Genomic DNA, 72,089 nt, shown 5'->3' with positions numbered 1-72,089 from the left:
ATGAATCATGAGTTATGAATGTAAGGTAAATATTATGTTGATATTAAAACCCCATGCAAGCATGCATAAAGCACTCTAGCACTGGTCATGGAATTTCTGAGAAATGTTAAATGCCATGCACACGCTCTGCTTACCTTACAGCATGCTCTACATACAGCATGCTCTGCTTACAGCATGCTCTGCATACTACATGCTCTGCATACAGCATGCTCTGCATTCAGCATGCTCTGCATACAACATGCTCTACATACAGCATGCTCTGCATACAGCATGCTCTGCATACAACATGCTCTGCATACAGCATGCTCTGCATTCAGCATGCTCTGCATACAACATGCTCTGCATACAGCATGCTCTGCATTCAGCATGCTCTGCATACAACATGCTCTGCATACAGCATGCTCTGCATTCAGCATGCTCTGCATACAACATGCTCTACATACAGCATGCTCTGCATACAGCATACTCTGCATACAACATGCTCTGCATACCTTACCGCATGCTTCTCAGTCACACATCTTTGGTTGTTGCCAACTCACTAGACTGTCAAGCAGTTTCATAACGTTGCCTTCTAGTCTGCTGCTTTTGCACCAGTGAACCCTCACTGAGAGAACTTAGCTTTTCTAGGATATGGTCCCTGTAGATGAGAAAGTTCTTTTCTCCCTCCTTCTGATATTCCCTTGAGGACTCTGTCATTTGGAGGGAGCCTTTAGCTGCATAGCCTCCTATGGACTTTTATTTAAGCATAACATGCTTCCAGGGAAGGTAATGGTTCCACTTCAGTCGCTAATCCCGTCTGTTACCACACCTGCTCCCATAGACCTTGAGCTGTGTTGCAAGACATGCAGTCCAAGCTTAGTCCTTGTTAGAGGATTTTTTGTTTACGGAGTCAATGTGTCACGGGGAAGACGTTCAACAACCAACAGAAGTGACTTGTTGTGACGCAGTGCGGCAACCTCAGCAACCCGATAAGGAGTTGTCTGTACGACCCAGACAGTCTAGACAGATTCGGGTTGTCACTGTACTTCCTCGCTTGCCCATGATTGACAGTTCACAGACTGTGCAGCAGTACCATGATCTTGTGTCCGGCTCCGTCAGACGACTGGCTTTTAAGAGCTCCCACAAGTCGTCGCTGTCTGGAGATTTTCAAATGGACTATGGATCTGACCAAGGAACTGGGCCTCCTGGTCAATTTTGAGGAGTCTCAGCTCGTTCCATCCCAGACCATTGTCTCCTTGGGTATGGATCTTCAGAGTCGAGCTTTTCGGACTTTTCCGTCGGCCCCAAGGATCTTCCAAGCCCTAGAATGCATCCAGAGCATGCTGAGAAGGAACCGATGCTCAGTCAGGTAGTGGATGAGTCTAACAGGGACACTTTCATCGCTGGCCCTGTTCCTCGTGTTAGGGAGACTCCACCTCCCCCCCCTTCAGTATCATCTAGCTGCTCACTGGATAAAGGACATGACGCTAGAGACGGTCTCAGTTCCTGTTTCCGAAGAGAGGAGGTCTTCTCTCGCGTGGTGTAAGAACAGCTTTCTTCTCAAGGAAGTCTACCTTTGGCTGTTCAGAAACACGACCGCCGTCTCCTCTCGGACGCATCAGACACGGGCTGGGGTGCGACTTTGGACGGACAAGAATGCTCGGGAACATGGAATCAGGAGCAAAGGACACTTCACATCAATTGCAAGGAGTTGTTGGCGGTTATTCTGGCCTTGATAAACTTCAAGTCCCTCCAGCTTAACAAAGTGGTAGAGGTGGACTCTGACAACACCACAGCCCTGGCTTACATCTTCAAGCAGGGAGGGACTCTTTCGTGGAAGTTGTTCTAGATCGCAAGGGACCTACTCATCTGGTCTAAAGATCGAAAGCTATCTGGTAACGAGGTTCATTCAGGGCGGTATGAATGTCATGGCAGATCACCTCAGACGGAAGGGTCAGGTCATCCCCACAGAGTGGACCCTTCTCAAGAATGTTTGCAGCAGACTTTGGGCCCTGTGGGGTCAGCCAACCATAGATCTGTTCACTACCTCGATAACCTAGAGACTCCTGTTGTATTGTTCTCCGATTCCAGACCCAGCAGCAGTTCACGTGGATGCTTTTCTGCTGGATTGGTTCCTTCTCGACCTGTATGCATTCCCGCCGTTCAAGATTGTCAACAGGGTACTTCAGAAGTTCTCCTCTCACAAAGGGACACGGCTGACGTTGGTTGGCTCCGCTCTGGCCCGCGAGAGAATGGTTCTTAGAGGTACTGCAATGGCTGGTCGACATTCCCAGGACTCTTCCTCTAGGAGTGAACCTTCTAAGTCTACCTCACGTAAAGAAGGTACACCCAATCCTCCACGCTCTTCGTCTGACTGCCTTCAGACTTTCGAAAGACTCTCAAGAGCTAGGGGCTTTTCGAAGGAGGCAGCCAGAGCGATTGCCAAAGCAAGGAGAACATCCACTCTCAGAATCTATCAGTCTCAAGGGGAAGTCTTCCGTAGCTGGTACAAGACCAATGCAGTTTCCTCAACCAGTACCACTGTAACCCAGATTGCTGACTTCCTGTTATATCTAAGGAAAGTAAGATCCCTTTCAGCTCCTACGATCAAGGGTTACAGAAGTATGTTGGCAGCGGTTTTCCGCCACAGAGGCTTGGATCTTTCCACCTACAAAGATCTACAGGACCTCCCTAGGTCTTTTGAGACCTCAAAGGAACGTCGGTTGTCCACTCCAGGCTGGAATCTAGACGTGGTCCTAAGGTTCCTTATGTCATCAAGATTTGAACCTCTCCAATCAGCCTCTTTTTAGGACCTCACATTAAAAACTCTTTTCCTCGTGTGCTTGACAACAGCTAAAAGAGTAAGTGAGATCCACGCCTTCAGCAGGATCATTGTTTTCACATCTGAAACGGCTACATGTTCCTTGCAGCTCGGTTTTTGCTAAACGAGCTTCCTTCACGTCCTTGGCCTAAGTCGTTCGAGATCCCAAGCCTGTCCAACTTGGTGGGGAATGATCTGAAGAGAGTACTTTGCCCAGTTAGAGCTCTTAGGTACTATCTAAAAGGTCTTAACCTTTACAAGGACAATCAGAAGCCTTATAGTGTGCTATCAAGAAACCTTCTTTTCCAAGTTCTAAGAACTCAGTTTCTTACTATTCAGGCTTCTGATTAGAGAAACACATTCTCATCTGAAGGAAGAAGACCTTGCTTTGCTGAAGGTAAGGACACATGAAGTGGGAGCTGTGGCTACTTCAGTGGCCTTCAAACAGAGCCATTCTCTGCAGAGTGTTATGGATGCAACCTATTGGAGAAGCAAGTCAGTGTTCGCATCATTCTATCTCAAAGATGTCCAGTCTCTTTACGAGTACTGCTACACCCTGGGACCATTCGTAGCAACGAATGCAGTAGTAGGCGAGGGCTCAGCCACTACATTCCCATAATCCCATAACCTTTTAACCTTTCTCTTGAATACTTTTTATGGGTTGTACGGTCGGCTAAGAAGCCTTCCACATCCTTGTTGATTTGGCGGGTGGTCAATTCTTTCTTGAGAAGCGCCGAGGTTAAAGGTTGTGATGAGGTTCTTTAGTATGGGTTGCAGCCCTGTATACTTTAGCACCTTTGAGTTGTTTCAGCCTCCCAAGAGGAACGCTGCGCTCAGTAAGGAAGACGATCTTATTAAAGGCAGAGTAACGGTTCAAGTCGACTTCCTTACCAGGTACTTATTATTTCATTGTTATTGTGGATAACTGATTATATGAAATACGGGATACTTAGCTATCCTTTAGTCTTGTACACTGGTTTTTCACCCACCCCCCTGGGTGTGAATCAGCTACATGATTATCGGGTAAGTTTAATATTGAAAAATGTTATTTTTATTAGTAAAATAAATTTTTGAATATACTTACCCGATAATCATGATTTAATCGACCCTCCCTTCCTCCCCATAGAGAACCAGTGGACCGAGGAAAAATTGAGGAGGTGTCAACAAGAAGTACTATAGTACCTGGCCACAGGTGGCGCTGGTAAGTACACCCCCTTCTAGTATTGTGATAGCTGGCGTATCCCTCCATAGAATTCTGTCGGGCAACGGAGTTGACAGCTACATGATTATCGGGTAAGTATATTCAAAAATTTATTTTACTAATAAAAATAACATTTTTCATGTAAATGTAAGCCTGTGGAACATCACCCTTGGACTAACTTCTGCAGTTATCTATCGAGCATCATCATCATCATCATCATCATCACAAGCTAAGCTACAACCATAGTTGGAAAAGCAGGATGCTATAAGCCTCAGGGCACCAACATTGAAAAATAGCCCAGTGAGGAATGGAAACAAGGAAATTAATAAATTACAAGAGAAGTAATAAATAAGTAAAATTAGATATTTTAATAATAACATTAAGTTAGATTTTTCATATATAAACTTTAAAATCTTTAAAAAAAATAAGAAGAGAAATAAGTTAGAATATTGTGCCTAAAAAAATAAATGAGAAATAAGTTAGAATAATGTGCCCAAGTGTACCCTCCTCAAGCAAGAGAACTCTAACCCAAGACAGTGGAAGACAATGGTACAGAGGCCATGGCACTATCCAAGACTAGAGGACAATGTTTTGATTTTGGAGTGGCCTCCTAGAAGAGCTGCTTACCATAGCTATAGAGTCTCATACATATTTACCAAGAGGAAAGTACCTGTAGCTTCTGAACAATTATAGTGGAACCTCTACATACGAATGTATCTACATCCGAATTTTCCAACATCCGAAGTAAAATTCGAGCAATTTTTTGACTCTACACCCGAATTTTATTTCGACACACGAAGTAAGCAATTTTCGTCGTACCGGTTGTATCCGAATTTTTCGACACGCGAAGTACAATTCGAACACGTTCCTACTCTACACCCGAATTTTTTTTCGACACCCGAAGTAAACAATACCCGTACGCGTAGGTGGTACTCATAGCGCCGGATGTATTTTTTATTTCCGCCGATAGAAGACAGCATTTCTACCTCGGAGGGACCCTCAATTAGCATGGCTTGGGACATTCCTCTGTTCTCGTCGGCTTCGTGTGGTTGTGCCCTGTGCGTTCTGCTATTAACTGTGTTTTAATCGTGATTTTTTACGTTCATCCTTTTACGGTATCTTATGTAAATCATGGGTCCTAAAAGGCTTAGTTTCGCAAGTGGTAGTGGTGAGAAAAGGAAATGCTTTCTTTAGAAGTAAAGCAAGGAATTATTGAAAAGCATGAGCGTGGCGTTCGTGTGAGTGAACTTGCAAATGAACATCACGACGAACTTACTACAGAGGAGCTCAAGGAACTCCATGCTATGTCTGAGCACATGAGTGATGACAAGGAAGGGATTGAGGAGGTAGAACATGTGTTAGGTTCGGCGCAAATAAAAGAGGTGTTAGGAAAATATCAAGACGTGGTCGACTTCATCGACAAATACCATCCAAAGAAATTGCAGGTTTGTCGTGTAGTTGCGCAGTTTGATGATGTTTCCCTAATTTATTTTCGAAACATTCTGAAAAGCTGTACCAAGCAACTTTCTATCGATAGCTTCTTTAAAAAAACTACAAAGCGAACTCGTGATGAAGAGGATGGAAGTGGTTCAAAGAAAACGGCAAAGAGTGAAGAGAAAAAAATTCAATCAATTTTAAGTGGAGAGAGTGAAAGTAATTAAAATTAATCATCAAAAAGAAAAAAAGAAAATGTAAAAAAAAAATATAAAATACGAAAATACTGTAAAAAAAATAAGCTAAGTTAGGTTAAAGTTCACTTAGTGTAAGTTAGAATAAGTTACGGTAGTGTACGTTTATCGTAGTCAACCTCTCTACCTCCTCGCCGCCCGTCCGTCTCCTCTCTCCGTAGCAAGACCAACAACACCTGCGCTGGATTTTCTAAGGTAAAGTGACGCTAAAAACCCGTTTCTTATTTATCATTTTTTGATCATTATTCTTTTTTACATGTCTATTATCTAATTTAGTGTGCATATTGTCATGTGTAATTATGTGTAGTAATTTATTAAGGAGTTATCATAGGTTTTTGGGCTCAACCACGGATTAATCCTATTTCAATGTATTCTTATGGGAAAATTCGTTTCGACATCCGAACATTTTCTACATCCGAAGTCGGTTGTGGAACGGATTAAATTCGTATGTAGAGGTACCACTGTACAGTGCAGTAGTGCACCTGTTGACTGAAGAAGATTTTTTTGTAATCTCAGTGATGTCAGGTGTATGAAGACAGAGGAGAATGTGGAGAGAATAGGCCAGACTATTTAGTGTATGTGTAGGCAAAGAAAAAATGAGCTGTTGAGAGAGAGAGAGAGAGATCCTATGTATTGCTGTCTGGCCAGTCAAAAAACCCAATAACTCTATAGCGGTAGTTTGCCAACAAAGAGTTGTGTTTTCTTCTGAGGTCCGTTTTCTATTGAAAGCACACTTCTCTATTTTTATCATGGTCCTATTTTAAAAGGGAAACAAACTAGAGCACCAGCAAACCAAACCCTCTGCACCTAACCTAGAAGCCATATTCTTGCCTACCAGGGGGAAGCCCCCTTTTGACCCCCCTTAAATAGTCGTATCCTTAGTTAATGTTGAGACTTAGTCTGTATTGACTTACCTTGATAGTCAGAGTAATCCAAATTGGGAGTAAAAAACAGTGGACAGTTTGAGATGCCCTACTGGATCCTGGTTGTTGGGTATGGTGACTGGGTCATGTTGGGTGTTATTGCCACTGGGTCTTACTTAGGTTGTATATCCAATTGGTTGATATAATTTGGCAGCAGCAAGTAAGAACTGGTGCAGCAACTCCCTGTAATTGGGCGCAGTATATAAAAATATATCGCAGATATACTGAACTGCTTGTAATACTCTTTCTGAGTGCTATACATGTACCAAACGTAAGAAAATAGGATGTTATGCCCTCTATAATTGCTTGACGTTCTGAGTATAGATTTCAGGATTTTGCTCTGATTTATCGTTAAATTCCCGTATCCGTAATTCTTTGGTATGCAGCCCACTTGTCACTGACTGTAATACTACTGTACCTGTTGTAATATACTCTTGAATAAGTGAGATTAAGGTAGCAGCACCTCTGAATTTTCAATAAGTGGCCTGCAAAAGATCTCTTAGAGAGACAATCTGTTCCACCAAAAACCCACACACCACAAATTTCTCTACCACATCCATATTTATACTTGCCAATTTTAGTCTTGTCTGTTCCTATAAAAATATCAGTTACCTCAAAGCAAAAACTCCTTTGTTCCGTAACCGAAATACAAACCACGCTATTTACATGGGGTATTACTTTCGGCGTAGCTGAAATGACGAGCCATTAGAATTTTAACGAGGGTTAATTACCCCCGCGCTAGTTAGCAAGGGGGTAGGGGAGTGGTAGCTAGCTACCCCTCACCCCCTCACACACCGGTGAACTGCTTCTCTTCACTTTTGGCTCCGGCGATGAGCAGACGTCTCTGCTTCGCCCTTGCATTATTGACAGCCTTAATTTTGTTTTGCTTTTTCTTTCAGCTTGTGTGCTTGAAGTTGGCCTCATCCTTCCTTCCTATCATGCGGAAGTGCCCTGGAACGTTCATGTCGGCGGTCGAGACGGACCCTCACACCTTATGTCCGCAGTGTCGAGGTCAACGGTGTGAAAGGGATAATACCTGTAGTGAGTGCAGGGAGTGGCCTACCTCCCAGTGGGAGAGGTTTGCCCGGCAGCGTAAGAAGAAGTCTAAGCTTGACCGTTCTCCTTCAAGGGCTGCCTTGAAGAAGGAAGGTTCCAAGGACTTTTCTTCCGCTCCCCGAACCTCCTCCGAAGCTCCCACTCGATCGTTCTCTCGGTAGTGGCAGCGCAGGCCCTTCTTTTGTTTCCCAATCTCGGGGTTTGGGAGAGGGCGTTGCCTCCCATAGCCAGGCAGCTCCCCCTCCTACTCCGGGGGAAGACATTGATCTTGTTGATGACTATGTTGCTAACGATGATCTTTTACAGCTTTGGGCTTCCTTGGGACTTAAGGGCTCGCCCTCCAGGGAAGCCCTGTTTGACCTGATCCAGTTGGGTGTAGCTGTCAAACAGTCGCCGGTAATAGCAGAGGTAGATCCTCTGTCTATTGTCGACGTTGTTGTGGCAGAGGCTTCCGACGGGTCCAGTCAGACCCCTGCTGCGGTTGCGGATGTTGCTGAAGGCTCAGTTCCCCCTCCGAACATCCTTCGAGGGAGGAGCTGGGTCCAACGGTCTCTCCTGCGGATGACTCTCCCCCTCGGGGGAGTGCACTGACAGAGACTCCTCTTCAGAGGACAGACGATGGTGTTGCTGTGCTTCGAGGTCGTCTTCACCGTAAGGTTCGCCCTCCTCTTCGCCGTAGAGGCCTTCCTTCTCCTTACAAGGGAGTTAGGAGGCGCCTCTTCGGATCTTCGCCTTCGACGTCCCCCGCAGAGGATCCTCCACGATGAGAGCAGACTGTTGCAGCTGCATCGCTTGACCTCTCCGCAGATCGTTCACGATCTCCGACGCCTGCCAGACCTTCCAGTCTTCCATCTCCGTTCCTGGACGCTGATGCGCAGTGGGCGCCTACGTACCCCGTTGTCCAACGGGCACCGGTCCCTTTGGGGCAAGAGGGCTTATCCCACAATGTGGGTGAGTCCCTTAAGCGCCAGGTCTTACCTGCGCGCGCGCAGTCCAAGAGGTTCCTTAGCTAGCGCACAGGCGCTCACAGGTTCCTCTGGACTCGCAGCGCCCGGACGATCTCCTGCTGAGTCTCGCCGTAGATCTCCTGCTCGCCAGCGCCCTCCTGCGCGCCGGCGCTCTCCTGTGCTTCAGAGACCTCCTGTGCGCCAGCGTTCTCCAGCTCGCCAGCGCACTTCTGTTCCTGCTGCGCGCAATGCGCTCCATCGGTCTCCTGCTCGTCAAGGCACAACTGCGCGCCAACGTTCGCCCGCGTGCCCACCATCTCCGGATCTGGGCGGAGGCAAGGACATTGTCCCTCCGCCTACGCGCCAGCCATCGCGCGCACTCTCCTGTGCGCACTTCTAAGGCAGCCCGAGTTCCTGCGCGGCGCTCCCACGAGATGTCTCCTGAGCCCGCCCCCGAGCGTTCGCCTTTGTGCGCATCCTCGCCCTCTGGTCCTGCGCCCTAGTTGGTTCCTTCTGAACGCGCAACTGCACGCCAATGATCTCCTGCGCTCCAGCGATCTCCTACGCGCCCACGTGCCAGATCGCCACAGGTCTCCGACACGCTCACCTGCTAACTCGCCTGTGCGTAGTCGATCGCCTGTTCGCGCTACGCGCCATCGCTTGCCAACACACCATCGCTCGCCAACGCGCCGTCGCTCGGCAACACGCCGTCGCTCGCCAGCGCGCTATTGCTCACCAACGCACCACCAATTGCCTACGCGCCATCGTTCTCCCGACCGCCAGCGCTCGCCCTTACAACCGCGGGCACCATCACCTGCGTGCCCACGCGCACCCTCACCTGCGCGCCCACGCGCACCCTCACCTGCGCGCCCACGCGCACCCTCACCTGCGCGCCCACGCCCTCGCGCACCCTCACCTGCGCGCCCACGCCCACGCGCACCCTCACCTGCGCGCCCACGCGCACCTCCGCCAGCGCGCTCCCTTGCCCCCGCCTTCATCTCCACGCGCATGCACGCGAACCAGCAGTTCTACCATCGCGCCAGCGCCAGCGCGACCTCGCCAGCGATTCCCACCGGGTTTCGCAGCGCCCAACCGTGCGAGTCTTCGGGGACGCGTGCTTCCAGGTCTTCGTCCTCGCGATCTCCACCCCGCAAGCGCAGAGCTGCGCACGTCCAGGAGCAGGAAGAATCTTCAGAGAGATATACGCAACATTCTTCTTTTCAGGCAGGCCCTGTGGTATCCACTCCTAAGGATCAGCCGATCCCCTTCCCTCCAGCGGGTGTTGCTGACACTGCGTCGGTCAGCTGCCAGCCTTGGTTCGGGTCCCTGATCAAAGCGGTCGTGCAGGCCATGAAGCCGGCCCTCGCTGATCTAGGACTGAAACCAACGACACCCGCGTCCCTGCTGAAGAGAAGGAGAGGAGTGGACTTCGTGGTAACTTCTCCTAGGGTTAAGTTGGCTCCCAAGAAGTCCGTCAGGAAGGCCCCTTCCCCCTCGCAGACACTTTCTCCTTCCCCTGTGGACGAAGCTTTTCCGTCCTCAGGAGAATCCAGCGAGGTGAGGCGTTCTCCCACGGCGCCAATGGAAGGAACCCCACCTCGAGGAAGAGAACCGTCTCGCGTGGAGAGGAGCCCCCAGACTTCTTTGCTTGAGTCCTGTATCCCTCCCAGGAGGAAGCCTAAGGACTTGAAAACTGCTCCTAAGTCTTCTACCCGGATTCGACCAGAGCTAACGAGACCCCAGGAGACCGTCCACGTATCTTCCCAAGTAGAGCTACTGGGGACAGGAGAGCAGCACGAGTCGGAGCATGCCTTCTGGCAGGTCCTGAGTCTAATGAGGCAACTCAACGGATTCAAGGATCCCGAGACCGCCCCCCGCGAAGGCAAGGATACGGTCCTGGACCAAATCTACGGTACCCAGTAGCTCTCAAAGGCCAGCGCGGCTCTGCCCTGGTCCCAGGGAGTAAAGAGTGCCAGAGACAAAGTCGAGGGCCAGCTCGCTGAACTCGTCTCCTCCAGCCATTTCTCTGCCGGGAACAAACTCCTCCCACCTCCTTGTGTACAACAGAGCTCTCTAGGGGAATTTCTCTCGAGAAACTCTCCGCCCGGCAGGTGACATTCTCAGCGACAGAGATCCTAAGCCAGGAGAAGGTCGCGAAGTGTGCCATGCAGGCCACTTCGTGGCTGGACATTTGGCTGGGGTCTCTGGGCATCCTGTTGCGATCCGAGGACTTGTCCAAGGAGAGCACCAGGAAGGCCCTGGAGACTTTCCTCCTCTCGGGTACACGTTCCATCGAGTTTTTAGCTCACCAAGTTTCGAACTTGTGGGCAAACTCGATCCTAAAACGTCGTGATGCCGTGACTGAGAGGTTCCACTCGAAAATCCCAGCCGTGGATGTCGGCAACCTCAGACACTCCTCCATCCTTGGAGAGAATTTGTTCGAGCCCAAGGATGTAGAACGGACAGCTGAGAGGTGGAGGAAGTCGAATCACGATTCGCTCCTCCAAAGGGTCCTTACATCTCGGCCCTACAAGCCTCCAGCTCCTCAACAACAACATCAGCAGTCTCGTCAGTCTAGGATATCGAGACAGGCTCAGGCAGCAAAGGCAAAGGTGTCAAAACAGCAGCCCTTTCCTGTCAAGGAAAGTCCTCCAGGGGAGGTAGGAATCCTAAGGGGAGCGGCCGAGGCCGTAAACGCTAGGATTGGCAATCCCCCTGCATGTCCACCAGTGGGGGGATGCCTACAAAGTTGCGCGGACAGGTGGCAGCAACTCGGGGCCGATTCCTGGATGATCTCTGTGATCAGCCAAGGATATCGCGTCCTGTTCATAACATCTCTTCCTCCCCTGACAGCGAATCCAGTGTCGAGCTCCTATGCCATGGGATCAGTAAAGGGGCTAGCCCTTCGGGCAGAAGTCGAGACCATGCTCAAGAAGGATCTTCTCCAGGAGGTCGTCCCCAGGCTTCCTCAGTCGACTCTTTCTTGTAAAGAAGGCGTCTGGAGGCTGGAGACCTGTCATCGACCTCTCAGCTCTGAACAAGTTTGTCAAGCAAACTCTGTTCAGCATGGAGACAGCGGACACGGTCAGACTTGCAGTGAGACCGCAAGACTTCATGTGCACTCTGGATCTAAAGGACGCGTACTTCCAGATCCCAGTCCATCCGTCTTCCAGGAAGTACTTGAGATTCAGCCTAGACAACAAGATCTACCAGTTCAAGGTGCTGTGTTTCGGTCTCTCCACAGTACCTCAGGTGTTCACCAGAGTGTTCACCCTGATATCTTAGTGGGCACACAGGATTGGCATCCGTCTCCTCCGCTATCTGGACGACTGGCTGATCCTGGCAGACTCGGAGTCGACCCTTCTTCGACACCTAGACAAGCTTCTGGGACTTTGCCAAGATCTAGAGATCATGGTAAATCTCGAGAAGTCTTCTCTGCTTCCAACTCAACGACTGGTATATCTAGGCATGATATTAGACACCAATCTCCACAAAGCCTTTCCATCAGACGACAGGATAGCAAGGCTGAGGAGGGTTGCAAGACCTTTCCTCGGACGAGAGGAGCTTCCAGCCCAATCTTGGTTACGTCTCCTAGGTCACCTGGCCTCCCTGGCCCTTCTAGTTCCGAACGGCTGCCTCAGGATGAGATCCCTACAATGGTGGCTCAAGTCCCGGTGGAATCAAGGCAACGATTCCTCGGACACTCTGGTCCCTATGGGACCTGCGGAATGGACGGACCTGCAGTGGTGGCTGACCGACGAAAACCTTCGAAAGGGAGTGGATCTTCTCGTCCTCCCCCCGGATTTGATGCTGTTCTCGGACGCGTCAAAAGAAGGGTGGGGGCCCACGTTCTGAACCAGAGGATCTCAGGCCTATGGTCAGAATCAGAGAGGTACCTCCACATCAATCTGCTAGAAATGAAGGCCGTTTATCTGGCCCTTCAACAGTTCCAACAGACCCTGGCGGGCCACTCCGTGGTGGTGATGATGAGCGACAACACCACAGTAGTGGCTTATATCAACAAGCAGGGAAGTACCTTTTCACAACAGCTATCGCATCTTGCAGTAGAGATGCTGAGGTGGACCGAAGTCCACTCGATTCCACTATGGGCTCGCTTCATTCCGGGCCCAAGGAATGTGCTCGCCGACAGTCTGAGCAGAGCATCGCAGATAGTGAGTACCGAGTGGTCTTTGGATCCTTAAGTAGCCAACAAAGTCCTGACTTTGTGGGGTTCCCCGACAGTGGACCTGTTCGTGACAGCTTTGAACTTTAAGCTGCCGCTGTACTGCTCCCCAGTCACGGACCCCAAGGCACTTTGGCAAGATGCCTTCCAACAACAGTGGGACAACATCGACGTCTACGCCTTTCCACCGTTCTGTCTGATGAGGTGCTCAACAAGACCAGACTATCGGTCAATCTGTCAATGACCTTAATATCTCCGCTATGGCATCACTCGGAGTGATTCCCGGACCTTCTGCAGCTCCTGACGGAACTCCCGAGAGAACTCCCCCCACGACACGAGCTACTCAAGCAACCACACTGCAACATCTACCACAAGGCCGTAGCTTCGCTTCGGCTTCACGCGTGGAGACTATCCAGCGTCTCCTCACTGAGAGAGGCTTTTCGCAACAAGTTGCGGAGAGGATGTCTCGACACCTGCGAAAATCATCCACAGGGGTCTACCAGGCAAAATGGAGTGTCATCTGTGGTTGGTGTCGTGGGAGGGGTATCTCTCCCCTCGATGCCACTATTCCAGCAATAGCAGAGTTTCTCATGTATTTGCGGGAGGAAATGCGCCTTTCAGTCTCGGCAGTGAAAGGCTATCGCTCAGCCTTAAGCTTAGCCTTCAGGCTGAAAGGAATAGACATTTCTTCCTCGCTGGAACTTTCTTTACTCATACAAAGCTACAAACTTACCTGCCCTCAGTCGGAAGTGAGACCTCCTCCATGGAACGTGGTTCGCGTCCTCAGGGCTCTTAAGAGACCTCCATTCGAACCATTACGTCAGGCCTCTGATCGACACCTGACTTGGAAGACGGCGTTCCTGCTCGTTTTGGCATCAGCCAAGCGGGTCAGTGAACTTCATGGTCTCTCATACGACGTCGCCCATTCAAGGGGATGGGGGGAGGTAACGTTCGGGTTCGTCCCCGAGTTTGTAGCTAAGACTCAGAACCCTGGAGTGCCGGACCCACGGTTCGACTCCTTCAGGGTCTCAAGTCTGCGTTCTGTAACCAGTGACCCAGACCATCTGCTACTGTGTCCAGTGAGAAGTCTGAGGCGTTATCTGAAGAGAACGGCTGCAGTCCGTCCCCGCGTGCAAGCCTTGTTTGTGAACATGGGAAGGACGAAGAGGAGGGTCACCAAGAATACCATCTCTGCTTGGATTCGAAGGGTCATCCACCATACCTTGAATCCAGATCCTCCTCCGTCACGTCGTCCCAGAGCACACGATGTCAGAGGCATCGCAACATCTCTGGCTTTTAAGAGAAACTTCTCGGTGACGCAGGTGCTACAAGCTGGGGTCTGGAAGCGTCAAATGACCTTCACAGCCCTCTACCTGCAGGACGTGACCCACAGGAGCCTTGATACATTCTCGATCGGCCCTGTGGTGGCTGCACAACAGCTGGTCTAACCTAGGGCTCCTTAATGGACAGGTAGCAGAAGGTTGAGGGCATTGTTACCCGGTTTTAGACTGCATCAATGAAAGAGTATGTCTGGCCCTTACTTCTTTCTTCATCCTCCCCTCACTTGGGGAAAGCAGCATCCTGGGTTCTCTGCATAGCTGACCTCGAACCTCTGCAGGTAGACCATGCTTCCTTGTGTTCCTAGTATTAAGATAATACTGTCGCGTCCCCCATACCGTGACGAGGTGGTATTGGGAACATCCTAGCCTAGAATTCCATCTAAAGGACTTCAGGTCAACTTCCTAGGACGAGTCACACTTCAATCCTCCACACACAAGCTTATGTAGGCCGCACGTTACGTTCCTTGCGGAGCAAGGAACTTGCGAGGTGCAGGTACTCTTTTTCTCGAGTGCTGCTCACTCGGATTCAGAGTCCCCGGGTAAAGCCAAAGCCAGTAAGGCCGGGACTTTCCACCTACCTAAGGGTTAAGTCACCCCATGTAAATAGCGTGGTTTGTATTTCGGTTACAGAACAAATGACAAATTTGGAGATGATTTGTATTTTTCCTAACCATACAAACCTTAGCTATTTACACATATTTGCCCGCCAGCCCTGTCCCCCAAGGCAAGTCCTACCTCTAAGTGAAGTGAAGCAGTTCACCGGTGTGTGAGGGGGAGAGGGGTAGCTAGCTACCACTCCCCTACCCCCTTGCTAACTAGCGCGGGGTAATAAACCCTCGTTAAAATTCTAATGGCTCGTCATTTCAGCTACGCCGAAAGTAATACCCCATGTAAATAGCTAAGGTTTGTATGGTTAGGAAAAATTCAAATTATCTCCGAATTTGTCATTTTCTTTAACTATAAGTTACCATAAATGATTACTCTAACTTCCACGGTTTAAATTGGCACCTATCCAAAATACTATCCGTGTAATCACTTGCAGAGAAGGTACTGTACACTGGACAATCTTCTTACTTTTCAGTTTTCTTACTTTACCGTGACACTACCATTAATGATGGTCAGATTGTAGTGTAAAAGGCTTGAAACACTGGACAAGTTATATCCAGACGAAGTACACCCTGATTACATAAAAATTTTCAATATTTAACTTAGCCGGTGATTATATAGCTGCAACTCTGTTGCCCGACAGACAACTCTACGGTAAAAACTCGCCAGCGATCGCTACACAGGTTGCGGGTGTGCCCAACAGCGCCATCTGTCGTCCAGATACCCAGTACTCAATGTAAACAAAGACTCAATTTTCTCTCTGTCGAGCTATCGACAAGACGTACTTACTCGCTGTTGCTAAACTGGAGTTTTTTCACAACTAATTGGTGAAGTACTTTATTCTAGTTTTGAGCTTTCGCTATGCAGGTGTTTTATCTTCATCTTAAATCTTGAACTCGTTTTGGATAGATTTAATTATGGTGACAAAGAGAGTATGGACTTTCTTTCACTTTTATATGGCCGACCCTTCCCTTAGACGGAAGTGTGTTTAGGCTTTTAGTAATTATCTTATCACGTTATAGATTTTCCTCTATATATTTTATATCTCTCCGCCTTTATTAGGCCTCTTCGATTAACTTTCCATTTATTATAAACATATAAAAATAATTTTAATGTTTTGTTTATATAGACCTTTCCTGAGAGTAGGCGGTACTAACTGGAAACCGAAGTTAATCAACGTTGAGCCCTTTATATCGTAATTAGCTTTTAAAGAGCTAAGGATTTAAAACTTTTTAAATGTAATATTTTATGAAAGAATTTCTTTGATAGTCTTCGTACTGTTTTCAAAGATGAACTAACGTTTAGTTTATTTATGCTACGCAGTTGTTGACGTTCAGGACGTTCAACATGCGCTCTATCGTTACGATAGAGAGAGAGTGTATCACGGTTTCACTTTGCAGTAAGAGTGAATCGATTCTGACGTTTTGTTCATTCTTTCTTAGCTTAAATGTTTTAAATTCTATTTTAATGGAACTTTTTATTTGAAAAACCTTTCAGTTTTTTCCTTTAGTCAAATAACATGTTTTTTTGACGAAATATAATTGGGCTCTTCTCTTAGGTGCGAAATCAAGAGAGAAAGAGAGAGAGAGATAGAGACGGAGGGAGAGAGAGGAGAGAAAACGTTCCGTTCAAGCGGGTAACGTTCTCGAGTTACTCTCGTCCCTAGTCGCTGTACGGGGAGGAAGGATAAAACGTTTTTAGTTTTTTATTCTCGTCCCCAGGCTATGTGCGGAGAGAGATTGAAAACGTAGTTATATGAACTAGTGTTTAGTCTCTTTCCCAGCCACTAATTTTTTTTATCTTAAAATATGTTTTCTGTTTTTTGCTGGTATTAATGAGCTTGCATTATACGACTGATTTCGCAATTACTACCTTTTAATGAAGGGTAGAATTGCGTGTTTCAGGTAGAAATCAGTAAAAGTTTCGATTTCAGTGAAATAAGTGCAAAACAGAAAATCGAAGTGATAAAGTGATATGCGCAAAGTGTTACAGTGTTGCGTCCGAGGGTTCGTCTGTTCGTGCCTGTCGTTCACCTAGTCCGGGACCTCTTGCATGCTCCCAAGCCCAGGGGAGAAGTAATGTCAAACGACTTATGGGTTCGAGAGGCCTTGATCAACGAACACGTTTTCCCTCTATGGTATCGGGTGTATCTTACCAAGATCTCCCCTACCATAAGACGAGAGAGACGTTGTTTCTCCTCGTCATCCGAAGGCTTTTCGCATAAGAAACCTGTCACAAGGTTTCGAAGCCCTTAAGCGAAAGTCAGTCCTTTCAGGACAGGTCCAGCGTCCTGGTTACAACCATTAGGACAGCTCTGACCCTATGCAGTCATCGGATAACTGCTCGCCGCCTAACAAAAGCGTAACACAGACTCCGAGAGTCTTTTTTTGTTGGCAAAGTGTTGCGGTCACAGACGTTACCCTCGTCTCTTACCACAACCATTTCCGTTGATCCTTAATGGGTTGTATGGCAAGACATGCAGTATATGCTTGCCTCCCTTATGGAAGACTATTCTGCCGATTAGTCCGTTGAGTCTAGCCGTTTATCTCATCGATATCCTGGCTTTCAGCCAACCTAACGTTCCTTTGTGCTTACTGTTGACGTTGGCGTAGCTTAGTCACGTCAGTCAGGTTGTTTAGAACCACACTCGATGCGGTCTCGTGTGGTTTTTCAGCCGCATTTGGACGTTAGGCCACTTGCTGATGCTCCTGTTGACGTTCAAGACGTTCACTAACAATCGGAGTTGACTTGTTTTGACGCTGTGCGTCAACCTCCGCATTCTAGAGTTGTTTTGACTGCTCAGTCTAGGCAGTCAAAGCAGTCTCGAGTGGACGCTGTGCGTCCTCACGCACCTGTTGTGGTTGACAGTTCAGTTGTTGACAGTTCACAGACTGTCAAGCAGTTACATGACGTTGCGTTCTGGTCCGCTACTAATGCACCAGTGAGTGTGGACTCTGCTTGTAAAGCATTGCCACCACGGTAGGTCTCTCCCTTGCTTGAGACTCAGCTTTTATCGGACAAGTTTCCTGTAGATGAGGAAGTTGCTGTTCCCCCTCCTACTGATATTCCCTTGAGGACTCTGTCAGATGGAGAGGAGCCTAAAGCTGCTTAGCCTCCTATGGACTTTAATTAAATCATGATGATTTTTTTTAAGGATCTTTGTCCGGATCTTTTTGTAACTGCTGCTCCTCGTTCGCCTAAACGTCAGAGCTTACACTAGGCCTAGCTACTTCGAAGCCGTTGTTTTTAAGCTAGTGCTCTCTCGCTCTCCTAGAGAGCTTTACGTTGGCTAGGCGACTGGTTTTTCACCAGGAGGAGTTTGGGGGATACAGCCTTTGCTTTCCCTTCTTTTAAACTGGTTTATAGAGCGAGAGTCTGATATGACACGAGAGAAGTTCTCGGCTTGGGAGTTCATGCCTCTGCCCAGATAGACTTCTCAATTCTCGTAGACTCTCCCTGGCGCCTGGCCAGGAGACGCTCCAAGTTGTTTACAGGTCAACTTCACAGCTGTTTTCGAGCCTTTGAAGTTTTGCTGTACAATTATGTCATGCATAACAAGGCTTTCAGGGATGGTAAGCGGTACCGCCTCAGTCGCTAACCCCGTCTGTTGCCACACCTGCTCCCGTAGACCCTAAATGGGCTTTGCTGCAAGACATGCAGTCCAAGCTTGCGTCCTTGATAGAGGACTTTAATGCGGAGAAGGTTGCTACCGAACCTTCTGGCCAACAACCTTCCAACCGGTCGGTTGTGCGCCCTGTTGACGCTGAGGTAACCTACTCGCGTCTGCCAGTTGAGGTGGTTCCTCCACCGATGCGACCCAGTGTGGGTTGCCAGCCGCACGTTGACGTTAAGCGACGCTCGGAGGTGGTTGTTGACGTTCAGGACGTTCAACAACCAGCAGAGGTGACTTGTTTTGACGCAGTGCGTCAACCTCAGCAACCCGGTAGGGTGTTGACTGCACAACCCAGACGGTCTAGACAGTCTCGGGTTGACGCTGTGCTTCCTCGCGCACCCATGGTTGTTGACAGTTCACAGACTGTGCAGCAGTTCCATGATGTTGCGTCCGGCTCCGTCACGCATCCACCAGTGCGACCGGACTCAGCGAGCCAGACGTTGCCCACTCCGTTGCCGTTTCCTCATCAGTTTTCGGATGAGGAACCCTCTGATGAGGACGTTGCTGAACAACAAGACGATCAGCCCCCAGAATAGATCAAGCCCTGCTATCCATCCAGAAGATGCTGAAGAAGGAACGCTGCTCAGTCAGGCTGTGGATGAGTCTGGTAGGGACGCTGTCATCCGTGGAACAATTTGTGTCACTAAGAAGACTACACCTCCGTCCTCTTCATTACCATCTAGCTTTTCACTGGAAAAAGGACAAGACGCTAGAAGCGGTCTCGATCCCGGTTTCCGAAAAGATAAAGTCTTGTCTGACTTGGTGGAAGGACAATATAAACCTAAGAGAGGGTCTTCCCCTGGCTGTTCAGACTCCCAACCACGTTCTCTTCTCGGACGCATCGGACGTGGGCTGGGGCGCGACACTAGACGGTCGGGAATGCTCAGGACTGTGGAACTCGAGTCAGAGGAGCATGCATATCAACTGCAAGGAGCTGTTGGCAGTACATCTGGCCTTGAAAAGCTTCAAGTCTCTCCTTCGAGGCAAAGTGGTGGAAGGCAAAGTGGTGGAAGTTAACTCGGACATCACCACGGCCTTGGCGTACATCTCCAAACAAGGAGGTACCCACTCACTGACGTTGTACGAGATCGCAAGGGACCTGCTCATCTGGTCAAAAGGTCAAGACATCTCCCTAGTAACGAGGTTCATCCAAGGCGACTTGAACGTCATAGCAGATTGTCTCAGTCGGGAAGGGCAAGTAATTCCAACCGAATGGACCCTCCACAAGGATGTGTGCAAGAGACTTTGGGCCACTTGGGGTAAAAACCATCCATAGATCTCTTTGCAACCTCGCTGACCAAGAGGCTTCCAATCTATTGCTCTCCAGTCCCGGACCCAGCAGCAATACATATAGATGCTTTCCTCCTAGATTGGTCACATCTGGATCTCTACGCATTCCCACCGTTCAAGATTGTCAACAAGGTACTGCAGAAGTTCGCCTCTCACGAAGGGACAAGGTTGACGTTAGTTGCTTCCCTCTGGCCCGCGAGAGAATGGTTCACCGAGATACTTCGATGGTTAGTAGACGTTCCCAGTAGTCTTCCTCTAAGGGTAGACCTTCTACGTCAGCCACACGTAAAGAAGGTACTCCAAAGCCTCCACGCTCTTCGTCTGACTGCCTTCAGACTATCGAAAGACTCTCGAGAGCTAGAGGCTTTTCGAAGGAAGCAGCCAGTGCGATTGCTAGAGCAAGGAGAGCTTCTTCCATTAGAGTCTACCAATCGAAGTGGGAAGTCTTCCGAGACTGGTGCAAGTCAGTTTCTGTATCCTCGACCAGTACCTCTGTAGTTCAAATAGCTGTTTTTCTCTTATACCTGAGAAAAGGACGATCCCTTTCAGCTCCCACTATCAAGGGCTACAGAAGCATGTTGGCATCGGTCTTCCGGCATAGAGGCTTAGATCTTTCCAAACATAAAGATCTACAAGACCTCCTTAAGTCTTTTGAGACCACCAAGGAGCGTCGTTTGGCTACCCCTGGATGGAATTTAGACGTGGTACTAAGATTCTTCATGTCAGACAGGTTGGAGCCGTTACAATCAGCCTCCCTGAAAGATCTCACTCTTAAGACTCATTTCCTGGTATGCTTAGCCTCGGGTAAAAGAGTCAGTGAGATTCATGCCTTCAGCAAGAACATAGGATTTTCGTCAGAAAAAGCCACTTGTTCGCTACAACTTGGTTTTCTAGCCAAAAATGAGCTGCCTTCTCGGCCTTGGCCTAAATCTTTCGATATCCCCAGCTTATCGGAGATCGTAGGCAATGAACTAGAAAGAGTCTTATGCCCTGTTAGAGCTCTTAAGTTCTATTTAAAGCGTACTAAACCTTTACAAGGCCAATCTGAAGCTTTATGGTGTTCAGTTAAGAAACCATCCTTGCCTTTGTCAAAGAATGCTTGGTCAGACTTTATCAGATTGTTAATACGAGAAGCTCATTCACATCTGAGTGAGGAAGACCGAACTTTGCTTAAGGTGAAGACGCACGAAGTTAGAGCTGTAACAACTTCCGTGGCCTTTAAGCAAAATATATCTCTGCAAAGTATAATGGACGCAACCTATTGGAGAAGCAAGTCAGTGTTCGCGTCATTTTACTTGAAAGATGTCCAGTCTCTTTACAAGAACTGCTACACACTGGGACCATTCGTAGCAGCGAGTGCAGTAGTGGGTGAGGGCTCAACCACTACAATTCCCTAATTCCATACCCTTTTAATCTTTCTCTTGAAATGTTTTTATTGTTGTTTTTTGGGTTGTCCGGGAGGCTAAGAAGCCTTTCGCATCCTGGTTGATTTGGCGGGTGGTCAAAGTCATTTCTTGAGAGCGCCTAGATTAGGGGTTTTGATGAGGTCCTGTTGTATGGGTTGCAACCCTTGATACTTCAGATCCTAGGGGTCGATCAGCATCCTAAGAGGATCGCGAGGCTCCGTAAGGAAGACGTACTTAAAAGGCAGAGTAATTGTTCAAGTCGACTTCCTTACCAGGTACCTATTTATTTTGTTTTTGTTATTTTGATAACTTCTAAAATGAAATAAAAACTCTTAGCTCATAAAAGTGTAAACATATATTGCTGGTCTCTACCCACCCCCCTGGGTGTGAATCAGCTATATAATCACCGGCTAAGTTAAATATTGAAAAATGTTATTTTGATAATAAAATAAATTTTTGAATATACTTACCCGGTGATTATAAATTAAAGGACCCTCCCTTCCTCCCCAATAGAGACGCAGTGGGACGAGGAGAAAATTGAGTCTTTGTTTACATTGAGTATTGGGTATCTGGACGACAGATGGCGCTGTTGGGCACACCCGCAACCTGTGTAGCGATCGCTGGCGAGTTTTTACTGTAGAGTTGTCTGTCGGGCAACAGAGTTGCAGCTATATAATCACCGGGTAAGTATATTCAAAAATTTATTTTATCAAAATAATATTTTTAAAGTTTCTTCGTCATTTGTTGAAAATGCTGGGTAAACTCGTAACTGTTACAAAGCTTAGCTATGACTAAATTGAAGCAGCAAAGCCAAGCCAAGCTTTTTGATTGGAAAATGCATAGGTAACAACTAATTTGCATTGACTAACAAATTCCACCCATAACCAATCAAATGTAGATTCTGATTCACCAACTTGATGTAAAGATTGGCAAAAACAGGAGAGAAAATCATTATTTTTTAATCGCAAGTGCAAAATCAGTCAAAGATAACTGCATCATCAGATGAAAAGCCCGCAAAAATCAAATTTATTCCATAACTGGAATACAAACGTTCGCTATTTATTTAGGGGTATTACTTTCAGCGAAGATGAAATGACGTGCCATTAAAATTTAGCGATGGTTAACTACCCATACTGCTAGTTAGCGGGGGTAGGAGGGGTAGCTTGCTACAGCTCCCCCACACACACACACCGGTGATTTAGCTCACTGTGCGTTTGGCTCGGATGGCATACGGTCGTTGCCGTTCCTTATCCTTCGTCGTTATTATTGGACTGCCGGTAATTCTTTTGTGCTTTTTCTTTGTGTTAGTGTGTGTGTTGACTTCTACGACCATGCGCACCTGCCTTGGACTCGATGGCTGGCCCTGCATAACCTATATGTCGGCCGTGGAGACCGATTGCCGCACACTTTGTCCCACCTGCAGAGGTCAACGGTGTGATTGTAACAACCAGTGTAGTGAGTGTTGGGAGTGGTCTGCCTCCCAGTGGAAGATGTTTGGGCGAAAATGGAAGAAGAAGTCTAAGTGGGATATTTCTCTTTCGAAGGTTCCTTCAAAGGGGGAAAACCAAAGGCCTCTTCTTCCGTCTCCCGACCTTCCTCCAAACCTCCTACTCGTTTGGCTTCTTCCGAGAGATCGTCGAGTAGTAGCGTAGACCCCTTTTTATTGCGGCCAACCCCGGTCCTCGAGAGAGAGTGTTTCTTCCCCCTAGCGAAGCGGCCCCACCTCTTCCCCCGGGTGAGGCCTTGTATATGTCTTCTGTTGTCAGGTATAGTCGTCCTTGGTGCTTCCAGGTCCACCCTACAAAGACTCCTTGCTGCAGCTCATCTTCTGGGGTGCAAGTGTGCAGCTGTCGTTGTCAAGTTCGGAGGTAGATCCTCTTGCAGTCATTGACGTCGTGGTGTCAGAGGTATCTTTTGTGGTTTCTGCCAACGCCCCTGCCCCTTCAGACTGTCCAGCAGTTGCTACCGACTTAGTTTCCCCCGTTCTTGACCATCCTTCGAGGGGGAAACTTAGTCCTACTTCTCTCTCTTCTGCGAGTGTTTCTTTCTCTCGGGGGAGTTCTCATAGAGACTCCTCTTCGGAGGACTGCTGCTGGTCATCGTCAGCTTGTTGATCCCCTGGCCCCTAGAGGGCGCCTCCGTTGCAGAGCTCGCCCGCCGCTTTGCCTTAGAGGTCGTCCTTCACCATCGGTGAAAAGGCGCTTCTTCGGCATTTCAACCTCGTCATCGCAGCCGTTCCTCGCAGAGAAGTCTCCGCTTCAGTCATCTCCTGGCCCTCGACCTTTGCTCATGCCTGGACCTCCTCCCGATGACGCTGCTGCTAGTCCTTGGACTTCGGTCCTGGACTCTCCTGTAGATAGTTCACAGTCTCCATCAGTGGATGTTTGTCCTTCCTACCAGCTGACCTGCCAACCTACCATCATGTCTTAGGCACATCCTCCAGAGGCCCTACCTAAGTGTACAGCTGCACGCCAATGCTCTCCAGCTCATCAGCGCCCTGCAGTGCACCAGCGCTTACTAATATCTCGTCAGCGCCAGCCTGCTCCGTCACTCTTTACAAAGCGCCCATGCTCTCCAGCTCGTCAGCACTCTACAACCTTTCTGCAAGCGTTAGACAAACAGCCTAAACCTGCTCGTCCTCAGCGCTTTCCAGTGCAACCTCGCCATAGAGAGCAACGTTTGCCAGCTCGCCATCGCTCACCAGCCAATCTACGATCGGCGGCGCAACAGCACTCGCTGAAACCTCAGCGCGCTCGCAACTTCGGTCTCTGGCTCGCCAACGCTCTCCTAAACGTTAGCTAAAACGCTCTCCCATGCACCAGCGTTCTCCTGCGCGCCAGCGCTCTCCCGTGCGCCAGCGCTCTCCCGTGCGCCAGCGCTCTCCCGTGCACCAGCACTCTCCCACCCGCCAGCGGTCTCTTGCTCACCCGCACGTCGCTGCTCTCCAGTGGTAAAGCTTCCAGCTGCTCTCCAGCAACCTCCCGCGCAGCGTCGTACTGCTCACCCACACACTCCTACGCAGTCTAAGGGGATTGCACAACACCCTGTGCATGGTCTTACTGCGCGCCCCCGCTCTCCTGTGCATTCTGAAGAAGCTGCACAGCACCTTACTGCGTGCCAACGCTCTCCGGCACACCAGCGCTCTCCTGCGCACTTGCGCTCGCCAATGCATTCGGCATGGAGACATCAGACATGGTCAAACTAGCGGTAAGACAACAGGACTTTATGTGCACACTGGACCTAAAGAACGCGTACATCCAGATCCCAGTCCATCCGTCTTCAAGGAAGTACTTAGGATTCAGCCTAGACAACAGGAAATACCAGTTGAAGGTGCTGTGCTTCGGTCTTTCCACAGCACCTCAAGTTTTTACCAGTGTTTGCCCTAGTGTCATCTTATGCACATAGGATTGGCATCTGACTCCTTTGTTATCTGGACGACTGGCTAATCCTAGCAGACATGTTTTCAACCCCCCTTCAACATCGAGACAAACTTCTGAGGCTTTGCCAAGATCTGGGGATCATGGTATGGGTAGTTAACCCTTGCTAAATTTTAATGGCTCGTCATTTCAGCTTCGCCGAAAGTAATACCCCTAAATAAATAGCAAAGGTTTGTATTGTTAGGAAAAATACAAATTATCTACGAATTTATCATATTAAGAGAAGCTACAGTGTTTCCTTTAAAGCACCAAGCTAAGTGGGTGTTGCTACGGTGCATTTGGGCGAAAATTGTCACAGAGTGCAATGAGGAATTGTTGAATAAAATATGAATAAATATACAGTGGTCCCTCGGTTATCGCGGTTAATGGGGACCGAGACCACCCGCGAAAACTGAAAATCCGCGAAGTAGCGGCGCCTCTTCAAAAATGCTTAAAAAAACGTATATATACCCCCCCTGTATACAGTACACCATATAGAATACGGGTAGAGAGAGAGAGAGAGTGAAATTCATGTTATAAAAAAAAAAAAAAAAAAAACTGTAAAATATGTTGTCTGTTTACAATAACAATTGAGGGTCTAGAACACTGTTCTACCGAACAATTTACTTGCGAACAACCAATTATCGTTATCAGCTTTCAAAAACAAGCAAACACTACAACTAGCTAACATAATTAGTCCGTCGTTTTGCGCAACAAATTAACATTTATAATTTCTATTTCTGGGGGTTTAAGATTATAGTAATACATAAATAAAATTGTACCATACCATATAGAAAATGGGTGTAGAGAGAGAGAGAGAGATAGAGAGAGATAGAGAGAGAGAGAGAGAGAGAGAGAGAGAGAGAGAGAGAGAGAGAGAGAGAGAGAGATTCATGTTAAACAATCAAACAATCAAACAACATTTAACTTACCTCTTACAATAAGTTCTTCTAAGCGTAGTTGATGAAAAGACCTGTGCAGTACGATGAGGTGATAACGATGAATGACTGCACAGGGGCATGAAGAGCTTTACTGCTCCTCGGATGACGCCGCAGACGATGCAGGAGAAGCTGCAGGAGGCGGCGTAGTGGCTGCAGGAGGTGTCGTAATGGATGCAGGAGGAGGCGTAGTGGCTATAGGAGGTGGCGTAGTGGCTATAGGAGGTGGCATAAGGGATGCAGAAGGCGGTGTAGCGGCTGCAGGAGGATCTTCTTCTGGTTTTTTGCGCGTAAGAAACATCGTTATTGGGAGTTGTGAACGTTGTCTTTTTTTGTCGATGAAGATGCGCCTATAAACAGCCATGACGTCATCAATACGATTGCTGAATTCAACGGCTCTTACCATGTTGTCATCCATTTCTTTGGCCCTTTTTTGGAGGTCTTTGGCAACATTGAAGAGGTCCTGTAAATTATGCAATGTAAGGCCACCTTCTTCAGCTTCGTCACCTTCGTCACTAGCAGATTCGTCTTCCTCCTCACTCGCCGATTTGGTCATTTCCTGTAGGTCCTCCTCTGTCAGTGGGTTTGAGTGGCAGTCGATGAGATTGTTAATTTCATCAGCCGTCATATCCGAGAAGCCTTCAGTCTGCACCAACCGAGCTAGCCTGACAGCCTTATCAACGGCAGAGTGATGGATTTCGTTAGGCGTGAAACCCTCATAGTCATGAGTTATTTTGTTTGGCCACAATTTCTTCCAGCTGGAGATGAGTGTCTGTTCTTTCATGTCCTTTAGGGCATTCTGAATATTAGCCAGACACGTAGCTATGTTGTAGTCCTTCCAATAAGCTTTGATGCTGAAGGTCTCGTCGGTCTCTTCAATGGAGGAGATGAGACCCTCCATTGTTGACTTAGTGTAGAGGGCTTTGAAGGCCCTAATAACCCCCTGATCCATGGGCTGTATAAGGGAAGTGGTGTTGGGGGGAAGGAACTCCACCTGTACCCCTTCATAATGCAAATTAGTTGCATAACCTCCTGCACAGTCCATGAAGAGAACCACTTTAAAGGGCAGGCCCTTTTCAGCCAGGTAAAGCTTTACCTGTGGTAAGAAAGAGTTAAGGAACCAATCAAGTGTGAGGGCCTTGGTGATCCATGCCTTTTTATTGGCCATCCAGTACACTGGCAGTAAGGCTTTGTTCTTGTTTTTCAATGCTCAAGGATTCTGTGACTTGTAGATAAGACCGGGCTTCAGCATGAATCCTGCAGCATTGCCACACATGAGCAGAGTCACTCGATCCTTGTGAGCTTTGAAACCTGTCTTTTTAAATATTAAACTTAGCCGGTGAATATATAATAGCTGACGTCTCCGACGGCTCGACAGAATTCAAAAACTCGCGAGCGATCGCCATGAAGGTAGCGGGTGTGCCCACCAGCGCCGACTATCGGCCAGATACCGCATATACATGTAAACAGCTCCAGTTCTTCTCTGTCGGTTCCATCGACAAGTCGATTCCACTCGCTATTATGACCTCGAGTTTTCTACCCAATTGGTGAAGTACTTGGTTTTGGTTTTATTGCTTTCGCCGTGTTGGATTATTCAATACTATCCTCAAAAGAAATGCTTTTGAAAGGAGAGTAAAAGTGTTTTGCCCTTGCTTTTATCTCTGGTTTTTTTCCATAGAATAAAAATGGCCGACCCTTCCCTTAGTGTACGGAAGTGTGTTTTAGGCTTTTAGCAATTATCACGTTATAAATTGTTGTTGTTAATTATAGATTTTCCTCTATATATTTTATATCTCACCCGCCTTTATTAGGCCTCTTCGATTAGCTTTCCATTTATTCTAAACATCAATATAAATTTTAATGTTTTGTTTATATGCGGCCTTACCTATTCCTCCCCTAGTCCGAGAGTAGGCGGTCCTAACTTGGAAACCGAAGTTAAACAACGTTGAGCCCATTCAACTTTTATTTTCGTTAAGTTTAAATCATTTGCTCTGTAAGAGTTATTAAATGAATATTTTTTATTAGATATTTTATGAAAGATTTTCTTTGAATAGTCTTCGTGCTGTTTCAAAGATGAACTAACGTTTGGTTTATTTATGCTACGCACTTTGCGCTCTATCGTTACGATAGAGAAAGAGAGAATCACGGTTTCACTTTGCAGAAAGAGTAAATCGATTTTGACATTTGTTCATTCTTCTTTCAAACTGAAATGTTTTAAATACTAATTTAAAGGAACTTGTTAATTTTCAATTTCTTAGTCCTTTCAGTTTTTTCCTTTGGTCAAATAACCTGTTTATTGACGAAAGGTGAGTGGGCTTTTCTCTTCGGTGTGAAATCAAGAGAGAGAGAGAGACGGAGAAAGAGAGAGGAAGAGAGAACGTTCCGATCTTTATTCTCGTCCCAAGCGAGTAACGTTGTTCTCGAGTCAGTTTTTTACTCTCGTCCCAAGTCTCTATACGGGGAGAAAGGATAAAACGTTTTTAGTTTTTATTCTCGTCCCAAGGCACTGTACGGTGAGAGATTGAAAACGTAGTTTTGAATGAACTAGTGTTTAGTCTCCTCCCCAGTCACTGTTCCTTTTATCTTTATATATTTCCGTTTTATTCGATATATATGTTTACTGTTTTTTGCTTGTATTAATGTGCTTACATTATACGACTTTTTATCGCAATTATAACCTTTTGATGTAGGGGAGATTTGCGTGCTTCAGGTAGAAATCAGTTTTATTCATGCCTAATGTGAAATTATTGAAAAATTCGATTTCAGTGAAGTAAGTGCAAAAACAGAAAATCGTAGTGATAAAGTGATAATTGCGCAAAGTGTTTTTTAGTGTTGCGACCGAGGGTTCGTCTGTTCGTGCTTGTCGTTCACTTAGTCCGATACCTCTTTCAGGCTCCCATGCACCAGGGAGAAGTAATGTCGTAGGACTTATGGGGACGAGAGGCTTTAACCAACGAACTAACGTTCCCTCTATGGTATCGGGCGTGTCTAGCAAGATCGCCCCTACCATAAGACGAGCGAGGCTGTTTTTCTCCTCGTCATCCGAAGGCTTCTCGCGTAAGAAACCGTGGAGCAAGGTTTCGAGACCCTTAAAGCGAAAGTCAGTCCCTTCAGGACAGGTCCAGCGTCCTGGTTGTAGCCATTGGGACAGCTCTGACCCTGTGCAGTCATCGGAAGACTGCTAGCCGCCTAAACAGAAGCGTAACACAGGCTCCGAGAGTCTTAGTGTAGGCAATGTTTTGCAGTCACAGACGTTACCCTCGTCTCTTGCCGCACCCATTCCTGTTGATCCTAAATGGGTTGTACTGCAAGACATGCAGAATAAGCTTGCCTCTCTTATGGAGGACTATTCTGCTGAGCAGGTTCACGATAATCCTCGCCGCTTAGCTGATCGAGATCCTGGCCGTCAGCCGCCCAAACGAGCCTTTGCTCGTCCTATTGACGTTGGCGTTACAAAGTCACGTCAGTCACGTTTTGTAGAGCCTCACTCGATGCAGTCCCGTGTTGACTTTCAGCCGCATGTGGACGTTCAGCCGCTGCCGAATGCTCTTGTTGACGTTCAGGACGTTCGCCAACCAGCGAAGTTGACTTGTTTTGACGTTGAGCGTCAAGCACCGCAGTCAAGAGTTGTTTTGACTGCTCAGTCTAGGCAGTCAAGGCAGTCTCGAGTTGACGTCGAGCGTCCTCCCGCACCTGTTGTTGTTGCTGGTCAGTCCTTTAAGCAGTTACATGACGTAGCGTCCTTGACTGCTACTGATGCTCCTTTGTGTGTAGACTCTGCTTGTCAAGCATTGCCGCCACGGCAGGTCTCTCTCTTGCTTGAGACACGGCAATTGTCGGACGAGGTTCCTTCAGATGAGGAAGTTGCTGATCCCCCTCCTACTGATATTCCCTTGGGGACTCTGTCAGACGGAGAGGAGCCTAAAGCTGCTCAGCCCTCTATGGACTTTAAATAAATCATGCTGATTTTTAAGGATCTTTGTCCGGATCATTTTGTAACTGCTGCTCCTCGTTCGCCTAAACGTCAGAGATTACACTAGGCCTAGCTACTTCAAAGCCGTTGTTTTCTAAGCTAGTGCTCTCTCGCTCTTCTAAGAGAGCTTTATGTTTGCTAGGCGACTGGTTGATCACCAGGAGGAGTTTGGGGGAGACAGCTTTTGCTTTCCCTCCTTTTAAACTGGCTTATAGAGCGAGCGTCTGGTATGACACGGGAGAAGTTCTCGGCTTGGGAGTTCCTGGCTCTGCCCAGATAGACTTCTCAAGCCTCATAGACTCTCCCTGGCGCCTGGCCATGAGACGCTCCAAGATTTTATGGTCGGCTTCAGAGCTAGACCATCTCCTGTTAGGAGTTTTTTCGAGCGTTTGAAGTTTTGCTGTACAATTATGTCATGCATAAACAAGGCTATCAGGGATGGCTCCAATGATCTGACAGCCACGTTTTCTGCAGGAACAAGACTATCAGGGATGGCTCCAATGATCTGGGAGCCACGTTCACTGCAGGAGTACGTAAGATGCAAGTGCGCTCAATGTGTTCATTGTCAAGACAAACTTCACGATGAAGTCTACCTAGCTGTCTTGACAGCATTAATGGAAGGCGACTGGATGGTCTCTCTCGACCTTCAGGATGCATACTTCCACATCCCGATTCATCCAAACTTTCAACTACATCTGAGGTTTGTGGACGGGAAAGTAATGTACCACTGTCGAGCACTGTACTCCGACCTCATTCCTGCTCCTCTTGTTTTTACAAGGCCATTGCAAAATGTAGCAAGCTTTCTACATTTTTTGAGGATTCAGAGCCTCCCTTTATTTTGACGACTGGTTAATCAGGGCGTTCGTCATTATATCGCTGTCTGGAGAGCCTCTAATGGACATTAGACCTAACCAAGGAGCTAGGTCTCATAGTGAACGTAGAGAAGTCGTAACTTACAGTATCCCATCCCAGACTATTCTTTTTGTGGGAATGGAGATACAGTGTCTGACTTTTCGACCCTTTTCGTCTCCCGCAAGAATGGAACAAGCTCTGTTAAAAGTCCTTCACTTGCAAGAGAAAAACAGTTGCTCTGTAAGAGTTTGAACTAGCCTCGTGGGAACTCTTTCATCGCTGGAGTAGTTCACTCTCTGGGGAGACTCAACCTATGCCCTTTCCTATTTCACCTAAACATTGGAACAAGGAGAGGGGCTTAGTGAGTATCTCTTTCCCAATCTCCAACTCAGTCTAGACATGTCTGACTTGGTGGGACAGCAACATCAGACTTCGAGAAGGTCTTTTTCTTGCGATCAAGAACCCAAACCATGTGTTGTTTTCAGATGCAGCGGATTTGGGTTAGGGAGCTCCACTGGACAGTTTGGAAGGCTCGGTTCTTTGATCCACGGATCAGAAGGAACTCCTTTTAAGGCAGTAACATCTCTCCTTTGGCGAGATTTGTGCAGAAATGAATGTCTTGGCGGACGGCCTCAGCAGAAGAGGACAAGTCTTCTCCATGGAGTGGAAGTTGCATAAGACTGTGTGCGAGAAGCTATGGATGACATGGGGTATACCCACCATAGATCTTTTTGCTACTCTCTCTGACAAAGAGGCTCTCGACTTACTGCTTTCCAGTTCCAGATCCAGAGGCAGCTCACATAGACGCTTTCCTGCTGGACTGGTCTCACCTGGACGTTTATGCCTTTCCACCTTTCAAGATCCTAGACAAGGTGCTGCAGAAGTTCACCTCTCACGAAGGGACCAGGTTGACATTGGTTGCTCCACTCTGGCCCGCGAGAGAGTGAGTAACAGAGGTACTTCAATGGCTGGTAGACGTTCCAAGGAGTCTACCTTTAAGGATGGATCTCTTACGGCAGCCATGTAAGGAGTCTTCATCTTAGCCTCCCCGCGCTTCGTCTGACTGCCTTCAGACTATCGAAAGACTCTCAAGAGCTAGAGGATTTTCGAAGGAGGCAGCCAGAACGATTGCGAGAGCTAGGAGAGCATCTACCATCAAGGTCTATCAGTCGAAGTGGGAAGTCTTAAGATACTGGTGCAAGTCATCATCCATTTCCTCTTCCAGTACCTCTGTAGCCCAAATTGCAGACTTTCTCCTACATCTGAGAAATGTTCGCTCCCTCTCAGCGCCCACTATTAAGGGCTACAGGAGCATGTTGGCGTCTGTGTTCAGACATAGAGGCTTAGATCTGTCCAATAATCAAGATCTCCAAGATCTCCTTAAGTCCTTCGAGACCTCTAAGGAGCGTCGTATGGCAACTCCTGGATGGAACTTAGACGTGGTCCTAAGGTTCCTAATGTCCGACAGGTTTGAGCCATTACATTCAGCCTCCCTGAAGGATCTCACCCTCAAGACGCTTTTCTTAGTGTGCTTGGCTTTGGCTAAAAGGGTCAGTGAGATCCATGCCTTCAGTAGGAACATCGGCTTTTCTACAGATAAAGCCACATGTTCACTTCAGCTTGGTTTTCTTGGCCAAAAATGAACTGCCTTCTCGTCCTTGGCCTAAGTCATTTGATATACCTTGCCTGTCAGAGATCGTAGGCAACGAGCTTGAAAGAGTGCTGTGTCCAGTTAGAGCTCTGAAGTTTTATTTAGCTCGGACTAAATCCTTACGAGGTGGATCTAAGGCTTTGTGGTGCTCAGTTAAGAAGCCTTCATTGCCTATGTCAAAGAATGCTCTGTCATATTTTATTAGATTTTTAATCCGAGAGGCTCATTCTTACTTGAGTGAAAAAGAGCGTTGCTTGCTTAAGGTTAAGACGCACGAAGTAAGAGCTATAGCAACTTCTGTGGCCTTTAAGCAAAACAGATCTCTGCGAAGTATTATGGACGCGACCGTTTGGAGAAGCAAGTCGGTATTCGCGTCATTTTACTTAAAAGATGTCCAGACTCTTTATGAGGACTGCTACACACTGGGTCCATTCGTTACAGCGAGTGCAGTAGTGGATAAGGGTTCTACCACTACATTCCCTTAATTCCAATATCCTTTTAATCTTCTCTTGAAATGTTTTTTAATTGGGTTGTACGGAAGGCTAAGAAGCCTTTCGCATCCTTTTTGATTTGGCGGGTGGTCAAATGTCATTTCTTGAGAACGCCCAGATTAAGGGTTTTGATGAGGTCCTGTTGTATGGGTTGTCGCCCTAGATACTTCAGCTCCTGGGAGTCTTTCAGCATCCTAAGAGGATGGCTGGGCTTCGTGAGGAAAGCGGACTAACAAAGCAGAGTATTCGTTAGAGTCAGCTTCTTTACCAGGTACCTATATTTATTTGGGTTTGGTTATGATATAACTGTCAAAAACTCTAAGCATATACGCCGTAAACTGTATTAATACTGGTCTCTACCCACCACCATGGGTGTGAATCAGCTATTATATATTCACCGGCTAAGTTTAATATTTAAAAATGATATTTTGATTATAAAATAAATTTTTGAATATACTTACCCGGTGAATATATAAATTAAAGGCCCCCCCTTCCTCCCCGATAGAGACCCAGCGGGATGAGAAGAACTGGAGCTGTTTACATGTATATGCGGTATCTGGCCGATAGTCGGCGCTGGTGGGCACACCCGCTACCTTCATGGCGATCGCTCGCGAGTTTTTGAATTCTGTCGAGCCGTCGGAGACGTCAGCTATTATATATTCACCGGGTAAGTATATTCAAAAATTTATTTTATAATCAAAATATCATTTTTAAGTTCGTCCTTGAAAAGAAATGTTCGGGACGGCATCCTCTTCCAGAAGAGGCCTGTTTCATCCATATTAAAGACTTGCTCCGGGACATAGCCATTTTCTTCTATTATTTCCGGAAACACATCCTCAACATAATGCCTCGCTGCTGCTTCGTCTGCAGAGGCTGCCTCTCCATACAACGACACACTCTGAAGTCCGAATCGCCTCTTAAACTTATCAAACCAGCCCTTGCTGGCAACGAAAGTCGTACGTGGTCGTCGTGGGCTAGTCTGGCTTGAGGTACCAGGCAGAGGATCATCTTCGTCGCCGTCGTCTTCTTCCTCATCTTGAACGTTGTCGTCGTCACCACCCTCAGGCACCATAGCATCAAACAAAGTTTTAGCCTTACTTCGGATCATGTTTGTATCCAGGCTGATTTTCTTCTCCCTACAATCATGGATCCAAATAGCCAGTGCATTTTCCATTCGCACCATGGTCTTATTCTGGGTGTTTACAACCCTTTTGGCATCTTTCGTGAAAGATATTGCAGCAGTTTTGCGGATGTTCTTCTCTTCCTTCTTTATGTACCGTACCGTGGATTCATTAAGGCCATATTGTCGGGCTACGCTCGCGTAGCTATTTCCCGCTTTCAACTTGTCCAATAAACTCACTTTTTCGTTAATTGTTGACATCTTTCACTTTTTCTTCGGTTCACTAGATGCACCAAGGGATAAAGAGCGTTTGGGAGGCATCACGAAGGGCTTCACAAAACTTTTACACTTAAAAAATCACCGCGAGACAAAGACTAACTAACCGCGATCTATGGCGAGAAGCGTATACGAGAAAAGCGTGGAGCGATGGGCATCGGGAGAAGCTTGGGCTAGTGAATGGGCTAATGGGGAGTCGAGTTTTCAGCGAGTGCTGGCCAGTCAGCTTGCGTTTATGCCCGTGATGCTTAGCGTATACGTGCATTTCTTTTTGTTTTAAAATTTTGTAAAATGATGCAATTACTAATTCTAATTGAATATTTTGTTTTCAAAATTTGTAAAGTAATGTAATTTCTAATTTTAATTTAATATTTTTCATTATTATTAATTTTTTAATATTTTTTGATATTTTTAATTTTCAATATTAATCTTACCCGGTGATCATGTAGCTGCAGCTCTGCTGCCCGACAGAAAAAACCTACGGGCGGGATACGCCAGCGATCGCTATACAGGTGGGGGTGTACAACAACAGCGCCATCTGTCGAGTAGGTACTCCAGTACTTCTTGTCAACAAAGAACCAATTTTCTCTCTGTCGTGCCACCGGCAAGACCTACTTGATACGCTGTTGTTTCTGGAGTTGATTTTCACGCTATTTGGTGATGTATTCTCTCTAGTTATTAGCTTTCGCTGTACAGGAGTTATCATCAATACCTTATCAAGCTTTCATTGATTAGATTTTGGATTATTTGTTGACGACTTGGATAGATTTTGGATTTCCCCCTTTGACTAATTCAAGATGTCTGACCCTACTCAAGTCCCCAAGTACAGGCAGTGTAGCGCTAGGGACTGTTCTAGGCGTCTTCCGAAGGCCTCTATAGATCCTCACACCGTTTGTTCCAATTGTAGGGGTAAAGCCTGTCAATTGGAAGATCGATGTGAGGAATGCGCTGGGCTTTCGGAATTCGATTTTCAAGAATTCCTTAAGAATGCACGTAGGCTAGAGAAGGATAGGATCAGGAGGAGTTCGTCTCGCTCTTTTGATTTTTCCTCTCCCCATGCCCCACAACCTATTCCTTCCCCTGTAGTGGTTACACCCGACCCTTCTACTAGCTCTCAGCAACCCTCGATGGCGGACATGATGCGTGCCATTCAGGCTCTTGGTGACAGAGTTGAGTCATTAGCGAATGACCGCAATCAACTCTTGGCCGACGTCAAAGAGTTGAAGGAGAAAAGTGCAGTGGGAAGTGTAGTGAGTGCAAGTGCTGTGAAAAGTGTCAGTGTTACGCATGAGGGTGCATCTGTTCGTGCCAGTCGTCCTCCCAGTCCGGGACCTCTTGCAAGCTCCCAAGCCCAGGGGAGAAGCAATGTCGAAGGACCAAAGGGTTCGACAGGCCTTGATCAGCGTTCAGATGTACCCTCAGTGGTTGAGGACGTATCTTGCAGAGATCGTCCCACCCACAAACAGACGAGTGAGCCCATTCATTCCTCGTCTGCGGAAGAAGTTTCTCGTCAGAAACGCTGGACCAAGGTCTCACGACCTCTAAAGCGCAAGGTCCCTTCCGAGCGAGTCCAACGGCCCAGGTGTAGCCACTGGGTCAGTTCGGACTCGCCGCAGTCTTCCGAGGACTGCACACCTCCCAAGGAGGTAGAGTGGTTCCGCAGCAGGCAATCACTCCGTCTGTTGCCGCACCAACCGTTGTAGACCCTAAGTGGTCTTTGCTGCAGTCTATGCAGACTCAGCTAGCTTCCTTCATGCAGGAGTATCGTGCTGAGAAGGTTGACGCTGCACCCGTTAACCTACAACCTGCCACGGTTGTGCGCTCAGCTGACACTGCGGCTGCCTGCTCCCACACTCCGGCTGTGAGAGCTCCACCACCGATGCGCAGTCGACCCTGCCAGACGCATGTTGACGTTAGCCGACGTGCGGCACCCTCCGTTGACATGCGTGAGCTACCGCATCAGCAGTGGGAAGGTGCAGTCAAGCTGCCGTGTTTTGACGCAATGCGGCAGTCTCCGCAACCCACGGCAGTCCCCACCACGCACCACCACTCCGCTTTTGTTGTTGCCAGCTCTCAGACTGACCAGCAGCGGCATGATGTTGGATCCAGTGCAGCTACGCATGCACCCGTGCTGCCGGATTCAGCCGTTCAGCTTTCTTCTCCTCCTTTGCCGCTTCCTCATCAGCATTCGGATGAAGGAATCTCTGATGACGACGAAGCTGCGCATTTGGACGATCAACACTCCGACATAGATGAACCCAAGACTTCGCCTCCCTCCTTAGACTTTAGGAAAGTCCTTGCCCTGTTTAAGGAGTTGTATCCGGACCAGTTTGTGTCTGCAGCTCCACGCTCACCTCCCTCTGAGTTCGCTTTAGGCATGCAGTCAGCAGCTCCTGCCTTTACGAAGCTCGTACTCGCTCGCTCATCCAAGAGAGCTTTAAGGGTACTGGGAGAGTGGTTGCAGGCCAAGAAGCAACTTGGGAAGACATCCTTCATCTTTCCCCCGACCAAGCTTGCTTCCAAATCTAGCGTCTGGTATGCCACGGGAGAAGTTCTCGGCTTGGGAGTTCCTGCCTCTGCCCAGGGCGACTTCTCAAGTCTGGTAGACTCTCCCCGCAGACTGGCTATGAGACGCTCCAAGATTTGCTGGACATTTTCGGACATGGACCATCTTTTGAAGGGAGTTTTCCGTGCGTTTGAGATCTTCAACTTCCTGGACTGGTGTTTGGGAGCGTTGAGCAGAAAGACCTCCCCTTCGGATAAGGACTCTGCCATGCTCATCATGTCCTGCATGGACAAAGCCATTCGGGATGGGTCTGGCGAGCTTGCGGCTTCTTTCGTGTCTGGAGTTCTTAAGAAGCGAGATCACCTTTGCTTCTTCTTGTCGGCGGGGATCACACCATGTCAGAAGTCAGAGCTGATGTTTGCTCCGCTATCCAAGTGTCTCTTTCCTGAAGAGCTGATCAAGGGGATTGCCGCCTCGTTGATCCAGAAAGACACCCATGACCTGGTGGCGTCATCCGCACGTAAAGTCACAGCTTTACCTTCCGTGCCTAGACCTAGGATGGACACACCAGCGTCTAGGTTCATTCCGCCCTTTCGTGGCAGAACCTCCAGCAGAGGAGGTACCCGTGCCGATAGTCAACGTGGCAAAAAGAAGAAGGGTTCCAAGTCCTCAAAAGGCAGAGTCTGACTGCCATCTTCTCCAGACAGCAGTGGGAGCCAGGCTCAAGAACTACTGGCAGGCCTGGGAGAACAGGGGTGCAGACGCACAGTCTGTGAAGTTACTCAGAGAGGGGTACAGGATTCCATTCTTGCTCAAGCCCCCTCTAGCAACAACTCCCATCGATCTCTCTCCCAGGTACAGAGAGGAGGACAAGAGGCTAGCTTTACAGCAAGAGGTGTCTCTCTTGCTACAAAAGGGAGCGGTAGTCATAGTCCGGGACCATCAATCCCCGGGCTTCTACAACCGTCTCTTCTTAGTAGCGAAGAAGACAGGAGGGTGGAGACCGGTGCTGGACGTCAGTGCTCTAAATGTCTTTGTCACCAAGCAGACGTTCACCATGGAGACGACGAAGTCGGTGCTAGCATCGGTCAGGAAGGAAGACTGGATGGTCTCGTTAGACCTAAAGGACGCGTACTTTCACGTCCCCATCCACCCAGATTCCCAACCTTTCCTAAGGTTCGTCTTTGGGAAGGTGGTTTACCAGTTCCAAGCCCTGTGCTTTGGCCTAAGCACGGCACCTCTAGTGTTTACCAAACTGATGAGGAATATTGCCAAATTCCTGCATTTAGCAGACATCAGAGCCTCCCTCTATTTGGACGACTGGCTTTTAAGAGCTGCGTCAAGTCGTCGCTGTCTGGAGAATCTCAAATGGACTATGGATCTGACCAAGGAATTGGGTCTCCTGGTCAATATAGAAAAGTCCCAACTCGTCCCATCCCAAACTATAGTCTATCTAGGTATGGAGATTCAGAGTCAAGCTTTTCGGGCTTTTCCGTCGGCCCCCAGAATCAGTCAAGCCCAAGAATGCATCCAGAGCATGCTGAAAAGGAACCGATGTTCAGTCAGACAGTGGATGAGTCTAATAGGGACGCTTTCATCGCTGGACCAGTTCATCGCGTTAGGGAGACTCCACCTCCGACCCCTTCAGTATCACCTAGCTGCTCACTGGAGAAAGGACATGACGCTAGAAGCAGTCTTAGTTCCTATATCCGAAAAGATGAAGTCTGCACTGACTTGGTGGAAGAACAACATTCTTCTCAAGGAAGGTCTACCACTGGCTGTTCAGACCCCCGACCACCTTCTCTTCTCGGACGCATCGGACACGGGCTGGGGTGCGACACTGGACGGTCGGGAATGCTCGGGCACGTGGAATCCGGATCAAAGAGCACTACACATCAACTGCAAGGAGCTACTGGCAGTTCATCTGGCCTTGAGAAGCTTCAAGTCCCTCCTTCTAGGCAAGGTGGTGGAGGTGAACTCCGACAACACTACAGCCTTGGCGTACATCTCCAAGCAAGGAGGGACTCATTCGATGACGTTGTTCGAGATCGCAAGGGACCTCCTCACCTGGTCAAGAGATCGAAAGATATCGCTTGTAACGAGGTTCATTCAAGGCGACATGAATGTCATGGCAGACCGCCTCAGCCGGAAGGGTCAGATCATCCCTACAGAATGGACCCTTCACAAGAATGTTTGCAACAGACTATGGACCCTGTGGGGTCAGCCCACCATAGATCTGTTCGCTACCTCGATGACCAAGAGGCTCCCAAATTATTGCTCACCGATTCCGGACCCAGCAGCAGTTCACGTAGATGCCTTTCTTCTGGATTGGTCCCATCTAGACCTTTATGCGTTCCCCCCGTTCAAGATTGTCAACAAGGTACTGCAGAAGTTCGCCTCTCACGAAGGGACAAGGTTGACGTTGGTTGCTCCCCTCTGGCCCGCGAGAGAATGGTTCACCGAGGTACTTCAATGGCTAGTAGACATTCCCAGGACTCTTCCTCTAAGAGTGGACCTTCTGCGTCAGCCGCACGTAAAGAAGGTTCACCCAAGCCTCCACGCTCTTCGTCTGACTGCCTTCAGACTATCGAAAGACTCTCAAGAGCTAGAGGCTTTTCGAAGGAGGCAGCCAGAGCGATTGCCAGAGCAAGGAGGACATCCACTCTCAAGGTCTACCAGTCAAAATGGGAAGTCTTCCGAAGCTGGTGCAAGGCGAATTCAGTATCCTCAACCAGTACCTCTGTAACGCAGATAGCTGACTTCCTCCTACACCTAAGGAAGGTAAGATCCCTATCAGCTCCTACGATCAAAGGTTACAGAAGCATGTTGGCAGCAGTCTTCCGCCACAGAGGCTTAGATCTTTCCAACAACAAAGATCTACAGGACCTCCTTAAGTCTTTTGAGACCTCAAAGGAGCGTCGGTTAGCCACACCAGGTTAGAACTTAGACGTGGTTTTAAGGTTCCTGATGTCAGCAAGGTTCGAACCGCTTCAATCAGCCTCTTTTAAAGATCTCACTTTGAAGACTCTTTTTCCTCGTTTGCTTAGCAACAGCTAAAAGAGTCAGTGAGATACACGCCTTCAGCAGGAACATAGGATTTACATCTGAAACGGCTACATGTTCCTTACAGCTTGGTTTTTTAGCTAAAAACGAACTCCCTTCTCGTCCTTGGGCCAAATCGTTCGAGATTCCAAGTCTGTCCAGTTTGGTTGGAAATGAACAAGAGAGAGTACTATGCCCAGTAAGAGCTCTTAAGTACTATTTAAGACGTACGAAGCCATTACGAGGACAATCAGAAGCTTTATGGTGTTCTATTAAGAAACCTGCTTTACCGATGTCGAAGAACGCAGTTTCTTATTACATCAGACTTTTGATTAGAGAAGCCCATTCTCATCTGAATGAGGAAGACCATGCTTTGCTGAAGGTAAGGACACATGAAGTTAGAGCTGTCGCTACTTCAGTGGCCTTCAAACAAAACAGATCTCTGCAGAGTGTAATGGATGCAACCTATTGGAGAAGCAAGTCAGTGTTCGCATCATTTTACCTTAAAGATGTCCAGTCTCTTTACGAGAACTGCTACACCCTGGGACCATTCGTAGCAGCGAGTGCAGTAGTGGGTGAGGGCTCAACCACTACATTCCCATAATCCCATAACCTTTTTTAATCTTTCTCTTGAAATGCTTTTTATTGTTGTTTTTGGGTTGTAAGAAGCCTTTCGCATCCTGGTTGATTTGGCGGGTGGTCAAATTCTTTCTTGAGAAGCGCCTAGATTAGAGGTTGTGATGAGGTCCTTTAGTATGGGTTGCAGCCCTTCATACTTCAGCACCTAGGAGTCGCTCAGCATCCTAAGAGGATCGCGAGGCTCAGTAAGGAAGACGTACTTAAAAAGGCAGAGTAATGGTTCAAGTCGACTTCCTTACCAGGTACTTATTAATTTTATGTCTGTTATTTTGAATAACTGCTAAAATGATATACGGGATACTTAGCTTCTAATGTTAACATGTATGCTGGTCTCCACCCACCCCCCTGGGTGTGAATCAGCTACATGATCACCGGGTAAGATTAATATTGAAAAATGTTATTTTCCTTAGTAAAATAAATTTTTGAATATACTTACCCGGTGATCATGAATTAAAGGACCCTCCCTTCCTCCCCATAGAGACCCAGTGGACCGAGGAGAAAATTGGTTCTTTGTTGACAAGAAGTACTGGAGTACCTACTCGACAGATGGCGCTGTTGTTGTACACCCCCACCTGTATAGCGATCGCTGGCGTATCCCGCCCGTAGGTTTTTTCTGTCGGGCAGCAGAGCTGCAGCTACATGATCACCGGGTAAGTGTATTCAAAAATTTATTTTACTAAGGAAAATAACATTTTTTGAATATTTTTTAGACCCGCGAAGCTCTGAACCCGCGAAAGTTGAACCGCGAACTAGCGAGGGACCACTGTACTAACTAACAGGATCTATGATTTGTGCTAGTATGAGGATATACACATAACTTAGAAAATTTCACTAACCGTAGGTCATTGCATTTGCATGGATAATGTATTGAGAAGATTTTTGTTTTTCAATTTTTTCCCAAGAAAATGCAAATTACAACAGAAGGGGGGGGGGTGTAATGGAGTTTAACGTGGGGGAAACACCGATATATATACTGTATATGGTTTTAAGTGACATGAAATGTAAGTATCATGATTATCTGTGAATTATATTCTGTTCCTCAAATGGCTTTTGCTCGGCTGTATCTTGCTTTTCTCACAATTAAACATTATCTCATTACATCTCTGTTCTGGCTAGCGTTACCTGAATGTGCTGCACGCGCCATCCTCATGGGTCACGATTAAAGTACAGTATCACAATTGCCTATAATTTTTATGACATACCTCAAATTGTCTTTGCTCTGCCATGGCTTTCTTTGCTTACAAATAAACATTATCTTATTGTTCTTTTCTGGCAACTTGTATGCTAGCTGGATGTGATGTGCACGTTAACCATGTGGGTAATTTTCTTCCTACAAAAAATAAAAACCATCATCTTTCAATAGGGAGAAGTTTTCAGCACAAGCTGGATTGGTCATTAAAATCGTTTAACGTGGTTTAAGCAATCAGTGAGGGGAGTGGGAGAAAGCCCTCCACACCAGGCAAACCAGCCTAACTTTACTTACGGCTGCTAGCAAGGACTTATGAGAAGCAGGGTACTTTGTCTTAATTCCCCTTCCTCAAGGAATCGCATCCCATTTTAAAATTATTGGTTTCTTAAAACTATGAATACAGAGCTCAGGTGAGTGCTTCATTTGAGAAACCAAAGTTTCTGAGCATAATAGAATACATATCGTGTTGTCCGGAGGCAATTGCAGGGTCTCAATAATTGCCATACAGTCCACAAATATTGCAATACATTAGACAACATTGTCAAAGTCTAGATGCATTGGTCCCGGATTTTGCTCCATATCTCCAGACATAATGATAATTAAAAACAATGAAAAGTTTCATCATACTGTATTTGTAAATAAACAAGAATAATGATAAAAACAATATGTACTCTGATTAATGATTAACAACACAGATTAAAGACAAAATGTCAGATAAATCAGTCAATATGCAGAGCCAACACACCATGTTAAGCCAAATACCTTCCAGATTAGTCGCTTCAACTGAAGAGAGGCTAGTAATGATGGTTTTGGAAATGAGTACCAAAAAGGAAGGTAGAGAAATAGATAAGGGAAAGGCAATTTTTTGGTAAATCCCCTGGCAGCTATGGCCATTTTGTTAACCCTGCCCAACACCATATAAAAAAAAAAGAGAAAACTAATAAAACAGTGTGCTTAATTGTACCCTCAAATAAGAGAGCTCTAAACCAAGAGTGTAAGACCATGGTACAGAGGCTATGATACTACCCAAGACTAGAGAACAATGGTTTGATTTTTGAGTGTCTTAAGAGTTGATAACCATAGCTATAGTGTCTTCTATCCTTACCAAGGGGAAAGTTGCTACTGAATAATTACAGTTAAGAAGTAAACCCCATCGTGAAGAATTGTCTGGTTAGCTTAGTGTGTTCAGGTGCATGAAAAAAGGGGAGTATCTGTAGAGAATAGGCCAGACTACTTGGTGTAATTATAAACAAAGAAAAGTAAGTTGTAACTAGAGAGTGTCTGATGCCTTGGCCAACCTACTACTATTTCCTGTCTAAGCCTTACACAGGAAGGTCCATGGAGACCACACAGTACCTCTCCCAAAATAAATTTTTCCCTCATCAAACCCCATTTTCCTAACTATACAAACCCTTCCCACCTCAACCTTCCTCCAGCAAGCCCTAGATTTAGGTGGCTTCTCATGGTGTGTGGGGGGGGGGGGGGGGAGCAGGGCTTCCTCGCCCCATGGCAGGAACTACCAACGCCTTATAAATTTTAATAGCCGAAGTTCCAGCCAAGCTGAAAGCATACTTCTATTAAAGGACTCAGGTTTTTTTATCTTTAGGAAAAATACAAATTACTTTTACAGTTTCTGATATCAACATCGGTAAAGGAAGGCCACTTAAGAAACTGAGGACTATAACATTACCTTGTACTTTATTAGGAATTGGCTTAACTAGCATATTTTGGTCAGTTATTTAACATATGTATATTGCACTCTATTCTCTTTTGAACTTTTATAATAGTAACTCTTTAATTTAATTTCAGATTGAACATGGTTGAGTCCTCAAATTAATTCAGATCTGATGCACAAAAAAAGGACTTTTATATTTCTGAATCTTACTGAGTAGGAGGGGTATGTATTGTTTCAATGTGAGGCTGTGAGTATATTTTTGTTGGTTGATTCATCAGTGCAGACAGTTCAGAATAAGGTATTCACTGTTGCTTTCATAGGAGCAGATCCTTTCACTTGTTCAATGATGTGCTCTTTATCCTTACGAATGGTAGCCATGGTCGAACGACTAAGGCCAAGCGACCGGCCAATGTTCGTTGGCGTTTCACTGTTTTTAGATCGCTTAATAATGTCCAATTTCACTTCCATAGTGATGGCCTTTCTTTATTTGTTCCAACACAGATACGATTCTTCGCTATTTATAATAGGGTATTACTTTCGGAGCAGCTGAAAGACAAGCCATGATAATTTTAGTGAGGGATAACTACCCCATCCGCTAGTTAGCGGGTGGGGAGTGGGGTAGACTGGCTACCCCACTCACTCACACCTCTCGGCTGAGTAACCACTTTACTTTTTGGCTCGGTAGAGGACGGACATGCTGCCCTTCTCTCCCGCAAAGACTGGCCTTGATGTTTTTCGGGTTTTTTTTATTTTTGGTTTTCTTGTGTGTTTTTATTTATCTTACATATATATGAGAGTATATATGTATAAATGAAAATATACGTTGTTAGATACGTGTAACTTTAGTGCTGTTGACATTGTATCCAACTGCCTCCGCCATAAGGTTGTTGTCCTTCGGCAGGTTCTCAACACAGCCGTGTGTTTGTTTCATTACAGAATTAAAGTTTTAACAGTTCAGCCCCCTTTCGAGGAATTATCTTACAAGGAAGGTGATTTATTCCCAGAATAGTGTATATTGTGCAACGGAGCATGAATTGTAATTGATAACAACTTTCTTTTTTTTCACAGGTAACAGCGACGTAATACACATGTGGTAGCTCGTGAGCTGCCCTCATTACGAGGTAGCATTCGCTGTCAACCTTCAACTTGATGTTCTTCCTTCGAGGGGAACTTCCGAGAGAGAGAGAGAGTGATTTTTTTAACGCCTATGCTTTTTTCCCATAGAGCTGGGATAAAGCTTTACTCGTGCTATGTCCTTTTGCGGGAGGACTTCTCTCTCGTTCGCAAGAGAGTTTCTTACGCCTACGCTTTTTTCCCATAGAGCTGGGAGAAAGCTTGTTTTAGGCGATGTCCTTCTCTGGGAGGACTTCACTCTCGTTCTCGAGAGAGAGATTATTAAGCCTACGCTGTTTTCCATTAGAGCTGGGAGAAAGCTTTTCTTTGGCGATGTCTTCCTTCGGGAGGACTTCTCCCTCGTTCGCGAGAGAGATATTTTACGCCTACGCTTTATTCCCATAGAGCTGGGAGAAAGCTTCTCTTAGGCAATCTCCTTCGGGAGAACTTACCTCTCATTCGCGAGAAATAACTTGTAAGAGCTTGCTGATCCACCAGGGGCGGTGGCAGAGCTTTCTCCGAAGCAGGTTATCCCTACGCTTATGGTTCTCCTTCAGGGGTGGAGCGAGAGCCTTCTCTTAAGCAACTTTCTCCTTCGGGAGAACAAACCTCTTATGCGGAGGTGTTATCTTGAACCTGCTGGTTCTCCTTGATCTTTCGGGGTCTCGTTCGATCACCCTTTGGGCTGACGTGATCGTTTGAGCCTTCTGGCTCTCGTCATGTTGATCCTGCTGGTTCTCATGACAGTAGGAGTCCTTCGGGTTTCAGTTACGCTGAACCTTCGGGCTTTCGTAACGATGGTAACATTGAACCTTCGGGCTCTCGTAACGATGGTAACATTGAGCCTTCGAGAACGTGTGCCTTCAATCACGCCGACCTTTCGGGGGTCTCGTGACAGAGGAACCTCGATTCCTCGTTGCGCTGACTCTTCGGGGTCTCGTTACATTAGTTACGCTGAACCCTTGGGCTCTCGTAACTTTTGTCACTCTAACACTCCGGTGTGTTGTGACAGGGAAACTACGGTTTTTCGTTACGCTGACGCTTCGGGGTCTCGTAACTTTAGTTACGTTGAACCCTAGGGCTCTCGTAACTTTAGTCACTGGCACTTCGGTGGTTTGTGACAGGGAAACTTCGGTTTCTCGTTACGCTGATCCTTCGGGGTCTCGTAACATTAGTTACGCTGAACCCTTGGACTCCCGTAACTTTAGTCACTGACACTTCGGTGTTTTGTGACAGGGAAACTTCGGTTTCCCGTTAAGCTGACCCTTCGTGGTCTCGTAACATTAGTTACGCAGAACCCTTGGGCTCTCGTAACTAGTCACTCCAACACTTCAGTGTTTAGTGACAGGGAAGCTTCAGTTTCTCGTTTGCGCTGATCCTCCGGGGTCTCACAACGCAGTTCACGCTGAACCTTTGGGTTCTCGTGACCATAGCCATACTTATATGACAGAGTTTGCAGGCTCTCGTTGTGTTGACCGTTCACGCTCACACAACACAGGCTATCGTGAACCTTCGGGTGAGCGTAGTAGTGAGTACTCTCGCCACACTGAGAGCTCTTGCGTGCATGACCAAATTGGCGCGCACGACCAACCTTTTCCGCGCACGGACGATCGGGCGTGCATGACCAAATTGGCGCGCACGACCAAGTTGGCGCACACGATCGGATTAGAGCGCACGACCATAATTGCGCGCACACACGACCAACTTGGCGCGCACGCAATCAGTTGAAGTGCGCGAACAACTCTTATAACAGAGTTTTTCGGACTCTCGTTGCACGAAGTGTTCATGAGTGCACAAGAAGTTTTCTCTCATGACAGAGTTTTCGAACTCTCGTCCCGTGAATTGTTCGCGCGCGCCCATCGTCATCAAGAGTTTTACTCTGATGACAAGAGGGATGCCTGCTGCCTAAGGGTTTACGAATCTCTACAGGTAACTATGACACATTTCCTTGGGTCCTGGTCACGTAACACGATTCCTTGAAATTCCATCAGGAATCAACGACAGAGTTCCCGCGGGTTCTCGGCACAACATCTCTTAAGGTCGTGAGAAAGAATTCACAAATAGATTCTGAACCACTAGGTTCTCATCCGAATCTCTCTGTTTCTGCGATTCAGAGTTTTCTGAAAACTCTATGGTCGACCCCCCCTTCTACGGGATGGGTCTTCCAAAGGTGTGACTTGATACGTCACTCTACACTCCAAGCTGATTACCATATCAGCTAGCCTGGTTTCGCCAGCACCGATTCTTTCGTTTTCGAACGAACCACCGTCATCTTTCCTCCACCTTCCCACTTCGAGTGGTTGGGTTAGCAGATGGAAATGAGCGGGGAATGAAAATGCTTTACATTGCAGTTCATTTCCCCTGGCAGGCCTTGCCTGAATTAGACGATAGTTTTCTCATTATCGAGAAAGCGTTCGATGGCAACCTCTTTAGGTAAGCGGTCGATGGCAATTATGTCTGGCCTTCTTGAAGCAAACCCCCACATACGAGACTTCATCCTTTTTCAGGAGACTCGTTTCTGAGAAGTTTTTACAAAACTTCAATGGGTGTTAAAACTTCATGAAGGCCGTAAGCCTTCCCGGAGCATGCACTCTAGCCAAGACAAAACCGCAAGGTTATGGTCTTAAACTCGGTTCTACCGTTTGATGGAGGCAACCTCCCCCGTCATTGTACCTTGGGTATAACGATTTGCCTTTTTACACGATAGTCTTCCGAGACTTTCTTTTTCCTTACAGGGTTATTGTTTTGAACAATTAGTCCCAAAGGAACATTGTTAGCTGACGTTAAAAGAACGATAGCAACAGCATGGGCATCTTTTCATTAGGTTACGAACGTTTCAAACCCCGCCCACGGGTAAACAGACATCCGTTTCTGTGTAATGAACACTGGCTAGCCAATCATATAAAGAGGAGGGGTAAACCAAAGGGGAAATGATTGCCTCTATAACTGTATATTTTTGTTTGAGAACATGTTTGCTCTCATTCAAGAAAATATTACAGTTCGTCAACGATCAAAATTCTTTCGGCAATAATGTTGCGTTTCGTCGCACATACATTATTCCCACAACTGGATTCGTTTGAAACGTTTCCTGAAGGCAGAGAATACGCATGCGCTAGCACAAATGAACAAGTACATATATGCGTGCAAGCGATCTTTCTGCCAATAAGGGCTATATACATCTTCCAATTAGAACTCCGTTCTATTAAGTTGTATATTCATATCCCTTACTGAAACCAGGTTATTCAGTACATTACTTGGCTACTTTTCTGTAGCCAGACATACGGCATTTACGTTCTGTCTCCTTATAGGCATTTTTTCCTTTCTCCCGATCGGAAGTCTGTCTCCTACAAAGGCTTTTGGCTGGAAACTTCTCAGAAGCATTTCTGTTCCCTAGTTAGGACATTCAATATAAATGCTAGTTTACCGATCGGAGTCGGAGAAGTAGGAACGTTTCTGTCCTAAGAAGGAGAAACCTCCGTTACGAACGTTTCCAACGTTCTCCAACTGAGTTCCGGACATGACTTTTTAAGTCGAACTATGCATGTATACTTGCCATGCGCACAGTTCGGTGTTACTACTCAGTAGTACACTTATGCTCTTATTCAGCCAACCACACTGGATTAGTGGCAGTTGGATGGAGAACAGGCTGTTCCCCTTCGTTGCAAGAACGTGCAATTGGTTACAGGTCTCGACATCATCTCGAGGTGTGTTTATTGCTATGCACTTCCCCCCCCCTCACCGCTGGACAATCCGCGGATGATGGGTGGCAGACGAGAGCTTCCGCAAAGAGGCCTGTGTTCTCGTCTTCCCTCTGGTCCTGATGCTCTCTATAATGCATCAAAAGAGAGAGGGGGTGGGTATATGCCATACCATTCCATCCTCGTCGGTTGGTCCGATTCAGAAAGGTACTAGCATTCACCTCTCTTAGAGAACCATCTAGCAGTACGAAGCCTTAGATGGAGAGAGGACAACTAGTTCCCCCCATCTGCTCGCGTCATTCCTGGTATAGGAATGTGCTTGCAAAACCACCCAGATAGTGGGCTCCTAGTGTCTTGGAATCATCTTGTATCCAACAAAGTCTTAACTTTGTGGGGTCCCCAACTGTGGTTATGCTCGCAGTGGCCCTGATCTTCAGGCTCCCACTCGACCGTTCCTCAGGACCTCAAACAAGATGTATTCCAAGATCGGTGGGGCGGCCTAGAGGTGTGCCTTGTTTTTTCCCCCATTCGGACTGGTGAAAAAGTCCTCAGCCAAGTCAGGATAAGCAGGATCTTATCAATGACTCCAATAGCTTCGCTATGGCATCCCGCAGAATGGTTCCCAGACCTTCGGCAGTCCCTGACGGAGCTCCAATAGCTTTGCTATGGTTCCCGCACCTTCTACAGCTCCTGACGGAGTTCCGAGGGATCTTCCTCCACGACACGATCTTCCAAGCAGCCACATGCGAACGCTTTCCTAAGCCGTAGCTTTGCTTCGACTTCTCGCCTGGGACGATCCTAAACTACCCCTCTCATAGAGGCCTTTCGCAACAGGTTACGGAAAAGATGTCTAGGGACCTCAGACACTTTTCAGCGTTGGTCGTCTTCCAGGCGAAGTGTCCGGTCCTTTGTGATTGATGTCGTGGAAAGGGATTCTCTCCCATCGATGCCTTTACTTATGCAAGTGTGAGATAACTTGTCCCCCGCGTCGGATCTCAACCTCCTCCTGGGAACGCGGTTCGGGTCCTTCAGTCTCTGAAGGCCCCTCTCTACAAACCGTAGGCCCATCAGCAGATCGCTTCCTTACATGGAAGACGACCTTTCTCCTCACTTGGGCTTTTGACCAAGAGAGTTAGTGTTTTGTACGATCCAACCTCTGATGTCTCCTAACCTAGGAGACAGGGAGAAGTAATCCTCAGCGGCGTCCCTGAGTGGATTGCCAAGACTCAAGTCCGAGTGTGCTGTACCCTAGGTGCAGCCCATTTTGAATAAAGAGTCTTCGTTCGGTAACCGGAAACCCATCAACTAGGGTTTTACTCAGTGAGGAGTCTGTGGAGTTACCTTAAAAGAATGATACCAGCTTGCCCCCGTGTGTCGGCACTGTTGACCAGCACGGGGAAGTTCAAGAGGAGGACCTCAAGGATTTCCTTCCCCTCTGGGATCGGAAGGCAATTAAGGTTACTCTTAATCTAGACTCTCCTCCATCTTAAGACCCAGAGCTCGTAACGTCACTGGCGTTGCTACGTCCCTGGCGTTCAAGAAACTACTCTGTGGTGCAAATACTTTTAAGTGGGCATGTGGAAGCGTCAGTCGACCTTCACGGCCCACTACCTGCAAAGACGTAACCCACAAGAACATGGAGACCTTTTCCATTGGTCCTGTGGTGGTCGCTCAACAAATGGTCTAAATACCTCAGGGTCCTTGATGGACAAGTAGCAGAGGGCTGAGGCTACCCGGATTAGTCTGGGGTAAATGAGTAAGAATGTCTGGCTCCTTTCTTCCTTTCACCTTCTCCCCTCTGGGGAAAACAGCTCCACAAGCCTCAGTATAGCTGACCTCACTTCGCTGCAGGCAAGACCCATTTCCCTTGTGCCTCCTAAGTATAGAAGAATACTTTGTTACGTCCCCAATACCTTTTAGAGGGAGGGTATTGGGTAAGTCTTTAAGAACAGTAGGTTCTGTACTCGAGTTCCTATGTTAAAGACAAGCCATACTGTTAGTTCCACTCACACACAACCTTCTGCAGGCCGCTATCAGTGCATTACCTCATCGGCACTGATTTTAGCGAGGGTAGGGTCCCTTCTACTATCGATCACAGATCGAAATAGAGAGGACCCCGGGTCATGACCAAGGCCAGTTGGTGAGGACTTCCTCCCTCCTAAGAGTAAGTCACCCTATTATAAATAGCGAATGTTTGTATCTGTGTCGGAACAAATAACAAATTTGGAAATAATTTGTATTTTTCCTAACATACAAACCTGAAGCTATTTATACAAATTGGCCTGCCACCCTGTCCCCCGAGAAGTCCTGCCATAAAGCAAAGTGGTTACTCAGCTGAGAGGTGTGAGTGAGCGGGGTAGCCAGTCTACCCCACCCCCCCACTCGCTAACTAGCGGATGGGGTAGTTATCCCTCACTAAAATTATCATGGCTCGTCTTTCAGCTGCGCCGAAAGTAATACCCTATTATAAATAGCTTCAGGTTTGTATGTTAGGAAAAGTACAAATTATTTCCAAATTTGTTATTTTGATGCACTACCATCAGAAGAATCTGCCTTACGCTTTGGAGCACTAACGAAGGGCAAAAAGTTAAAAAAAACGATCAAACATGTGAGAGAGAGAGAGAGAGAACAGGCATACACAACCAAAATGGCGTATCACTGAAACTGAGTGACGGGACTGACGCCGTCTTCCTCGCCCACTACCACAACAAAGCGTATTCATCCGCTGCGCGCTAGAAACTAGTTCGTAATTGTTTACGTCGCTTACGACGTTAACGATGTAAGACGGAACGACACTTAATATTATTTTTTACATTTTTATGGGGCGCGTTCGTAACCTTGAAACAGCGTAAGTCGGGACCGTCGTAACCCGAGGACTCCTTGTATATACATATATGGAAACATATTGTAATGTTTTCTCACACAGTTTGCGCTTCTACAATATCACAGCGTCGCAAGTGCAAACATCGCAGTACCTCCTCCTCCTCCTCCTCCTCCTCCTCCTCCTCCTCCTCCTCCTCCTCCTCCTCCTCCTCCTCGGAGGCTAGGAGGGAGAGAGAAAAGAGGAAAAGGAGAGTTCGCTTTTCTTCGCTTAGACGTTCTCGCCAGAGAGACAGGCGATATAGGAAGAGACATCATTGTTCTCGTTCTTCCTCGCCTTCTGTCACTTCACGAGACGTCTCACCTCGAGACTATAAGCGCTCTCGGCACAAACCTAAGAAGGTCGCTTCCTCTCGTCATCGTTCTGCCTCGCTGTTGTCTTCTCGCGATGGATCATGTAAGCTCTCGAAGGGCAAATCGCATCCTAATTTCGAACCTTCTCCTTCATATATTAGTTTGAGGGTCTCCGATTGCTCAAGGCAAGTCAGAAAGAGTGCTTCTCCTCGCTTTCGCTCCTTATCATCAGAGAAAGATCGCTCTTGCCCCTCGACTTCTCAATCTCGCACATCTCCAGTCATACACTCTCGCGGTCAATCTCCTCACCCTCGTGTTTCAGACAGGACAATTTCGCACCCGGTTCCCTTGCTTCCTAATGAGTTAGGGATTATGAGCCTTCCGAAAACCTCAGAAGAAGACGCAGGGGTTCAACCCTTCTTCTCTTCAGTTGAGAGCAGAGGGAAAAGGCCAGATCGCCAATCAATTCGGCCTCTTCCACCTCGTCCTTCAGACCTTTCCAAGAGAGGAATCTCTACAAATTCTTGTCACTGTACTTGCAATTAAAATTTAATTTTATGAATAGAACTTACCTGGCAGTTATATATATATAGCTGAGTCTCCGACTGCGGCAGAATTTAATAGAAAATCGCGGCAACCGCCTTGTGGTGGTTGTGTGGTTAGATGGTTAACAACCCTTACAGGGTGGTACTTGGAATCATTCCCGTTTTCTGTTCCTCAGATTATCTCTGCCGGCCGGATCGACAACATCGTTGGTTAGCCTTTCAGAGTTTTTCGGATCGCTTTCCCTTCATCGCCTTTTTGGACTTCGTTTTTGGTGAAGTACACTGTGTTGGGATTTGGCAATCGTGTTGTTTTTGTTTTTTGTCTTTTTTCCTTTATTATCATGAGTGAGAAAATTCATTATCGTGTTTGTGCGAATGATATTTGCAAGGTGAGGTTGCCGAAGGTTTCGGTTGACCCTCACACTATCTGTATGGGTTGCCGGGGGTTTGAATGTGCTTTAGATAATAAGTGCAAGGAATGCGAGGTTTTAAGTGATGATGATTGGTTAGCTATGAAGCGCTATGTGCGCAAACTTGAGATTGATAGAGTTAGAAGAGCTAAATCAAAGTCAAAGTCTGCTAGTGAGCCTAGCTTAGATTTATCTATTGACCCTTTGCTTGTAACCCCTTTGGAAGGTATTCCTTCCCCAAATGTAGTGACTCCTGCCCCTTCTACAGGATCTGTGCCTACGGATGACCCTGGGTATGCTAAATTAGCTGCTGAATTGGAGGCCATTAAAGCACAGTTGGAGGCCTTTAAAGGTAAGGGTGTAGGTGAAATTAGTGATTGTGAAAGTGCAGTGGAGGTGGCGACTGATCGAATCTGTCATACCCCTACCAAGCTCCCAGGACCAAGGGAGAAGGTACGTCAAAAGCCGAAAGGGGGTGAGAGGTGCTTATCCTTGGTCAGTCGTCGCCTCAGACAGTCTCTCCTGTTGCGATCTCCCAGGCTGCTCTTGACCGCCGTAGGAAAGGCGTGTCGGATACGTTTGTGTCTTCGCCTGATCGTTCTCCCAGACGTAATTGGCGTTACGAATCAAGACCAATGAAGAGAGGGTGGAACCGGGACGTGCAGTCTCGCTCTCCCTCTCCCGGTTCGAGTAGCAGAGACCCTGATCCTTCGGAAGACGATTTCGATGTTCCTGTTAAAAGGGCGAAACAGAGAGTCCTTAGCCCAGTTAATCCTGCTAGACTCCCTGCTTCTTCTGCCAGCGCTCCCAGTCAAGCCGTACGACAACTGCCGTCTTCGGCACCGCGAGAGCCAGTGGAGGTTGCTAAAGCTTTCATGGTTGTTATGCAGGAACAACTTTCATCGTTAGTTAAAGCTTTCGGCCACCCTTCTCAGTCCGTCAGACGTAAGGACGGCTCTTTGCCTGTTAAGAGATCTTCTTCTAAGAGAGATTTTAGTATCTCTCCCAAGAAACCTCTGCGCACTTCGTCGGCCGTACGACAACGCACACCCTCTTCATCAGCACGCTGCCAGGAATTTCCTTCCCCCCTCTCCCGGCGCCAGGACGATACTGCCTCTCGTTCTCGGCGCCGTGACGATTCCATTTCCCTTTCGAAACGCCTGGACGTTACTGCCTCGTTTCTTAGGAAACAGGATGAATGCAGTCTGCATTTTCAAGGCGACGCCAGCCTGCATCTTCAGGACGCTTCCGTTTCTCGTCATCGTGACGATACTGCCTCTCGTCATCGTGACGATACTGCTTCTCGTCATCATGACGATACTGCTTCTCGCCGACTGGATGTTAGCGGCGCTCGGCGCCAGGGTTTATAAAGCTCTCGCTGCCAGACTGCTGGCAGCCCAACTCTTCGGGATGTTATCCTTGAGCAGGACCTCGAAGATATTTCGGAAGAGGAAGAAAAACCTGCTGACTCTTCTAGCGATTACAAGGTTCTTTCTCGCTCTCTTTTGGAACTTTATGGGGAGGAATTTCAACCTTCGGCCCCTCGTTCTCCTCAGTCTCAATTTACCAGGAAGAAAGCTACTAAGTCTTCGGCCTTCATCAAAATGAAACTTTCAATTTCGGCCAGGAAAGCTCTCGCTAAAGTGGATGATTGGATGAAGGAACGGAGACAAGCTGTCAAGACCACCTTTTCTTTTTCACCGTCTCGGCTCGCTTCCAAGGCCTGTATGTGGTATGAGACAGGGGAACCTTTGGGGTTAGGAGTGCCTTCCTCCTCCCAAGGTGACTTCTCGGCTCTTGTGGACTCAGCAAGAAGGCATGCTTTAAACTCTGCCAAGGTGATGTGGTCCATGTCGGAGCTTGATCACCTCGTCAAGGGAATTTTCAGGGTTTTCGAGGTTTTCAGCTTCCTGGACTGGTCTCTCGGGACTCTGGCCAGGAAGTCTGAACTCCTGGAGGACACGAAGGACCTGACGAGTATCATGTCCTGCATGGACAAAGCTCTAAGGGATGGAGCTAATGAATTGGCTTCCCTTTTCTCAGCAGGGGTCTTAAAGAAGAGGGCCCTTTTGTGCTCCTTCACCTCTAGATCTGTGACTGTTGCCCAGAAGTCGGAGCTACTTTACGCCCCTTTTTCACGTCATCTTTTTCCTGAAGCTCTGGTCAGAGATATCTCCCTTTCTCTTGCTCAGAAGGCTACTCAGGACCTTTTTTCTCGGTCGGCTAGAAAGACCTTACCTGTTGCTCCTGCTCCTCTGAAGAAGGAGGAGAAGTAGTTTCAACAGCCCTTTCGGGGCAGGATCTCCTCGAGAGCGGATTTTAGGGGGAGAAGACAAGAGTCAGGGCCAAGGACCAGCAGGGGTGCGTTTAGGCCCCGGTCCAAAAAATGAGATGGAAGTCCTCCAGACACCAGTAGGGGCAAAACTGTCTCGTTTTTGGCAGACTTGGAAAAGGAGAGGGGCGGACACCTGGTCCCTCTCAGTCGTCAAGGAAGGTTACAAGATCCCCTTTTTTAAAGAAACCATCTCTCTCAGACTCTCCCCTAGCCTTAGTGGCTCAGTACACCGACGCGGGGAAACGAGAGGCTCTTCTGGAGCTAGTCGACCAGATGTTGGTCAAGGGAGCAATAGAGCCAGTTCAAGACCTCGCCTCCCCAGGCTTTTACAATCGCCTGTTTCTGGTTCCCAAGAACTCGGGTGGATGGAGACCAGTCCTAGATGTCAGCTCTCTGAACGCCTTCGTGGAGAAAACAAAGTTCTTCATGGAGACGACTCAGTCAGTGCTGGCTGCAGTTCGTCCAGGAGACTGGATGGTTTCTCTCGACCTGCAGGACGCTTATTTTCACGTCCCCATTCATCCGTCTTCGAGGAGATATCTGAGGTTTGTGTTCCAGGGCAAGTGCTTCCAGTTCAGGGCACTTTGCTTCGGTCTCAGCACAGCTCCCCAAGTTTTCACCAGACTAATGGCGAATGTGGCAGGCTGGTTACACCAGGAGGGGATAAGGGTCTCCTTCTATCTAGACGACTGGCTGATCCGGTCACTGTCGAAAGAGAAATGTCTGGAGGACCTAATGAAAACTATACGATCACTCAGGACCTGGGACTCATCGTCAACTGGGGGAAGTCTCAGACCGAGCTGAATCAGACTATTCTCTATTTGGGGATAGTTCTGAATTCAGTTCTTTTTCAGGCTTCTCCCTCCCAGGAGAGGCAGACCAGGTGCCTGGACAAAGTCAAAGATTTTTTGAGGAAGCAGGAATGCTCAGCGAAGGAGTGGATGAGTCTGCTGGGAACTCTATCCTCCCTGGAGCAGTTTGTCCCTTTGGGGAGACTGCACCTAAGGCCTCTGCAACACTTCCTCGCAAAGGTTTGGAACAGAAAGATCCAGGAGGACACTTTTTCTTTTCCCATTCCGACAGAGATCAAGGATCTTTTAATGTGGTGGCTGGACCCAGCTCTGTTGGAAAAAGGGATCTCCTTGTTCAAGAAGAACCCCGACCTAGTGTTATTCTCAGACGCGTCCGAGTCAGGCTGGGGAGCAACACTAGGGAACAAAGAGGTCTCAGGTATTTGGGAAGGGAGTCAGGTCAGTTGGCATATCAACAGGAAGGAATTGATGGCCATTTTGTTAGGGCTCAAGGCCTTCAAAACCTCGGTGTCGGGAAAGACTGTGGAGATCAATTCCGACCACCACAGCTCTCGCGTACATAAGGAAGCAAGGGGGAACTCACTCCCTCTCTCTGTTCTCAACTGCGAGAGAGCTTCTCCTCTGGGCGAACGAGAACGAGACCCAGCTGTTGACAAGGTTTGTTCAAGGGCAGAGAAACATCAGGGCAGACATGCTCAGCAGGAGGGGACAGGTCCTTCCTACAGAGTGGACTCTCAACCCGCATGTCTGTCAGAGCCTCTGGAAGTTGTGGGGCAGACCAGTAATAGACCTTTTCGCCTCCGGTCTAAACAAGAGGATCCCCAACTACTGCTCCCTAGTCCCGGACGAGGAAGCTGTTGCAGTGGACGCCTTCTTGATGGATTGGACGGGGCTGGACATGTATGCCTTTCCCCCGTTCAAGATCATCAATCTGGTTGTCAGGAAGTTCGCTCTCTTTGATTCGGGACGAATGATCCTTGTGGCTCCATTCTGGCCTGCGAGGGAATGGTTCACCGAAGTGGTAGGGTTGCTGATGGACTTTCCAAGAAGACTCCCGGCAAGTCCAGATCTTCTCAGACAACCCCACTTCGAGAGATTTTACCAAAACCCCCTCGCTCTCAATCTGACTGACTTCAGACTGTCGAGAAGCTGGTTAGATCTCGAGGCTTTTCGGCACAAGCGGCGAAAGCTATTGCCAGGGCAAAGTGGATCTCTTCACAAAGAGTCTACCAGTCAAAATGGGAGACCTTTAGAGCTTGGTGCAGGAGGCGCAAGGTTTCCTCGTCCTCTACCTCTCTAAGCCAGATTGCAGACTTTCTTTTGTACCTCAGGCAGGATGCTAAGCTGGCTGTATTTACCATTAAAGGATACAGGAGCATGCTCTCAACCGTCTTTAGGCATAGAGGCTTAGAGTTATCTCAGAATAAGGACTTGCAGGACCTCATTAGGTCTTTTGAGACAACGAAGCAGGTGCACTTAAGACCCCCTTCTTGGAACCTGGATGTGGTGCTTAAGTTTTTGTGCTCCAGGAAGTTTGAGCCTATCTCGCAAGCTTCTCTGCGAGATGTGACTAAGAAAACCCTCTTCCTTTTGTTTCTAGCGACTGCCAGGAGGATCAGCGAAGTCCAGGCAATCGAGAAGCGTGTAGGCTTCACCCTAAATGGAGCGGTTTGTTCCTTGAGGTTCGACTTTCTCGCCAAGAATGAGAACCCTTCGAAACCCTGGCCTAGGACTTTTGAAGTCCCTAACCTCACGAATCTAGTAGGTCAGGAACAGGAAAGCCTCCTCTGCCCAGTTAGGGCTCTCAAGGCTTATTTGGCCCACACTAAGAGCGTGAGGGGTGCTTCCAACTCCTTAGGGTGTTCAGTGAAGGATCCTCAAAAACCCCTGTCAAAGAACGCTTTGTCCTTTTTCCTGAGGGAAACTATTAGGGAAGCCCACCTCTTTTGTGAGGAAGAAAACTTTGCCCTGTTAAAAGTACGGGCTCACGAAGTAAGGGCCATTGCTGCTTCTCTGGCATACCGGAAAAATATGTCAGTTAAGTAGATCATGGACACAACGTTCTGGAGGAGCAACTCTGTCTTCGCTTCTCATTACCTCAGAGAGGTAAGAGTGGACTATGACAAGTGTTATACCTTGGGCCCATACGTAGCTGCGGCTTCTGTATTAGGCAAAGGAGTTACTACCCCCACTCAACCTTAGTTTATGTACTTGTATATGTGTTTGTGTTTTTTATGGTTGTCTGAGGTCCTCGTCCTGTGGTACGGTTCCCTCAGTCCAGATAGATAGTTTATATCTATTTCTGCAAGGTTAGATGGTTAGCTTTAGTAAGGTTGCAGGTTTTTTATATGGGAAGGTAGTTTTCTGAAGTCTAGTCAAGTTGTTGGTCCTACCCCTTTGACAGACTCGATTGAGTTGTTTGCAGCGTAGCAGGTCTACCCCTGGCTGAACACTCCTAAGGGAAAGCGACTCTAGAGGCAGTTACCTTCGAAGTCAGCTACCTTGGCAGGTAAGGAATCAAGGTTTTTGTTCTCCTACAACTCTTTTGTTGTTTCCCCAACTATGTTTTTCTGTCTGTTTCCCTCCTCCAAATGTGTGAATCAGCTATATATATATATATATAACTGCCAGGTAAGTTCTATTCATAAAAATGGAGTTTTTATGATAAAACAAAGTTTTATGAATACTTACCTGGCAGTTATATATATATTTTAAAGCCCACCCACCTCCCCTCAGGAGACAGGTCGGGCAAAGATAATCTGAGGAACAGAAAACCGGAATGATTCCAAGTACCACCCTGTAAGGGTTGTTAACCATCTAACCACACAACCACCACAAGGTGGTTGCCGCGATTTTCGATTAAATTCTGCCGCAGTCGGAGACTCAGCTATATATATATAACTGCCAGGTAAGTATTCATAAAACTTTGTTTTATCATAAAAACTCCATTTTGTATTGAGCAATATATTTTCAACAACAAATCATACACAGGTCTGAGCACTCTTTATTAAGTCTTTAAGTTTACAATGTGTTAAATAAAATACGTGCTCTTCATTTCATGGTAGCGAGTTATAATGTACTTGGGTGAATAACGGTCAGGGGACGAAGACTTAATATTTACGTTAATACAGCTTCCACTGGAAATTTCTAAGTTCCAAAAGTCAAAGATAATTTCTAAGTTTAAAAAGTGAGTATAGGCTAGGGCAAGCAAAGAGACTGTAAATGCAACAAAATTCTTTTTTGAGATCTGAGGCCCAACTGAAGCATGGCTGCGGGCGTGGTTGGGCATCGCCGGCATTACAGGGCGTGATTCCATGCCGTCATGAGAGAAAGACCAATCATAATCGTATTCGTCACAGCAAGCCAGATCCAACCGGTAGTCTTCGCCCCCTTGTTGCCGTTGTTCCCTCAAGTCCCCCCATCGAATCTGCAAAATAAGGGGGAGGCAGAAAAACCCTTCGTTTGCAATTTGGCATAGAGATAGACTCTTGTCCCCTGTGAAAGCTGACAAAGCACCCATCCCAGGCGAGCCGGCGTTCGGAGGTCATTCACATGACCTCAAACAGAGATTCACAAACAAGGTGTATGTGACATTCTACCAGGTCAGTTCCGATAATTCGGTCGCCTTCTCCTAGACCGTATTCATCCACGCAAGGTCAGGCGCTTGCGGCTGCAACAACAGTAACATGGTCTCCTACTTCGCCATTACCTCCAGACACTCCGTCTTCTGTCGCTCTTCCCCTTTCGAATAAGAAAGATGCGAGGGGTAAGGCAAAATGTTTGTCTGCTACTCGCGTCTCCACTTCACCTGTAATAACACGCGAGGAACTACCACAGCCTGAGGATTCCTCGGAAGAGCCGCCATCGAAGGACTTGGAGTCCTCCTATTTAAGGGCTTTAAGAACTATGTATTATTAATATCTCAGGCCTCGGCAATTTGCCTCTGTCTCCTCCACCTCTTGACGCTCCAGCCTTAGATAGGCTATGTCATCCTCCACCGAACCCTAAGGACAGAATTGAACTTCCCTGGTCTGTTCACACTGCAGGCCTTCAGAGGAAGTTCTCGCAGGCGGTCTCGGGAGAAACGGGTTCCCTGAACTCTCAGGGATCCCATAAACTAATGCAATTTCCATTTTTGAGGCAAAAGCGCTTTTACAAGGTCAGAAACGCCAACCCTTCTCCTCTGACCTTGGATCCCCTCACGGCAAGGCTCACACCTGGCTGCTCCTCGGAGAGAGACTATTCTTCCAGTCTCTTTCTCAGCCACGGAAGCCTCGGCAGTGGAAGCGGCTTCAGTGTCCCTTATGGAGGCAATATCTTGGTTTGACACGTGGTCTGGTACTGTCGGCTACATCGCGAACCACGAGGACCTGTCAAACCAAGACTCCATGAAGTCCCTACAGGAAGTCCTGGCTGCTGGGGCCAAGACAATGGACTTCCAAACTGCTACAACAGCCACCATGTGGGGCAATTGGGTTCTCAAAAGGAGGGAATCAATACTTTCCAGACTTCATTGGAGCATCGGTAAGGCTGAGAGATCAGATTGAGAAACTCGGACCTTCTACAACCTCATCTCTTTTCTAAGCAAGCAGTTTCCTCTACTTTAGATACTTGGAGGGAAGAAACACAGGACACTGTGATGAAAAAGGCTACTTCCTTTCGCACTGCAGCAGCAGCCAACTCCACAACCTAAGGCCACAATCACAGCTCCACTTCCAGCTAAGAGCTTCAGCCGCCCCTCCTGTGTAGCCAAATCTATGGGCAGAGGAAAGTCGGGTACGCCACTTCCAGTGTGTAGGGGGTTGCCTGCGGAGGAGGTGGAAAGCTATGGGGGCCATGCAATGGACCATCAAGGTGCTTTGTTGTGGGTACCGCATCCCCTTCATAGGCTCTCCTCCTCCTCCTAATTCCTCCTCCTATCTCGTCCTCCCAGGTCCCTCGGGATCGCGGAAAACAGCAGGCCCTAGCTTAGGAAATCCAGAGCATGCCTCTGAAGGGTGCCATCCAACAGGTCCCCAACACCTCCCTGGGGTTTTTCAGTAGCCTCTTTCTGGTAGAGAAAGCCTCAGTAGGTTGGAGACCAGTAAATGATCTCAACCTTAAATCAGTTTGCAAAGCAGACTCCATTTAAAATGGAGACCGCAGCCTCCTTGATCCAAGCTGTGCGTCCAGGAGACTTTATGGCATCTGTGGACTTGAAAGACGCGTATTTTCAAGTACCAATCTATCGCTCGGTTCGGAAATTCCTGCGCTTTGTGGTTCAGGGTCGAAGCTTCGAATTCAAAGTACTATGTTTCGGTCTCTCGACTACCCCACAGGTGTTTACAAGGGTTTTCAAACTCGTATCCTCCTGGACACACAAGCACGGGATACGCCTGCTAAGGTATCTAGACGATTGGCTACTCCTGGCCTCGTCCAGGGAACAAGCTCTGGATCATCTGAGGAGGCTTCTCGAATTTTGCAAGGATCTGGGGATTCTTGTAAACGTAGAGAAGTCTTGCTTGATTCCGACTCAAGTCAGAAACTATCTGGGGATGTCCATCAACACCCAGATAGGGAGAGTGTTCCCTTCGGAAGACAGACTTCTGAGACTGGAACAATCTATCGTCCAACTGTTGTCTCCACTGCCTCCTCCAGCCATTTTGTGGCTGTCTTCTGGGCCATCTTTCCTCCCTGGAAAAACTAGTTTCAGGTAGAAGATCAAGAATGCGAAGTCTCCATTGGCATCTGAAGACCTATTGGTCTCAAAAGAACGATTCCCCATTCTTGCCAGTGGAGGTTCCAGCTCTTGTGATACAAGATTTTCAGTGGTGGTCAGCCAGAGAGAATACCCAAACGGGCATTCCTCTCCAAAGCCCCAATCCGAAGTTAAAACTCTTTTTGGGCGCGTTCCTACGAGGCTGGTGTTCCCACCTAGGCCCGAAGTTAGTATCAGGAGTCTGGTCTCCGATAGAGCAAACTCTCCATATAAATCACCTTGAATTGTTAGCAGCCTGGAAAGGCCTAAAATACTTTGTAGAAGATCTACAAGGACTAGGGGTGATGCTGATGAGAGACAACTCCACGACCGTCTCATATATCAACAAGCAAGGGGGTACTCTGACAAGAGTACAGATTTGCCAGTGGGTGGAAGGTCACGACATTTCTCTCACAACCAGGTGTATTCCGGGTCGGAGAAACGTGGCAGATCAACTAAGCAGGCATCACCAAGTGTTCAGTGGCGAATGGTCTTTGGGTCTTCGAGTAGCAAAGGCAGTAATAGCTTTGTGGGGTTTCCCCACAATAGACCTGTTCGCCACTTCTCTGAATGTGAAGCTTCTGTACTACGGTTCTCCAGTTCCAGATCATCAGGTAGCGGTCCGGAATGCCCTTCAACATTCTTGGGACAACCTAGACGCATACACCTTTCCACCCTTTTGCCTGCTGAGAACTGTGATCAACAAACTCAGGACCTCCCGGAACTGCAATCTAACCCTAATAGCTCTGGCATGGCCAAGCAGAGAATGGTACACAGACCTTCTTTCCCTTCTGGTTCAGGTTCCAAAGTTTCCTCCTCTAGAACCCCTTCTGCTGATGCAGCCACACAGTGGTGTCCCCCACAGGAGAATTCCCTTGCTGAAGCTTCATGCCTGGAGGCTGTCCAGTCACTCTTCAGACGCAGAGGCTTTTCAGAGAGAGTGGCTGAGCACATGTCCAGGCACCTGCGCCAGTCTTCCACAAAACTCTACCAATCAAGATGTAGAGGTTTTGCAGCTTAGTGTAGAGGGCGAGACGTGTGTCCACTCGATCCCTCTCTTCCTTTAGTGGCGGACTTCCTTTTGTACCTCAGGGAGGAAAAGCTCCTCTCAGTCTCAGCGATTAAGGGCTATCGCTCAGCTTTGAGGTGGAGGGACTAATTATTTTTTGTACAAACCTATTCAAAATAAGGAGTCCCCAGGTAAAGCCAAAAGCCAGGTTGGTAGGGACGTCCACCCTCCTAATGGGTGAATCACCCCTAATAAATAGCATAGGTTTGTACTCCAGTTATGGAACAAATGACAAATCCGGAGATAATTTGTATTTTTCCTAACGATACAAACCTTTAGCTATTTATACAAACTTACTTGCCAGTCCTATCCCCCTTAAAGTCCTACCTCCAAGCAAAGTGAGCTAAATCACCAGTGTGTGAGCAGGAGCGGTAGCAAGCTACCCACCCCCTACCCCCACTAACTATTGGAATGGGTAGTTAACCCTTGCTAAAATTTTAATGACTCGTTCTTTCAGCTTCGCTAAAAGTAATAACCCCTAATAAATAGCCAAACGTTTGTATCATTAGGAAAAATACAAATTATCTCCGAATTTGTCATATTTAGAGGTTTCTTTCCAGTTAATTTGCTCCCAAGACTGTCTCATCTTATATTAGTCAATAATCATTATTTTTCCACCATTTTTAACACATCCTCATGCTATCTTGTATTTTAAAACACTTCTTGAATATAAATTTCAACACTCAGTATCCATCTCTGACTCTGCCCTTACATTATTACTTGTGCTGATCTTTAATCTGCCATCCTTCACGACCATTCTGTATAGTCTGCTTTTACTTTTCCAAGTCAGAGCTTTACTGTTATTAATCTCTTTCAGGTGGACTTCCCTACAAAGCAACAAATATATCTGGTATTCAATGATCCCACTCCTGCACTGTATGTTACAAATTGGTCTGCCCTTTTCACAAAGCTATATCAAAAGCTAATTATGCTCTCCAAATATCTAACTCACTCTCTAAGCTCCTAGTCTATTTCTTCTATAGATGTATAATATTCTCCTCATCTACTCAGTCAGTTTGGGGCCATATATTTACTTGAGTGCAATAAACACCATACTATCAGTATCATGAGTCTGGTCACAATAACAACATTAAGAATTGTCTTGAATAGAATAAGAAATAAGACTCTCCCAGAGATTAACAATGAACGATATGGTGTTATAAGAAATAAAGGACAAGAAGTGCAATTTTTAGTTTGAGAATGTTGAAGAAGAGAACAATACAAGTGAAAAGGGATCTCTGTTTTGTCAAATGTGTAAAAGCTTTTAATCTGGTTAGACATATAGACTTTATGAGGATACTGGAACAGAAATATCAATGGGAAAGATCTGAGATTGATAAGGAATTTATTTTTGAATAGAGAGACATCAGTAAAAGTAGAAAATTATAAATCTGAAACTCGCACATCTACGTAGAGACATGTAAGACAGGACTGTGTTATCACATGATGCATTCAATTTATATACAGCAATGAAATGATAATGAGAGATTTCAGAGATATGAAAGAAATTAAGGTTGAAAGAGTCATTATTGATGATATCAGATATGCTGACAATACAGCACTTGTTGTAGACTACAAGGATAAACTTCAAGCTTTAATCAGCACTTTAAGCCAAGCAAGCAGAGAAAGAGGTTTGTCAGTAAACATAAAGAAAACAAGTCTTTGTTATCACCAAAGCTGAAATCCTGCAAAAATAGATATAAGAATCAATTGAAACAGTCAAACAAACCGATAGCTTTAATTATTTAGGATGCACTGTCACAAGTGATAGAAAATTCAAGAGATCAAGAAGAGAATATCATTGGCAAAAGATTCATTAGGCAAAATCAAGAAATTAGTCCCCAACTCTAAAATTCTATGAATCTTAAGGAGGTTTGTGAAATGTTTTGTTTGGTTTGTACTGTTATATGGCTGTAAAACTAGGACCTTGAGGAAAGCCGACAAGGAGAGATTACAGGTTACAGAAATGTTATTTTGGATAAGAATGCTGAAAATATAAATGACTGAGATGAAAACTAATGTGGAGGTATTGGAGAGAGGGTGAGTTAGAAGCGAGTTTTTAGCTTCAGTGAGAGATAGGCAAATGCAGTTTGTGGCTTACCTTGCGGGAAGACAAATTAGAACATATCTGTCTTACTGATAAAATCGATTGAAAGTGGTCGAGCCTAGACAAAATATATGGATGGATTGGTGAGAGTGAGTGGAGAAAGAATATCTGCAGACTGGTTGCTGCATAGACCCAGAAATAAAGAGGAATGGTGAGCCATAATTGCCATCATCCTTGAGGATATGATACTTGGAGGATGATGTTTACTTCTATTCAAACCCACTATGGTATCTATTAGATCCTTTAATTGTATTATTCGTGGAAATTTAACAATAAGAAAATTATCCAGGGAGATTTCTTTGGTGTTAGGATTTGATATTTAAGCAATATTATTTTTTAATGTCTGGAAAAAGTGTTCAGAATTTCTCAAGTACAATACAGTATGTTGGTTATTACATGTATTTTGACAGGTATACCATAAATGAATATCTGCTAATTCACATTTGTTCCGTAACCAAAATACAAACCACGCTATTTACAGAGGGGTTTACCTTTTAGCGCAGCTGAAATGGCGAGCCATTAGAATTTAACGAGGGTGTATTACCCCCGCGCTAGTTAGCGGGGGGGTAGGGGAGTGGTAGCTAGCTACCCCTCCCCCCCTCACACACAGATGAATGCTCACTTTCACTTTTGGCTCGGACTGTGACAGACGTCTCTGTCTTGGTCCTCTCTTGGCAGCCATTGTTTGTTTTGTCTTTACTTAATTGCTTACTTTTCATTTACTCAATATATATGTAAACATGTTTTCATGTTTGTATATATATTTGAGTATAGAAATCAGTAAGTTTCCTTTTCATAGTGGTGTGTGTAGTGTACGATATCTACGTGGAGTCCTCGGCAGTTAGGCCACCACGGCGTAATTTTATGGGTGGCGATCGAGTTTGACTTATGTCTTTCTCTCTCTCTCTCTCTTGAGGTCGTTCACCCTTTTACTACGTGTTACTACGCCCTTGTAGCTTCCTTTCCGTGTGGGGGGGTTGCTACGCTGTACGTTTGTCTCAATTAGTTTATGAATCTAATTGTAGTTTTTTTTTTTTTTTTTTTTCAGCTTGTAGAACGATTCCTTTCGGGGTTTTCGTTCTTTCTTTAGTGTTCATTCATTTTTAAATTACATAATTACATAGTTACATAATTATAATTGTTATAATTCTGTTTTGGTTACAGCTCTCCTTCCGTGAGTGTAAGTGGTTGTGAGGGCACATGCCTGTTGTGTAATTCTTGTTTCCTTTCCCTCGGGATTCCTCTTCGGAGCCTTCCCAGGGGAATGAATGTGTACTAATGTTATTTGTTTTATTTTTTACAGTTACCGATCTAGTTCGTTTCTGTAATATGGCAACGGTGTGAGCTGTTTTGTTGAGTCCTGGGGATTCGGCTGTTGCTGCCTCCCCCCTTGTATTTTCGTCAGGGGCGTGTCTCCTTCTACTGGAAGTACTCCCGTGACGACGGACATCTCTCCAGTTCATTTTAGAACTCTCAGGAGGCTTGCCTCCTTGGGCGGGTAACTTTCCTTCCGAGGGAAGTTTTTCCTGTCCAGGCTTGAGTTTTCCCCTTTTGGGGGGTTGTTCTCTTGCCTTTTTTTCGTGCGACTATGCTCTTGGTGCTGAGCGATCACACCTGCAGTTTCGCTCAAGGGGCTGGGCAACTGTAGGAGCTCCTCTTCGGAGGATTGCTCCTTTTAGGTCACTGGCTGACCAGTCTCTTCTACGAAGTATTTCTCTTTCGTTCGCGAGAGAGTACACTCATAGAGACTCCTCTTCGGAGGATTCTTCTGTTGCTGTTGGCCTCCCTCGCCGTAAGGCCCACCGTCCGCCTCGTCGTAAGGGCCTCTCATCTCCCTATAAGGGTGCTTGAGGCGCCTTTTTGAATCTCCGTTTGCAGCCTACAACTCCTTTTTCTTGATCTTCCGCCTTGGTGCAGATGGACAGCAGTCTGATCTCGTCTTCCAACGGGCAACGGTCTTCCCGACGGACAACGGTCTTCCCGACGGACAACGGTCTTCTGACGGACATCAGTCTCCCGGCGGACAGACATCGGTCTTCCGACGGACATCAGTCTCCCGGCGGACAACGATCCCTTTGGGGCAAAGGGTTGCCTCCCACGGGGGTTCTTCCCTTGCGTGTCAGGGTTCCCCTGCGCGCCCTTCTGCTGTGTTCTCTCCTGCTCCTGCTCAGTGTTAGCGCACAGGCGCTCTCCTGCTCATCAGCGCTCTCCTGTTCGTCAGCGCTCTCATGATGATCATCCCTGCTGTTCCTGTTGGTTCCTGTTACGCGCCCTGTGCGCCCACGTTCGCCCTCGCGATCTAGAACTTCGGTTCAGGTCGGGGTCAAGGACTCTTCTTCTATGCGCAGGCTTCCACGCGTTGCCTTCTGCTCGTCAGCGATCATCAGCTCGCCAGCGATCACCTGTCTCTCGGCGATCTCCGGATTGCCCGCGTGTGTTACAGCCGGCACGCCAACGTTCTCCAACACTTCTGAAGGAACATGGTTCGCCAGCTACTAGCTCACCTGCGCATGCTGCTCACCATCGCGCGATCACCTACCTGCGGATGCTGCTCGCCATCGCGCGACCGCCCACCTGCGGATGCTGGTCGCCATCGCGCGACCGCCCACCTGCGGATGCTGGTCGCCATCGCGCGACCGCCCACCTGCGGATGCTGGTCGCCATCGCGCGACCGCCCACCTGCGGATGCTGGTCGCCATCGCGCGACCGCCCACCTGCGGATGCTGGTCGCCATCGCGCGACCGCCCACCTGCGGATGCTGGTCGCCATCGCGCGACCGCCCACCTGCGGATGCTGGTCGCCATCGCGCGACCGCCCACCTGCGGATGCTGGTCGCCATCGCGCGACCGCCCACCTGCGGATGCTGGTCGCCATCGCGCGACCGCCCACCTGCGGATGCTGGTCGCCATCGCGCGACCGCCCACCTGCGGATGCTGGTCGCCATCGCGCGACCGCCCACCTGCGGATGCTGGTCGCCATCGCGCGACCGCCCACCTGCGGATGCTGGTCGCCATCGCGCGACCGCCCACCTGCGGATGCTGGTCGCCATCGCGCGACCGCCCACCTGCGGATGCTGGTCGCCATCGCGCGACCGCCCACCTGCGGATGCTGATCGCCATCGCGCGACCGCCCACCTGCGGATGCTGATCGCCATCGCGCGACCCTGCGCATGCTGGTCGCCATCGCGCGATCGCCCACCTGCGGATGCTGCTCGCCATCGCGCGACCCTCAACTGCGGATGCTGCTCGCCATCGCGCGACCCTCAACTGCGGATGCTGCTCGCCATCGCGCGACCCTCAACTGCGGATGCTGCTCGCCATCGCGCGACCCTCAACTGCGGATGCTGCTCGCCATCGCGCGACCCTCAACTGCGGATGCTGCTCGCCATCGCGCGACCCTCAACTGCGGATGCTGCTCGCCATCGCGCGACCCTCAACTGCGGATGCTGCTCGCCATCGCGCAACCGCCCACCTGCGCATGCTAATCGCCATCGCGCGACCCTGGCATGCTGATCACCATCGCGCGACCCTGGCATGCTGATCGCCATCGCGCGACCCTGCGCATGCTGATCGCCATCGCGCGATCGCCCACCTGCGCATGCTGCTCGCCATCGCTCACCTTCGCATGCTGCTCGCCATCGCACGATTGCTCACCTGCGCATGCTGCTCGCCATCGCACGATTGCTCACCTGCGCATGCTGCTCGCCATCGCACGATTGCTCACCTGCGCATGCTGCTCGCCATCGCGTCGGCATGCCACAACGCGCCATCGCCAACCTGCGCGTTAGCGCTCACCAGCTCACCACCGATCGCCTGTTGATCCATATCGCCAGCGGTCTTCCTCGCCCACGCGGCAGCGCGTTTCCTCGCCATCGCGCTAACGCTTTCGTTCTCCGCCTCGGACTCGCGCTCATTCACCTGCCCACCCTCACGACCGCTCGCCCGCGCGACCGTTCGCCTGCGCGCCCGCGCAACCGTTCGCCTGCGCGACCGCTCGCCTGTGCGCCCGCGCGATCATTCGCCTGCGCGCCCACACGCCCACACGCCTGCACGTCTACGCTCATGCGCGTCCGCGCACATGCTCTCCAATGTTCGCCCGCGCGCGAACCAACGGTTTTCCATCGCGCGGACGGATGGTGTTCCGTCGCACGAACCGACGGTGTTCCATCGCGCGAACCGACGGTGTTCCGTCGCTCGAACCTACAGTGTTTCTTCGCACAAACGTCGGCTTATTTCTTGCAATATCCATTGCTCGTCTATGGGTTATCGCTCGCCGACCACCAGCTCTCGCCCTTCCTACCACGCTCGCCCTCCTTCTGCGCTCCTTCGCTCACCTTCGTTTGCGTTCCTGCGTTACCGCGCATGGGCGCTTCCACGTTCGCCCACACGCAAATCTTTGAATTACCGTCACGCGAGCTCCAGGGCGATTGCGACCACGATTCCCAATGGGGTTTTCGCAGCATGGCCAGCCTGGCGAGTTCTTCTGGAGCGTATTTCCAGAACACGGCCTCACCCCGTAAACGCAGAGCATGGCACTTGCAAGAATAGGAGAAACTTAAGGGAGATCTGAGCAACACTCCTCTTTCCTGAACCTGGGTTAGCCCTTCCCCGTCATTCCCTGGAAGGATTTTTGGGGGGGGGGCTTTCCGTTCGGGATTTCTCCATCGGACAAGGGGTGACTGCTTACCCCTTCCTCTGGGAGCTTACCAGGTCCTTTCCCTCCTCGGTTACGGCCCGAGGTTTGGTTCAAGGAAGCTACAGGAAGATCATGGGTACTTTCCTCCTCTCGAGCTCAGGCACCTTGGCCTTTCGTCGTTAAGTATCTAACTTGCGGACAAGCTCGATGTTGTACCATCTGGACGCGCTGACTGAGGGCTTCCTTCGGGTGTCTCATCTGTGGAGGTCGACGACCTCAGACACCCTTCCATCCTTGAGAAGAGTTTGTTTGTGCCCAAGGACAGAGACTTAGACAGCGGCTGTGCGGAGGAAATCGACTTCCGTTTTCACTCCTCCAAGGCGCTTTCTTCCAGACTCTGCAGGGCTCCAGCGCCTTTTTCTTCCAACCACGTCAGCCTAAGTTATCGGCTACGACAACTGGGACAAGGTGTCCAATTGCAGTTTCCTCCTGTCAGGAACAGATGGCACGGGAGGCTCCCCCGGGGGGGCATAGTCCTTAAAGGAGCGGCAGAGTTCACGAACTCTAGGATCGCAGGTTTTTCGCTGGGAGGATGCTTAAGGTTACTCATCCGAATGACAGCTTCCCGATGCCCATTCCCGCACAATCTCTGTGATCAGCCAAGGATATCGCGCCTGCCGTCTCTGTCAGCGAATTCAGTGTCTCTGAACCTCTATGCCATAGCGTCAGCAAGAGTTGCCCGGTTGGGCAGAATGATCCATACCTTAGGCGAAGGTCTTTCTTAGGATCATCGACGGCTTCACCCCCGGCCTCTTCAGTCGATCCTTTCTTGTAAGGAAGGATCTGAGAGGGGATGTCCGTAGTCGACCTCTCAGCCCTGATCAAGTTTGTCTAACAAACTTCGGCCAGCGTAGACCAGCAGAATCGATCAGACTGGTAACGAGGCGACAGGACTCCTTAAACCCTGGATCGGAAGGACGGGTACTTTCAGTTTACATTCCATCCATCTTCCAGGGAGCTCGTCGAATTCAGCCTAGACTGCAAGTATTCCTGCTTATGATGCAGTGTGGCTATCCCGCCGTGTCATAGCAGGTTTGTTTCCCCAGAGAACTCTCCCTGCCTTCCTCTTGGCCGCTTAGGTGCAGGCTTCCGCCTCCTCTGCTGTTTGGAGGGCTGGTCAACTCCGGTAGGCTCGGGTTCGACCTTCTTCAGCGCCGGGACAAGCTTCCGGATGCTTACCATGAGTGTGGGCTCATGGTATTTTGCTTGGAGCCTTCTCTTCCTCTGCCTCAACATCTGGAGTATCTGGCCATGATATTGAGTCAACGGCCTTACCACGTTGGAAACCCCGCTTCTCGTCCGTCCAGCGAGGTTAAGCAACGTCGGTTCTGGTCGTTACTTGGATGGGTGACCACCTGGGGACGCCAGATTCTGTTACCACATCCTCCAAGCCTTCCTTTCAGTTGACTGTGGCAAGACTGAGGAGAGTCGCAGTACCTGTTCTCAGTCAAGCAGAGCTTTCAGCCCTACCTTGGAACGTTTCCTAGTTCTCCTTTCCTCATTGACCCGTCTATAGTCCGAACGGTCGCCTCAGGATAAGTTCCATGTGGGGCGGTCCAAGTTCCGGTGGCTTCAGGCAATGTTTAACCGGACTTCCTGGCCCCTATGGGACCAGCGGAACTATTAGACCTGCAATGGGTGTTGACCTATGGAGCCTCTTGATGGTAGTGGATATTCTCGTCCTTTATCCACATTCTTGATGCTGTTCTCGGACTCGTCAAAGGAAGGGGGGGGGGGGGGGGCATGTTCCGGTCCAGGCCTATGGTCAAGACCTGAAGGATACCTCTCCATCATTCAGGCAGGCTTAGGGGCCTTAGCCTGGCCCCTCTACAGATCCTACAGCTCCTGCCGAGTTGCCCCGTGCGCGTCGACTTCATGATTCTGGCGTATTCTAACCATCAGGGGACGCATTTTCACACCTTCACATCTTGCAGTAGAGATACCGGGATGATTGAGACTCTCTCAATACCACCATCAGCTCTCTCATTCCAGGCAGGGGAATGTTCTCTCCGACTATCCGAGCAGAGCCTCGTAGAGAGAGTGTACCTGGGGGTCTTTGACCTTGGGTAACCAGCAAGTACTGGTCTGGGGGACCTGATCGCGACAGCTTGGAACCTCAAGCTTCCGCTGTTCTTCCCCCCAGTCTCAGACCCCGAGACTCTGGCAAGATGCATTCCGGTGATGGTGGGACAACTTCGACGCCTGCGTCTTCCCTCCTTTTTGTCTGTGGACAATGGGTCTCAACAAGACCAGGTTGTCTGTCAACCTTTCAATGGGAGAGCTCCACTGGGACTATGCGCAGAACGGTTTCTGGATCCTCTGCTTCCCCTGATGGAACTCCCGGGAGAGCTTCTCCCACGGCGCAGACTACTCAAGCAACCACACTGCGACATCTCTCCCGAACCGGGGCGTCGCTTCGGCTTCATGCCTGGAGACACTACGCCTCCTCCTCAAGAAGAGACAACCCGCTACAGTCGCGGTACGGAGGTCGCGTCATCTGCGATAGTCATCCACAGGGGTCTTCCAGGCAAAGTGAAGAGTCTAAGGTGGTTGGTGCCGTGGGAGATATACCTCTTCCCTTGAGGCCTCTTCTCCAGCAATAACGGTCTTATTGCCTTTCGGCGGGAGGAAACTCCTTTCCGCTCTCGGCAATGAAGCCTGTCGCTCAGCCTTTCCCTGACCTTCAGGCTTAAAGGAATAACTTTTTCCTGCCCGCTGGATCTATCCTCGCTCATGCGAAGCTACGATCGTCCCTGCCCTAGTCGGAGGAAGACCTCCAACTTGGAGCATGGCTCGGACTTTCTAGTCCCTTAAGAGATCTTCTCAAGACCCTATACGTCAGGCCTCTGATCGTATTCCGTCTTGGGTCTCCTGCTCACTCTGGCCGCGGCCAGTGTGTAAGCAATCTTCTTGGTCTCGTACGACTCCGCCCTTTCTAAGGAATAGGGGAAGGCAACATTCAGGTTCGCTCCTGAGTTGTTGGCTAGACTTAGAATCTTGGGGTCCCGGCCTTTCGGTCCAATTCCTTCAAGATTTCGAGTCACCATTCTGTATTTGATGTCCCAAAACCTTCTCCTTCTTGCCAGTAAAGGAATCGAGAGGTTAGCTTTGGGAACAGCTGCAGTTTGTCCTCAGTTGCAGCCGGTTTGGGAGCACAAGAAGGACACGGGGAAGAGTCACCAGTATACCTCTTCAGCTCGGACTCAAGGACATTCATCTCGACCTGTCTCCAGACCCTCCCCCGTCACGTCGCCCTACAGCACGATGTCGGATACATCGCAACGTCCCTCGCCTTCGAGTAATACTACTCTGTGACGCAGGTGCTACAAGCTGGAGTCTGGAAGCGTCTAATGACCTTCGCAGCCCGCTTCCTGCAGGGCGTGACCCACAGGAGTCTCGATACGTTTTCTATCGCTCTGTGGTGGCTACACAACAGCTGGTCTAACCTCAGGCTCCTTTTTGGACAGGTAGCAGAAGGTTGAGGGCATTGTTATCAGGTTTTAGTCTGCATGA

Source organism: Palaemon carinicauda, chromosome 37, assembly GCF_036898095.1.
Source record: "Palaemon carinicauda isolate YSFRI2023 chromosome 37, ASM3689809v2, whole genome shotgun sequence".
NCBI lineage: Eukaryota > Metazoa > Arthropoda > Malacostraca > Decapoda > Palaemonidae > Palaemon > Palaemon carinicauda.
Note: the sequence above shows the minus strand (reverse complement) of the source record.